The sequence below is a fragment of the Cavia porcellus genome, unplaced genomic scaffold (assembly GCF_034190915.1).
Source record: "Cavia porcellus strain 051 isolate PalLab524CR breed Dunkin Hartley unplaced genomic scaffold, mCavPor4.1 scaffold_24, whole genome shotgun sequence".
Classification (NCBI taxonomy): domain Eukaryota; kingdom Metazoa; phylum Chordata; class Mammalia; order Rodentia; family Caviidae; genus Cavia; species Cavia porcellus.
In genome coordinates, this window is record NW_026947507.1 from 2,079,899 (window position 1) to 2,151,987 (window position 72,089).

Sequence of the window (72,089 nt, forward strand, 5' to 3'; positions counted from 1 at the left end):
TCACTTGTACCCTCTTCTTTCAAATTGTTGTTTTGCATTAATATTTTTTGAGCAATATTCAAGGTAATGTACCAAAAGTCAACCACTTTCATTTTAAGAATAAGAAGGACTATTTAAACTGGGCATGGTGGCACACACCTATAATCCCAGCACTTGAGAGGCTAATGCAGGAGATTCACCTCAAGTTCCAGAACACACACACAGCCTAGGACACACAGTGAGTCCAAAGACAGCCTGATCTACATAGCAAGACCTTCTCTGAAAAAAATCAAAATCAACACCAAAACCAAAAACCAAACACATCAAACCACTTAAATCAATTAATCTTCAAAGATAACATCCTCCTTTTAACAGGTAACATGTTAGCAACTCCGGTGGTTTTTTATTTCAATTCAAATAGAAAAAAACCTGTCCCTGTGTGGCAGGGTCTACTTAAGGCAAAAAAGATACATCAGAAAAATACTTTTCCACTCTCTTAGTCAAAAAGAAAAAAAAAAAAAAAAAGAAAAACACAAATACTTTTTTTTAGAGTAAAACATTAAGTATTTTATCCAAAAGAACACAAAACAAATAAAAAAAATAATACAGCATCCTAGTATACTCTAGTTGACTCTAAAGATCATAGATTTTAAAAAATACAGAAGTTAAATGTCAATGAATTAGAGCGAACGAAAAATAGACATTAACATAGTGATTAAGAAAAAAAATAAACTATTTATAAAAATAATTAACTATTAATTTGGGAATGGAGGGTAAGGGAGATTGCTCCTGGGGCCTCTCCACTGAGCTGCAGCCCCAGCCCTTCCCTGTTTTTATTTTAGACAGTGTCTCATCCAGCTGCCCAGGCTGAGTTCAAAGCTGTGGTCCTCAGCTTCACGAGCCTCTGGGATTACAGTCATGTACCACGGCGCCTGGTTTAGTAAGTATCATCTTTACAACATATGATTAGCAAGAGTATTAACAATATTGTCATGACTAATATACTTGAATGGAATTCACCTCATATACCTCCCTTCCCAGAAAGATCTGTATTCACCCGAGTGTGGTGGTACACACCTCTAATCGCAGCTGTCAAGATGCTGAGGCAGGATTGTCAAATTCCAGCTAGATTGGGCAATTTGGCAAGACCTTGTGTCAATTTAAAATAAAAAGGGCTGTGAGTAGAGCTCAGTAGCAGAGGGCTTGGCTGGCATGCACAAAGCCTTGGGTTCAATCTCGAGTATGAAAAATAAATAAATAAAAATAATTACCTGTATTCTATACCTTAAAGAAAACAGAACATAACAACAAACAGTATAGTAATATTCTGGTGTTTAAAATCATCTCATCAAAGCTAGTCATAGTAGTGTGTTCTTGCAATCTCAGCACTTTGGAGACTGAGGCAGGAGGATTACTGAGACTTCATGGTCATTTTAGGCTACATGAGTTGAGGGCCGGCCTGAATTACACAGCAATACCCTGGTTAAAAAGAACAACTCATAAGGAAAGGATCTAATCACCTCAGCAGAATTACAAATCAAAACAGTGCGGAAGGCAGAGACTACAGAGTAACTTAAAAAGACCCCCCTCCCAAAAAGTTGAGAAAGTGAAATATTTGATTGAGACCAAAAGAGAGTAAAAACTTCAAAAGAAATGAGTTTTGGAAAGAAACTAAGGAAAGAAACAAGTAGCTTGATTTAGAAACAGTAACAATAACAAAGCAGGATGTGGTGATAGGTCCCTGATGCCAGCTCTTGGGAGGCTAAAGGAGAATTCAAAGTTTAAGTACCATCTGGACAACTCAGCAAGACCCTGTCTTAAAATAAAAAGTGAAAACAGGCCAGGGAATATATCTCTCGTACAGCACCCTTGCATTTAATCCCATACGCACATAAAGTTTTAAAATTAAAAAAAAATATAAAAGCAATTAACATGTCCTTGCCATTCTCAGATTTTTCAACTACTCTGTCAGCCTCTCAAGTCACTCAGGAAATGATGACAGGCAATTAGTTGGGGGCACAATTCAATCCTATGAGAAGGTGGTCGCTCCAGAAAATCTCCCAAGGAACATGGTGGCTGGCAGCCCTTTTGGCGTGTATAGTCACAGGGGTTTGCTGTTTAATTTGTACTACTTTGTTCTGATACAGTGAGGATTTCCAGGAAATTCTTGAACACTTCCAGGAGTACTTTACAGTCTGCAGACTAGCACTGTGACTCACAAACACCTCAGTACTTTCCCCTCACTGCCTGAGTCTCACGGATAAGCCTGAAATACCGAGTTCTCCTCTGACCACATCCATCACTGTCTAACCCGTGCCTTTTGCTAGCTACATGTCATTCTTCATTATCCATACTGCTCAAAGCAGAAATTCACTGGCTCAAGGAAACCCAAAACCCTTTCTAGCCAGGGTGGCAAAAGTGCCTGAAATCCTGGCATGCTAGATGGGTGAGTAAGGAGGACCACAAATTGCAGCCCAGCCTGATGAAAACCTCCCTCAGGAATAATGAACGAATGAATGAACAGGGATGCCAGGTAGAGGCTGAGGCAGAAGGATCACTAAGAGTTCAAGACTTCATAGTGAGTTTAAGACCAGCCTAGACTAAAGACCTTGTTTAAAAAATAAATAAAAAATTTTTTAAAAGGCTGGGGATGTAGCTCAATCCCCAGTAGCAGCGAGTGGAGAAGTCTGAGCCTTGTGAAACGAATTCTCAGGCCAAGGAAAATGTCTGCCCTCTTACTTTTCCATGTATCAGAGCTGGAAAGCATTTTTAAAAAATCCTTTGAGAACCAGGCATGGTGCTTCGCCTGTGATTCCAGCACTCAGGAGGATGAGGCAGCACTGCATTGAATTCAAGGCCAGTGTGAGCTACACAGTGAGTTTATGGACAGCCTGGACGAATGTACAGTCACAGCTACCAAATAGAAAAGGACTGTCAATGAAATTCGGTCCATAAAAAAAGCTACAGGGGAAATTCAATTCTAAAAAATACTTCCATTTAGCTTCTACATTACAATTTTACCAACTTCAAAATCATACCTTTGTTTTTAGAATTAGTGGTCATTCACTGTGTGAAAGCAGACAAGCAAATATTTTATTGACTAACTCTGCTGCTTTTAATATGAAGCTTTTAATAATAAAAACAAGATGTTAGAAAATTTTGGCTTTATTAATCTCCCTTATAATACTGAATACAAATGTAAAATTAAACGATGATGCAACCTTACAAAGTTTATTTCAAAGCACCATCACTTACGTTTAAATGTAGAACAGATGTAAGTCATAGGTGGGAGGGGAACCAAACAACCAAATCCAAACAGAAAACCCCACACATTTACTTATATATTATAATATTTGAGCTATAACCCTTATGACATTCATTCAAAGAGTACTTTCTTCTGATTTTCCATTAATTTCACTAGCATTAAATTTTGAACCAGGTCCTATGATCTATCACAAATTTTCCTGTTATCAGTTAAAAGAAACAGGCAGATGTGTATGACAGGTACTGTATGAAACTTACCATGTATACTTTGCCCTCCCTATCTCCATAATAATAATAATGTTTAAGTTATGGAGTCAGCCAGCCACAGAGTAAAAAATAGGGAAAAAAAGCTCCAAGACACAACCAGGAATTTTCCAAGTACACAGCACTGTGTGGAATCTACAGAAATGGGGCGCTGTGTGGCACACCCTGCTTTGGCATCCTGCCGCCTCCCAGCTCCTGGGTTCCCCCTAGTGCTCACAATTTACCACTGCACGTCTGGCGACCGGCTGGGTATGTATGATTAGGCCCATGTGTTTCTGTCTGGACAGAACATCTACAGACTTCTCTTCCTTGTCTTTATTCCCTAAATAACACATCAAAAGCTATTTACATAGTACTTACATTTTGTAAGGTACTGTAACTATGTAGAGATGACAAAGTAACATGGGAGGACATGCGTACCATATATGCAAACACTGTGCCATTTTACAGGAAGGATCCTAGCCTCGGGACTTCGGTGTCCTCACAGGGTCCTGGAATGAGTCCCCCAGTAATGAGGGAGGACTGCAGTTGAACTGCACATATAAATTTCAAGACTTGAACTATGATTGTCATAAAGCCCAATGACAAAGCCTGCCTTTCAATCTTTTTGTATTTTAATAAGAAATGATTTAATATGTTAATGTAGAAATACACCCTACATCTCAACATCAAAAAGCTATGACATTTAAAGAAACAATAAAATTATGCATTTTAAAACTAAAAACACATCAGAGATATCTTAAATTAAAAAATTCAGTTCTAAGTGGGAATTGTTACTGTGTAACATACAAGGTCGTATCAAAAGTGCTGGTGACAAAATCTGTTCACACACATAATATCTATCCACAATAATAACAAGATTATAAATGTTTAAGGTGCTTGAAGTTTGCACTGCAGGACTAATTTGATCAGTATTCATCTTGCTACCGCTTTGGAGCAACTCCAGTTTGGATGATCCGCAAACAAAAAGCTGCTACTTTCTGAAATGTGGCATTTGTGGAGCTGGAGTGCCCTCTATTGGTAAGGAAGAAGACACACTCATCAGCTGTCCTGAATGCATTTTCTCATTGATTCGGAGTTCACATCCATCCTGAAGCATTCGAACTGCTATTTTGGCAATGTTTTTAGAATCATCAAGACCACTGTGAGGCCGACCATCATAGTCCATTCCTAATTTCTCAAGCATTATCGTCAGTTTGGTTTGGCTTCTAGGAACCTGAAAAGTAAACAGCTTAGAATAAATAATTCTTTACTATTCTAAATAAAGCCAAATTAAGTTGAAATATAAGAAACTGAAAATTAACAGTAGCAAAATTAAGTTGGGCAACAGGCAATATTCTTGATCAAATAAGGAAACAACTGAAACTTTAAGATCTTAGTTTAGCTGAAAACAGAATCCTCAGATATAAAAACATTTACAGTTTTGAAATTTAAGAAAAATTTATTGTAAGTATATATTTGCTCTGGACATCTAAGTTGAAGATCTACCTTTTAAATCTAACTTGTGTGTATGGTATTTTCTTGTAATTACTTTATTTGAATGATTCCTTAGAAAGACACAAAGGCTATCCTACTCAGATGACTAAAAGTAATGAAGAATAAAAGGTGATGTGTGGTACTTTATAACTTAGCTGAAAACTTGCTACATTTTGATAAATACAAAAAGCACCTACATTTCCAGACTCTAATATGCTCCTTCACTTTTATATTTTCTTCATTTCTCTACCAAGAATGTTTGTCAAGTTTTCCATTCTGCAGTTTGAGTAGCCATGTTACCTATGCATCTTGGAGCTTTAGTTTAGCTTCTTCATCTATACAATGGGACTAAGATCTGTGTTATTTACTCAGAGTTACCAGTAGAATGACAAAGCGAATGACATAAAAGCCTTTGATAAACATTAATAATTATTTTAAGCTGTAATAATTCAATGCATTCTGTTCCTTCCACTACGTATTACTTAAAAAAGTGCTTATAAAAATTTTTTCAATACACTGGGTACCTGAGGAGGAAGGAATAAATTCCCAAAAGCATACAACCTACCAAAACTGAATCTTAAGCAAAGAAAACCTGAATAGGCCTATTCCCAGTAAGGAGAGTGTATCAGTAACTGAAAATGTTCCATAAAAGAAAAGCTCTGAACCCAAAGGTTTGAGTGCTGAGTTCGCCAACTCTTCTCAAATTACTTCAAAACTGGAAAGAACACTTTCTAACTAATTTTATAAGGCTCACCTCATTTTGATGCTAAATGAAGATAAAAATCCCAAACAAAATATAAGCAAATCAGTATACTGAAAGGGATACACACCATGACTAGATAGGATTTATTCCTGGAATGCAAAGATAGTTCGACATATGAACATGAATACAATATACCATGTTAATAGAAAAAGGGAGAAAAATCACATGACTATCTCAACTAATGGTACAAAAAAGCATTTGACAAAATTCAGCAACTTTCCATGGCAAAACAAGCGCCAGAAGTAAACTATCCCAACACAATAAATTTTTATCCCAATACAATTTTACTCTGCAAAAATCCCATTCAACAGTGAAGCACTGCAAGGTTTTCCTTCTAAGATTAAGAACTAGACAAGACACCCATATTTGTCTGTTCAACAAAATATTAGAAGTTCTACCCAGAGCAGTTAGGCAAGAAAGAAAGCATCCAAAAAGAAGGAAAATTATTTCTATTGATAAATGATATATTCTCTTACACAGAATATCCTAAATATCACACACATACACACACCCTATTAGAGACAAGCATATTGGCTCATGACTATAATGTTAGCAATCTGGTTGACTGAGCAGAATTGTAAGTTTGAGCCCAACTCGGGCAATTTAGGCAAGACTCTGTCTGTCTCAAAATCAAAAAAATCAAGTTTAGGATGTAGGTCAGGGAGGAGGCCCTGGATTCAATCTCCAGTTTAAAAACAAACAAACAAACAACAACAAAAAAAAAAACCTCAGCTGATAAATACAGCAAAGTTGCAAAATTGAAATCAACACACAAAAATCTGGTACATTACTAAACACTAATAATGAATAACCCTAACTGCAAATTTTTTTTAAATTCCATTTTAAATCACATCAAAAAGAAGTATTTAGGAATAAACTTAACCAAGAAAACTAAAGACTTGTATATTGAAAACAAGGAAATAGTGCTAAAAGAAATTTAAACAGTCACCAATAAATGGGAAAATACCCAATGCTCATGGATTCCAAAACATAGATAAATATTATCCAAATGATTTAGATTTATTGCAGAAATTCCAAACATTTTTTTGGACTCCTCCGATAACTCCATGTGAAGATTTAATGTGGAAATTACAGGGCACCCAAATAGCTAAACCAATCTTGATAAAGTTGGAGACCTCACACATTCTAACGTCAAAATTTATTAGAGGCCTACAATGATCAAATGGTACAGTACTGGCGTAACAGATACAAGATAATGGAACAAAACAGAGAACTAAAATTAAACCTTCATACACACACACAGTCAAAAGTGCCAAGACCACTCAACAGAGAAGACAGTCTTGGGAAAACTAGGAATCTGCATGAAAAACAATGAATTGAACATTACCCTATGACGTATGCAAAAATTAATTCAAAATGGATCAAATCTAAATCTAAGAACTGAAATCATAAAAATTCTTAAGAAAAGGAGAGTTTCATAGCATTCAATTTGACAATGATTTCTTGGATATAAGCAGGAAAAAAAAGTCACAATTCATCAAAAATGAAAGACTTTTATGCAACAAAGGACATTCTCAAAAGGGTAAATGGTAACCTATGAAAGAAAATATTTTGAAGTAACATACCTAATAAGGAACTAGCACCTACACTAAAGAACTCCTAAAACTTAGTACCAATAAAAAATAACCTGCTTAAAACTGGCTACTGTCCACCCTAAGAAGGGAGATGAGTAAGTGAATCTCTACACCATGGTTTGTACAAAGTGGACTTCCCACAAACCAGTGGTGTGACACCCTGGAAGTAATGGGCTACAAGAGCACCCCCTCTACCACAGAGGTGAAGAAACTTCATCACAGGCCAGATACTGTGGCATTCTGTGAAATCTGACATTATCAAAAGTCCACCAAACTTCTAATTTGCACATTCCTTTTCCAGCATCTGTTATGAGAAATTACTCCTATCTTCAAAACAGATCTACACTTCAGAGCATAGTGATACTTTGCAAGACTGAAGCCTATACTGTCAAGACAAAATTCTGTATACTATCCAGGCCCAACATGTAATAATGATGCCAGAAGATATCTAGCTAGCATACCACATACACAGATAATAAGTTTAGAGATCTACTTGATAAGAAACACTTTATCCTCAAAGACATGAAGAAATGAAGGAAGAATCAAAGAAAGAAAAAAAAAAAAAGCATACACCCACAAAACTTTTTTATTGATAGTTCTAAACCTGTATTTTCCCTGGGATCAAAGGCATCTAAGAGTATGATTTCAAGTGGAAAAACGGAAGCCAGAAATCAGGAATTGACAGCTTTCAACAAGGGGACTGAGATGAAAAGTAAAGGTCACGAAACCACGAGGCCAGAATTTGCAGAGTGGTATGAGGAAGAGCTGCAAGATCCAGTCTACTCAGCAGACACTTTCGTCACCAACCAGTTGAGCAAGGCCCTAAAAGACCCTGAGGAAAAAGTTCTAACTTCACGTGATGAGATTCTTGGATTTCTGGGGGGAAAACAAAGAAACTGAAATGTGTTACATCTGTGAGCCAATCGCTTACAGTGAATGCAATCATTGTGTACTGCAAACATGTATTAATAAAATTAAAAAACAAAAACAAAACATTTTTGGATTTCAAAGAAAATGAAATCTTTGGAAGTAATGTATGTTGCAACAGAAAATTTTAAATGCTCACAATTTTGTGTGTGTGTATGTGTGTGTGCTTGAGCTTCATAGGCAAAATAAGCCTCACTGAAAACAATCTGAAAAAACTATGGAAGAAAATTATTTTTCTTCCCTTTCAAAACCACAGTAAGACACGATGACAGATCTTTTGTCTGAATCTTCTGCTCAGCCTACAATTCTGCCTCTGAGAAAAGAGCTTTGGAGGTGACACTTTCAGCTATACCTTCAGAAACTTGTGGATTTCTAAGAGTATCCAGCCACTTAAGGAAAGCAATGAACTTTCCACGGCATTTCCCAACTTTCTACACACATAAGCAAGTCTTTTGGTTAAGCAAACATGTAGAGAAAGGGCAGAAAGTGTTTAATTTCTGTGAAAAATGAAATTCATGTTAGCTTACCTTAAATTCAATCTAGAATAGGTGGGTTGTATTAGAAGAAAACAAAAAAACTAAAACAAGCAAATATTTCACTGTTATAGAGGTATGTTTTATACTACACTTCTACCCCAAAATTAGCATTTTAAAATGTAAGTCCATAAGAGAAACAAATACATTTGTATAATTTTGTAAATGTTACTAATCACATTTGGGTTTGATATATTATACAAAAAAAGAAATTGGAGTTCTTTCCAAAATCTTGTATAAAAAATTGTTAGGATGTGTTTTTATTCACTTTGCTTTAGCCACTTTCAGAAAAAAAAGTGAAATCTTATTTAAGTAAATTACTTCACAGAAATATCTTTGCTTGTCTTACCAGTTGTAAATTTATAAACCAGTTGAACCAACCAAGATCTTGAACCAAGTTCAGGTTTAATTACCAATTTCTGCCTTCTATCCTCAAGAAAGGCTAGGTGAAAAATAATTTTTCCCTTTAAAAAAACAAAACAAGAATATCTAAAATCATATATAGACCAATCATTGACCATCTTGCTATCAGCATCATATATAGGAGAAATTTGTGGTAGAACTTTTAGGTTTTCTTGGATATGGTTAACAAAACCATAGAAGGAAAATTTTTAAAAAGAAAAACGCAAGTTTCTTCTATTTACAGCAGTAACTGACATTATGATTAGCACATTGAGTAAAAAACTATATATATGAGTAGGCTAATACTGACCAAAATTTCCTCTATCAACAGAGTACTGGAAATTTTACTGCCTTGTATCTATAATTTTATAATTAAATAAATGTATTGTGAGCTGTGATTTTTTTTTTTTTTTTTTTTTTTTTTTTTAGTCCTTTAGGACTAAACCCAGGATATTCACATTGAACTACAATCCCCAGCTTTTTTATTTGCTGAGACAGGATCTCACCAAGTCACTAACATGCCCTAACTAGGAGATCCTCCAACTCAGTATTTCAGGGTACTGGGATTAAAGGTCTGCACCAGTATGTTCAAGTCTGCACTGTAGATATTTTTATGCACATCTAAAAATTTTTAAGATGTAATTAAGGAGGCTTTAAATAAATTCTTCTTCTAAATTACAGGTTTGAGAAACAATACCCTAAAATATGAGAATGCACTACCACCTGGGACTTGTAGCAAAAACATAATCTAAGGCAACCAAATCATAAATTTTAGTACAAGTTTAGATAGTTTAAGACTACAATGCAGCATGTAGCAGTGTACTACTAGTGTAATACTAGCAAAATTCAGATGCATGGGAACACTACAGAATATAACTATTTCTTTAAAAAAAAAACACTTGCTACAGGGAAAGAGACAAAAACAGAATTTGTAGATTAAAAATACTAAAAACACAAGAAAGCAGATACATCGATCATTGCAAATGTATGAAGCTTATACTAATGGTAACTCACGTAACACATAAAAAGTAAAGAAACATTTGTGATAAGTAGATGACAATAAGGAATTATCGTTAATTTTTTAGATGTGATAATGGTACGATTGTGTTTTCAAAAAAGTCTTCAGCTTTTGGAGATAGTTAAATATTTACAGATCAGATGAGATGCCTTTTCTGACTCAAAATAAAAAAAGTGATAATACAGGTAAAATGAGATTGTCAATGAGTTTGCAACCAGGTCATGAGTGTTCATTAGCCTTTCTATTTCTATATTAAATGTCTGGAAGTTTCCATAATGACAAGTTTTTTAAAAACTGTAAAATGAACCAGGTATGATGTACATCTAGCACTCAAGATACTGAGGCAAGAGAATGGCATAGCCCACACTACATACTGAGTTAAAAGCAATGTAGACTACCCAGTGAGACCATGTCAAAGAAAACAAAACAAAAACACAAAGTAAAACCCACGAAAAAAAAGAATAGAAAAAAAATCAAAGAAAATCAAAGAACTAGCATCTAAAATAAAGATCTATAAACCAGTAACGAACGGAATAGCAATTTTTTAAAAAGCGGACACAAACTTACACAGGAACAAAAGAAAAAGGACACAAGTCAAAATGGAGAGTAAGCATGGAAAAAAGGACTTCAATCTCAAGGGTTACAGGTAAACGTAAGTTAGAATCTCCGTGAGATGGCATCCTATATCCACTAGATTTACATTTAAAGTATCTACCAATGGACCAGACCATTCAGGACCCTCCTAGAAATTCAGGAGCTATTTTCACTCACTTTCTCTCCTTCTCCTTATTTCTAATAAAACTTTTCTAACCTCAAAATAAAACAAAATAAAATAAAATGTCTACTAATACAATATCAGGTGTTGGCAATGACAAAGATCAACTGTAAACTCATGCACTCACTGCTAAGTGTGCAAACCAGCACGATTCTTTTCATAAACAACTTTTCCATTATCTAATAATGTGAACAACATGTGTAACCTACGACCCAGCAGCTGCATTCCTAGGTTTATACCCTAGAGAAAGTGCCATGGAGTACACAAACGCAACAGAAATCACAAGCAAGAATGTTTACAGTATCATTGGTCAAAAAAATCCCAAGCTAAAAATAATCCAAATGACCAAAGTAGAGCAGATAAACCAACGCTACACTCACACAATGGAATTCTACAGAGCAATAAAGTGAATGAACTGCAGCTGTACACACAACTTGGCTGGCTGTCGAGCAGAATAAGGAAAAGAGCGAAACAAATAATACTGCCAGTGAAATGCATTATGATCTCTTGCTCACAAGGCCAAAATCAAACTGTATGGTATAATGATATAGATATAAGTATGAACTGTAAGGAAAAGCAAAACAGTGATTACCATGAAAGTATGAAGCTCCAGAAGAATAATACGTACACCTGTGTATGTCTATGTATATACGGTATGTGTATATATGCTTGTATATACATATGTATGTATGTATATAGATACATATATATATTGCCTATATTTAAAAAGTTAATAGGTCAAGGGAAAAAAGGCTTAGCCTTCTAATTTGAAAATAAGTGATACTCTGATTAACAGTAACAAATACACATCCTTTCCTGTGAAAAATACCAGAAAAATCACGATTTAATGTGCATGGAAAACAGCAAACTTCTCAAGAGCATAATCATTAAATACAGTAATTTTACCTTATAAAAGTTTCCGTATGACTTTCGAACATTGATCCACTTTTTAGCAAAAGAAGGATACTTGAGTCTGCAGAGTTGGCACTGAATGTTCAAGAACTTACTCATATCCCATGAACTTATAAACCAAAAAAAGAAAAAATGCACAAAATAAATGCTTTATCATTCTTACAAATAAGTGTTTTCAGTTGCTATTTTTTCTGTGTCAACCTTCTCATCTACACACAATAGCTAGAAGATTAACCTTATTTCAAAATGTCCATTAAAAAGGAAATAAAATGAAACTAGCCATATTAACCTTAATGTTTTACAGTTCTGATTCATGGGCAGATTTCTACATTGCTGAGTATTTTTTTTGTAATTCTTAAGTAACTGCTAGTCTAATGCATAATGGCAGTATTTATTAATTCTCTAGTAAGCTTTTTAAGGGCACACTTTCAACTAAAATAAATGCCATAATTTTTTTTAAAAACTTAAAGAGAAAAATTAAAAGAAGCTAAAAATATAAGCTGTCCTGCCCCAGGACATATTTCTATAATACAAATCAACTTTTTATAATCAGAAAGGCCTACACAGCAACATGGAAATTACGTTGGTACATGGATGTTTTTTCCCAGGCAAAAGGAATCAGAATAGCAGCAGAAATTATAATCTTTAGCAGAAAATAAAGCCCTCAATTCAGTTGCTTATTCTGACAACAGGAGTACTTTCAACTGTGCTTTAAGAAAATTAAGCTGGGTACAGCTGGTGCACACCTATAATACCATCATTCGGATAGGCTAAGGCAGGAGGACTACAAATTTTGAGTCCTACCTGGGCAATCGAGCCATTTAACAAGACCCCGTCTCAACATAAAAAGCAAAAGGGCTGGAGATATAGCTCGGCAGAAAAGCCTCAGGTTCAATTTTCAGAACAACAATAAGTAAATCAACAAATAAATGACATCTATTCTTAGGATTCTATTTGTTTCTGTGTATTTTTAATACCCTGAAGCAAACTCCATCCACCACATGCTGCTTGCCTGAGTTTTCCAAATTATTTCCAGAAAGATCAACTCATTATTTTTATTAGTGCTCTGATTTCAAAATCACATAGGTTTTGAACAATCTGTCCTAGAATGTGAGGATTTTTATACCTGTATATACCGTATACTGCCTACTCAGGCTAAAAATCAGCAAGACTTCTAAAAGGATCCATTTTAGAAGCTTTCCGAATTATAATACGATGGAATTCAATGTTCTCTCCTCTTGTATGTGGATAAAAAACCCTCTCTATGGGCAACACCTCGGCTGTACATATAAACTGTCCACAATTCAACACAGAAGCTCTTTAGGACTTTCCTCTTCAACTCTGACAGCGTATGACACAGCTGTTCTCATACCATGCCTGTAATCCCCGTTTTAATCTTTCTGATATTTTCATTACGTTTTCATTTACGGAAGACTATCAAGTAGTGTGAGTCCTTCAGTCTGACAGAATTTTTAATTTCTTTGCAAAAAATAAGCTTAGATGCTTAAAGGTGTCAGTATATTTAGAATTGTACATATCATAAAGGCTAAGATCAGTGTAGTTGTATTACCAGGGTAACACCCGGGAGGGCTTTGACGATAAGCAGTAAGTCAGTGGAGAGGAAAGCCTTGAGCACACAGAGGAAGGATAAATCACGAGACTTCACAGGCAGCCTGACTACAACAGAAAGAAACAATGGTGGATGGACGAGGCGAAACAGGCCAGCAAGGGGAGATGAGAGAACCTTGACTGCTAAGCTGAAACCGATTATGGGCAATGTCATGATAACAATAGGCTTTTGGAAAACTCATTTTCGCATGTCGATATTTATCTTTCCAGTCCTCATGTTTTGCACTAGATTGTTACTATTGTTCACTCTCATCTCTAGGATTCAAAAGATAAGTAGAAAACAGAACGTAAAAGAAAAAATATTCTCTCTATTGGGTGATTCCAAAATCTTCAATAAATTATACTTGTGATTATTCTAAATGAAACAGGGAATCTTGAAAAAGCAGATTTTAAAAAGATGTTTTTCCTAAATACTTACCCATCCGTTAATATGCAATATTTGTACTTTGTTCCTAACTCCTTCAATTTCATCCAGTCAATTACTTTTTTCAGTACCTGAGGGAAAGTATCAGCTCTGTCTACCTGATCCTGAGGGTATAAAAACAAAAGATATGAAAATCAGGGTAACTACATGTAGTCCTACAGGACACCTAAACGTAAACTGGAAGGAAATGGACAATATGAAAACTCTTCATAATTTGCCAGGCTTCAATACATCTGCCACCTAAAATTTCACTTAAAACACTTAAAAGTTGTTTATTAGGGGCAGTGATGGTACATGCCTATAATCCCAGCACTCAGGAGGCTAAAGCAGAAGGATTGCTGGGAGTTCAAAGTCAGTTTCACTGTGTATGGACTACACAGTGAAACCCAGTCTCAAAAAGACCAAAAAAAAACCTGTTTACTGCCAGCTGTGATGGTACATGCCAGCAGTCCTAGCAGTCTGAGAGGCTGAGGAGGAGGATTAAAGTTTGAGAATAGCCTGGGCAACCTGGCCACTTACTGGGACCCTGTTTCAAAATACAAATTTTAAATCTTGGTATTTAAGATGTGGTTCATTTTTAGTTTGGTTTTTGAGACAGGGACGCTCTGTATAGCACAGGCTGGGCTTGAACTTGACTGCCTTGAACTCACAGCAATCTTCCTGCTTCAGCCTTCCAAGTGCTGGGATTACAGACGTGTGCCATGAGGTCTAGCCCTCAGTGACTCACTTTTTACAAGGCCTCAACCCAGTGGTTTACTGATTAAGAGTACAGAAAAAGGAAATCTCTTAAGAAATGAAAACCACAATTGCTCAAGTGGTCTCTCCAACTCAAGTTTTACGCCTTTCCACACCATACTACACACCCTGCCAGTACAGGTTTCCTAAACAGTAAATCTGACCTGTCAGTCACCCATGTCTAAATGTCTGCCACTTTCCAAGGCTTTCAGGGTAAAAGGACATGTCAGACACTGGGTTCTCACTCATCTCTGTAGACCCCAACCATTTTCTCACTAACCTACACAAATCTGGGCCATCCTGAGCTACATGCTGTTCTACACCTGAAATGCCCATCACTTCCTTCCTGCCTATTTACCTATCAAAAGTCAACTGAGTTAACAACAAGGATAGAGCTTGTCCCGGGGTAGCGCTGCCGCACACTGAAGCTGATCTGGTTTACATCTTTAGATGTCTCCAGAAGTCTCATGTGTTCATAGCAAGGGTGTTTCTCTCTCAGCTCCTCCCTTCACCCTCTCTCCGCTTCCTGGAAGCCATGAGGTAAGCTTACCCTCTGCCTAGACCCTTTCGCCATGCCCTTGTGTTTTAGAGCCAGCAAGTAGGCACTAAAACCTCTACAAATATAAACCTTCCTTCCTTTCAGTTGCGAGTGCCAGGAATTTTGTCCCAGCAACAAGAGTGACTACAACAGAGTTTGTTACCAGGAGTAGGTACTGCTCTCATTGTGCCTTATCATATGGCTCAGAAACCTCTGGAACTGGTTCAAGGGAGGAGTCTGGAAAGATTTGGAGATGCCAGCTAGAGGAGGAGCCCTAGAATGCTATAAACTGAGCTTGCTATGAGATACTGGTCAGATCACAGAAGACCAGAGTACTGAAAAAAATGCAGATAGGTAAAGGCTAGGCTCAGGAGTACGCCACTGGCAGAGGGGCTCCAGACCATGTATGTTATGCTCTGGCAGAAAATTTGTCTCCATTTTTCTCATGTAGGAGACTAAGATGAAGGACACCAAACTAAGTAATCTGGATCAGGAAAATCTAACACGGCGCAACACTGAGGGGTGTCGCACAGATATTGTTGGGCGCTTTGTGAGGTTAATCCGGAAAATTAGAGCAAAAAACCCCATTTTAAATGTTTTCAGTCTTGCCAGAAAGTCAGTACCTCAAAAGCTGGAGCAGAGAAGAGCTTGGTTGCTGAAAGGATTAATGTTAAAAAGAAGCCAAGTACTTCGGATCAGAGTAAAAGGAAAAATGCTTTCAAGTTACGTGAGGAGCAAGGCCCCAGTCTTCCAAGGCTCAGTCACAAAAGCAAAAAACTTGGTTTCAAGAAGAAAACACACAGCACCATTGCCACCTCCATGCCACTGCCCAGGGAGTCTGTTCCCGGGACTCAGTTCACAGCGCTCAGCCATCCAGGCCCTCAGAAGTCTGTAGACAAGATACCAGGAAAGCCTTGCTACGCTCACGCTGGCAGAAGAAGCTGGCATCATCCATGCAGTGCTGAGTTTACAGATATGCGCAGTGCAACAGCTGTGGGAAGCCTCTACCCAGACTTTAAGAGAAAGCCTACAGATGTGCAAGGTGGCGCACGCCTGTAACACCAGCACTCGTGAGGCTGAGGCAGAGGATCACTATGAGTTTGAGGCCAGTCTAGTCTACTTCTGCTTAAAAGAGCTCAAGCCCAGTCTGAACCACATGGCGAGACCTTGCTTTGAAAAACCAAAAGCAAAGGAAAAAAAGAAAACAAAAGCCTACAAAGCCAGGCAGTATGTCCCTGAGAAGGCAGTGCATGAAGTTGTAAGGGTGAAGTCAAACGAGCAGTGGAAACCCAGAAAGCTGGAGAAGACAGAAACAAAGAACACCTGATGGAAGCTCAAGACGCGAGCAAGGCCAGCCCGTGAGAGCAGCCACGAGGGCCACGACCACCAGCAATGCTGCAGGGGCAGCCACCCGCGCCCTTCGGAGTTCACTTTTTACATCCTGCCCCAGGTGCTGGACTCGGCTACAGGAACTAATGTTTGCCCTGCTGGGCTTCAGCTGTGCTTTGGTCTCATTTCTTTTTATCTCCCTCTTCCTCCTTTCTAGAATGGTAATGTTTACCCTACGCCATCATATATAGGAAGTGTTCAAACTTTTTTCTTTTTTTTAACAAAGGCTCACAGATAAAGTTTGCCTGAAGTCTCAGAGTACTTTGAACCTGGACTTTTCAGCAATGCTGGAACTATTAGGATTTTGGCAACTTTTACACATGGACTAAATAAATTTTGTACAAATAGGTACACACCAGTCTTTTGGGGGCCAGAGGTAAAATACTACGGTTTCTAACCAGATGTTCCCCAACAGCCACATGTGCTGACAGGCAGAGTTTTTGGAAGATGATTGGATGATAAAGGCTTACAGCTGACTTGCTATTAGGAGACAGTCTGGTCAGCAGAGGTGGGTCACTGGGTGTGGCCTGCAAGGGTATATATCTTCCTTTTCAGCTCCTCTCCTCACTCTGCTTCCTGGATGCTGTAAGCTAAACAGCCTTCCTCTACCCAAGTCCTTCCACCACGCCATTTTACTTTGGAGCCAGCTCATTACGGACTGAAATTTCTACAAACTGTAAGTCAACATAAACTACTTCTTTTGGTTGACGTTTTGAGTATTTTGGCCCAGCAATAAGAAAAGTGGCTAAGACAGAACCTTTTTCATAGAATCCCAGAATAATTTGATAAAACAGACTTGTCATTACTTGTCACTCTTCTTAAACATACTGTGACCGCTGGCTGATTCTCTGACCCCCTGGCTTAGACTGCAAAGGAGCTGAGGATAAAGGCCGACTCAACTGTCTCTGAATCCCTAGTTCCTTGGCATATTATAGTAGGCACTCAAATATGTATGGAATGAGTAAATAAATGAAAGAAATAAATGAACTAAAGACCTACCTGTTAGAATACAATGAAAAACCACAGCTTAAAAATAATAATAGTTATATATAGTCAGGACGTAGCCAGACATAGTAACACATGCTTATGATCCTAGCATTCAGGAAGCTAAGGTGGGAGGGAGATTGTAAATGTCAGGATAACCTAGAGTAAGGAGTGACGGCAGGAAGGGTGGAAGGGAAGGAAAGAGAAAACACAAAGGGAGGGAGAAAGGAAGGAAGGGAAGAGGGAAGAAATACAAAGAGATACTAACTACTGTGTGTTAATGTTTCATTTAACCAACCACATCTTTAAATCCACCATTACAACTCCTTAAAGGGAAAGGCTGAGTAAAATGTTACACTAGATGTAAATGTGCTTTTTGTTTTTCTTTTTGAGAAGACTCAAAGTCTGCTGAGCTCTAGTAATCCTCCTACCTCAGCCTCCCATAGGATTATAGGTACGTATCACTGCAACAGGCTGTAAATACTTTCTTAAATTGCTACAATATGAAAGATCTTTACCAAACAAAAATACCAGACTAAGTTGATCATGGCAATAATATCTTAAACTATCTATAAAATAAATTCTTAATTGAAATTCCATTTTCAAATGTTAGCAAAAAGAAAAGAGAATTATTACCTGAGTAATTCCAGTAAGTCTGATACAAAAATCAGAAAGTTGTGTGTTAATTTCTGGTCTCACATATTGCTGAAATGTATCTTCCTACAAGAGGAGAATAACAATCTTAAAGTAGTTTATGTGACATATTCAGTTATGGCACAGATTTTTCTAGAGTGCGTAAGGATAATTTTCCATACTTAAAATGTTCTAACTTTTTAATAAAAAAAAAAAAAATCACTTCTTTTTTATGAGGAAATGGAACCTGGGGACTGGACCCAGGCCCTTCACACTGAGCTAGATCCCCTGTTATTTTTCCTTTTTTCAGACAGGGTCTTGAAAGGTTACTAAGTACCCTGAACTAGGCTTAAACATGCAATCCTCCTGGCCTCAGCCTTCTAGAGCACTGAGATTACAGGAATGCCCAATCACTCAGGCCAGGCTTTAAAAAAATCACTTATTTCATAGCTAAAAAAAAAAAAAATTTTTTTTTTTTTGGTTTTTTTTTTTTTTTTGGCTTTTTCCTTTTTATCGGTACTGGGGATCGAACTCACGACTGCCTGCTTGCAAGGCAGGCGCTTATGCCGCTGAGCTAACTCCCCAGCCCCAGCTTAAAAAATTTTTGTAAGAATGTTTTGGTTATGTCTTGTACTGAGTAACCACTTTGAAAAAAAAATACATAGTGTAATACTTATTATTCTCTTGTTATTCGGTTATGAATTTTTTTCATGAAATAAATTATTTTTAAAATTTAAAACATAGCAAATATCTGAAGCCAATCCTTCAAATAACTATTTAAAAAACATTTTTCAGGCTGGGGATTTAGCTCAGCATCACAAGTACGTGCCTGGCAAGTGTGATGCTGTGCGTTCGATCTCTAATACCAAAAAAAAAAAAAAAAAAATTTTTTCTGGGGCCAGGGATATAGCTCAGCAGCATAGCACCTGCATGAGATCCTGAGTTCCCAGGATACCCACCCCACCACCACAAAACAAAAAAATAAAATATAACGAACATTTTCCTGAGAAGTAAAACACTGATAACTGTGCTTATACTATTATAACACCTACTGCATGCAATCTATACTTCAACATGCAAGAGTTTTTACAAGAGTTGAAGAAATGTCAATACTTCCTTAATCACTTTACAATCTTAATCACTTTACAAATGTCAAGACTCAATTAAACTCAATTTTAAAAAGCCAAAATGTAATTATACGGCATACAGCAGTTTAAGGATAATACTATATTTATATGAGGTGGTGGCTGGGGATGGAACACTGGGCCTTTGCACAGAGCTATATCCCCAGTCCTTTTTAATATTGTGTATTTAGAGACATGTTCTGACTGAGTTGCTAAATTGCCCAGGCTAGGTCTGAACTCATGATCCTTCTGCCATAGGCCTCCCAAGTGCTGGGACCAGGGGCCTGGACCACCACATCCAGCTATTGACAGCGTTTTAGAAATTCTTTCAGAAGCTGCATGCTAGTCTTTCTGTTTTACGCACAAGACTCTGTAAACTAATAAGTAAAATCAGTATCGTCATCAGATTCTCATCTCTAAATGCTTTTTCTTCTAGCCCAGGGTTACTTCTCCAAAACAGAACACATTGACTGACTTTTTAAAAGTTAAGGACTTTTTTTTTCCTAGAACAGGGTCTTACTATGTGGTTTAGGCCTTAAACTCACCATGTGGCCCAGGTTCGCCTCAAACTCATGGCAATCCTTCTGCCTCAGCCTCCCAAGTGCTCCCAATTTTGCCAACCAGCAAAATTAAGGACAATTTCAAAGCATAAAGATTTTAAAGCAGCAACTATTATTCCCAGTTAGATATGAAGAAAAAGATAATATATTTTGTGGTAGATTTAAACATTAATAAAAGTGAATGTTTATACTTCCTAGGAATTCTTGCTACACACCCAATCTATTAAAGAGATGAGCTCTAAGTGATTAAGAATTATAAAAAAGGTGGGGTGTGGTACTGCATACTTGTGATTCTAATTCTCTGGGAGGCTGAGGCAGAAAGATGACAAACTCAGATTCAACCTGGGCAACTTAATTACGTTCCAAGAACCTATCTTACACTATGAATTGTTTTAGAGTGGGGATGTAGTTCAGTGCAGAGGCCCCGGGTTCAATCCCTAGTACTGGAGGGGGAAACTATGGAAGAGTAAAAGTAAAGCATAGCAAAGAACACTTCATTCTCAAAAGTTAGATGTTCTTTATGGACCGGACATAACACAAAAGGAAGAATTCCACTTAGTTGGGTGTCATAAACAAATGAATTCTAAAAGTCCTTTTTAAATATAAATAATATGTCCTATACTTTTAAATAAAATTTTTTCAGTATTGTTATAACTTTTATCATTATAATCAGGCAGTATTAAATACAGTACAACAAGCATTAGTTTGTTTTTCAACACTTAAAGATTGTGTATGCTAGGCAAGTGGTTTACCACTATGCTAAACCCCAGCCCTGTTAATTTCATTCACTTTTTAATACTTTTAGTAGAATGTTATAATTTGCTTTTTAAACCAAGTCATCATTTAAAAAGGACAGCATACGGGGCTGGGGATTTACTCAGCGGCATAAGCGCCTGCCTTGCAAGCAAGACAATTGTGAGTTCGATCCCGGTCCAGTACTGATAAAAAGGAAAAAGACAAAAAAAAAAAAGTACAGCATGCAAGAAGGAAACATGGACTATATGAGGTGTTTGTAAGCTTCCCTTTAAATAGTAAGCAGACACTTAGAAGTGAGATTTAAGGAGAGACTAGGATTAAGAGACTCACCCAGCAATACTCGGGGAAAACACTTAGGGAAGTAAGAGGTACAACAAGTCTGACATTTTTGAGAAACAAAAACAAAACGATCTCACTCTTTTCTTTTCTTTTCAACCCAGGAATACTGCACTTTGCTACTTGCTCAGCTCTTTTCATTTTTGTTTTGTGAGATAGGGTCTTGCTAAATTGTGCGGGCTGAGCTTGAATTTGCAGTCTTCTTGCTTTGACCTTCCAGAGTGCTGCGATTACAGGTATGTACTACCACAATGCACTTCCCACTTTTTGTTGTTTTGAGACAGTCTTGCTATGTAGTTCAGACTGGCCTTGAACTCACTATGTAGCTGAGGCTGGCCTTAAACTAGGATGATCCTTCTACCTCGGCCTCTCAAGTACTGAGATTACAGACATGTAACACCATGCCAGGATCACTCATATTTTTAAAGGATTACTCAGCTCACTATGTTGAAGGTGAGTAAGGTTTCCAGGATAGAAACACAGACTATTAGATGGCAAATGTAGTAAATCAGACAAAAAAAAAAAAAAAAGACTGGGGCTCAGAGTAGTCACAGCTGTGAAGTGACTGGGCTCTGCATCTATCGGAACGCAGATGCAAGCTGGAATCCCTAACGGGCTAGATGTGCCATGTGAAAGAGACAGGAATCCACAGTGACTACAAAGTCTGAAATTGAGCGGTAATAGACACTAGATTGATACACGTAATCCCAGGATCACAAACTCAAGGGGAGCCTGGACACCGTGTCCCAAAACTTAAAATATTAAAAAAAATCCCAAACACAAAAAAAGGCTGGGATGTAGCATAGTGCTTCCTAGGTTTAAGTCCACAAAAAATAAAAATAAAATGAAATAGACTAAGGGGAGAAAAACAGTACATTTGTATGTTATATGAAAAATAAAGTAGAAATAAGTAAATAAGTCTACAGAACAGGGGAGAACTGCTAAAGCAAGGTCCTTGAATAAGTGAAATGGAATGAGCTATACAAGATTATATTCCTTCGTAGCTGCCATTTTTCCTTTTAATTTACTGCTCTTTAATTGGGTGTAGATGGGAAAATTACAGAAACAGGCTGCTAAAGAATATAACTAAAAGTCTCTGGAGAAACTGGGAAGCAGAGAGGACCAAACATATGTCTATATATGGTCACCTCCTGACTCTCCTGATTCCATTAGGTACCGATCCTGTGGCTTCAGTGACGACTCCCAGGAGGAGACTTACGAATGAAAATGGAGCAAGCATCAGAAACGTCAAAAGAAATTCCCCAAAACACTCAAGAATCAAACAGAAAAGAAAACCAGGAACCAGGGAAGTTTTCAAGCCAGTTCATTAAACCATGGAGTGACCAGGAAATCCAAAACTTCCTTGAAGAATGGGAATTTCTTGAATATGAAATGTACTTTCCAATAAAGAAGAAAAATTACTTAATGTCAAAAGCAATTGCCCAGCGTCTCAGTCACAGAGGCATAAGAAAGAACTGGAAAAGGTGTTTATACATGCTGATGAGTCTGCAGGATTTATACTGGACTATTTGTGAGGCCAATGAGAAACCCAGGAGGCACCCCTTGCCGTGTCCTTATGGAGAGGCCATACACAGGATCCTGGGACACAGATGGGATGGCAATGCTGCCTCAGGTCCTTTCTGGGAAGATGCTGTTGTCCCACCTCCTGAGTACTACCCCCAGTATGGCAGTATGCCCGTTCCCTTTGAGGAGCCACTGTGGACTGCTCCTCCTGTCCCCTTCATGGAAGACCCTTGGGTACCCAGATGGGAACCTTGGAATATGAATGCCCCATTGGCAATTCCACAGCCACTTCCTGCCTTTCTCCCAGAAGCCCCTGTTGCCTATCAGCCAGGAGTTGACCTCTTCTGGCACTGCCCATATCCTCAACAAGGACAATTACAAACTCTTCCCCTGAGTTCTGCCTGAAAGTAACAGAATAATGTGATTCTGTAACTGGTAACTCCTCCTTTCTTTCCCCAGTAGATGTTGTCAGAATAAAATATGAAGCAAATGACAATCAAATAGGCTGTGAAATATTAAAAAAAAATATGTATTTTCATGCACAAAGTCTTACTTATACTTTCATGCAAAGTCTTCTTATATTTCTGTCAGTGTAATCTGTTGCAACAGGAATATCACAGACATGATTTTTGGGTAGATGAGATGTTATGACACAGCCTCACTTAGATCTTGTAAGGCAAGCAGTATTTTGGGGAACTCATTCTATTTGTTCTTAAACTAAGAATGTACTGACCATAATTTCCCCAAACAAATATATGACTTAGAAATGGTTTCTGCCATAAACTTTCCATCAGGAAGATGGCCAGCAGCCTAGGATACACAAACGAGTTCAAGGCCTGCCTCAACTATATAGCAAGACTCTGTCTCAAAAAAGCAAAAAACAAAATAAAATTTAAAAAAAGATGGCCAGTTTTTTCTGTAAATTATCATATTTTGAGATGAGAGTACACATTTGGCTGTACTGGTAGGCTGCAACCCTGACTGCACACTATACCACCTGCAAACTTTTCAAAGCATATTCTACCACAGAACAACTACATTAGTATCTGTGGGATCAGGAATCAGTTTTTTGTTCTATTTTCTTTCTCTCTCTTAGCTTCCCAAGATTCCAATGTCCACAAAGATGTTCTAAAGAAACAGAAAGGGAAAAACAAACAAACAAAAACCCCTGTAATTACTAGAGAGAAGCAGCTTCAGAAATTGCTTTACTGAATTTCCTATTAAGTTGATATAAAAGCAAAAATTCATAACAGCAAAAAGAATTTCTAGCTAAAATGAAAATGAGATCCTATTACTAGAGAACATCAGAATCACTACTATGCAAAATAAAATATAGCAATTCACTTACTATTTCTAAGGTGTGCGTATTCAATAAAACAACAGGAAATTCAATTATTTCATGTATAAACTCAGGTGGGTTACCCTCTTCACAAGTGGCTTCAAAGTCAATAATACAAATGTAGTCATAGTAACTGTCAGCACAATTACTCTCTTTCAACATCAGCTTCTGCTTCTTATAATAGTTTTTCAGTCTCTTCTTTAGTACATCCTTTACTCCTCTAAATTACAAAAAAAAAATATAATTTAGTAAGGTCAACCTTCCAGACAAGAATCACAACTCTTACCTGTGGGCACTGGACTGAACATTGACAGTCACTGCATAATTTAGCCAATGCTAAAATAAAGGAAAGCAAGACTTGAAGAGAAGTTAGCAAAAAACTAATATACATCAAACATTTATTACTACATGAACATTCTCCTTTACAATAGTTTTTCATTTTAGTAGTACAGTGGTACCTCAGTTTATAAACTTAACTTGTTTTACTATTCTGGGAATAACAATTTCATTTGTGTTTGTGTGGGGAAGATGACCATAGTCATATTTGTCACCAGATGCACAGCTTGTGAATGCAAGTAAAACTGCCAAATGCTTTCATTGGTGAACTGAACTGTCTGCAAACAGCATTCATAAACTGAGGCATTAACATACAAAAGAGCATTTTCTCCAATATACTGATATATAAACCTAGAAGTCACAAGCACTGCTCACTTACTTCAGTGGTACTTGGCTGAACCCTATATTGTAGTAAAAACAAGATGTCCATTGTTATCAATCTGTCATGTCATGCGAGTCATTTTGGTCACACTGTCAATTAGTAACTTAAAATATAAAAAACAAACACACACTATTCTTTTTAGCCTTTTTTGGCAGGTGGAGGGCAGTGCCAGGGTACTGAACCCAGACCTTTGAGCGCAGTAGGCAAGTGGTCTACCCGTGGGCCAAACCTCCATCCCACTCTTTTTTTGCACTGAAGACTGAACCTATGGCCTTCACATAGGTTACACCCCAGGCCTCTTTTTATTTTAAAACAAGGTTTCACTAAACTGGCCAAGCTGGCTCCATCTTGCCAATGTCCTATTTCAGTCTCTAAGTGCTAAGTTTCAGCACTGAAAAGGAATCTCAATCAAGAAAAACACTGATAATCAACCAACTGATTGTTTTAAGATAAAACATTTTCATGTTTTAGATCTTCCAAATTACTGAAACCTGGGGCAGGCAGGGTGGGGATCGCTTGACCTGTGTCATATTGAGATACCAAGGATTGTGAGTGACCTCTGTGTCACGTAGTAACTTTACATTACTTTGTCTTCCTTTTTTGTTTTCTTCGAGAAACCACACTGACTAGAGTTGCCTGTAAACTTAGTGGTACCTATCATCTTTAACATACTACCCATTATTACCAATTCCAACTCAGAAAAATATTCAGAATCTGGTTCTCCTTATTTTCTCTACTGTGGCTTCCATTAGCTTCCACTACACAGCAATTCCTCTACCTCATTCTTTATCTTACCTGAGAACTGAGCACTACTTGCCAGTTTCCTGCCTCAGCATCTTTAGTGGCTCTCTTGCTTACAGGGTAAAATGGAGACGTCAGCATGGGGTTCCTTCACAGCTTGGCTAACGACCTGTCATTTCTGGTTCACTGTCAAACTTTCCTGCTCCCCCACTGTACACCTGTACAGCATTTGCTAAAGATAAACATAGTGTACACGAAGGCCTAACTCTGGGGTATGCTTTCATATTCTATTAACTGAGGCTGCACAACAGTCAAAGAAAAGGTAAGAACATGTAGCAGAAAACATACAAACGCAGAATTTCCATTTTTTAGTTCTTTATGCCTGAAATACCCTCCCTCCCTTCTCTGGCACAATTCCTTTGCCATTTTCCCGAATTCCTGGGATAGATTCTCTCCTCTGTTTTTACGCTACACTTGGCCAGACCACCAATGCAGTGTTAGCTATTCTGATTTGTGATTATTTTTGTGTATTCCCAAAACTGTGAGGTTTCCAAAGTGAGGAACATATCTGTATTTACCTTAAAAACTGTAATGCCTAGTGTAGTGCTTAGAATTCAATACAGGCTTGTTGAATAAATATATACATGTACATCTAGATCTCTAGCTCCCATGGAATCCAAAAATAAACAAATGATCTTCACACCTGGGAAGGACAAAAACTTTACTCAGAAATTTTTCTGTAAGCTACAGGTTGTACCTTTAGAAAGAAATGGGGGAAATAAAAGTCAAAATTTCTTCACAAAATATGTAGGCAATCTACACAGGAGGAAAAAAAGTACACTCTTTTGAAAATAGGTTATACTTAAAGCAAAGAGAAGTAGGAATTAGAGGTGCATGCATCATACCTAGCAAAGATGATTTTTAATTGTTCAGTGTTTCCAGGATATTCTAAGACAATCATGTACTATATTTGTAATTTTAAAGTTTAATTACCTGGTTTCAAGCTTGAATTCTGAAAGTTTAGCTCTGAGTTCTTCCTTACTCATTCTATTAATACAACCATTTGTAATAGCAATCTCTTTGTAAACTGGGTCACTGAAATCACTTCCATTGGAGGTAATGAACTTAGGTCCTTTTGTTTCTTGGCCATCAAACCTGCATGGTTGCTTTTTCTATAGGGAAAAAAAAAACCACAGTGGAAGACACAGCCTACAATTTTATATTTAAAGACTCAAATTCCTAAAGCATCTTCATTCTACATGTTCAATGAAAAGTGCAACCAATGGAAGGAGGACTGGATGGGAACCAAATTTTTCCAACATAATCTATCCTGCTTTATTCTGATCCTAAGGTTCCTCAAAGACAGTGAACTTAAGTAAAAGGAGCCACACAGCGCCAGCTGATCATTTATGGTTAGCCCTTGACTTGGAGCCTCTGATCTTCTGTTTTCTCATCTATAAAGTAACGTGTAATTGTTTCAAATGGTATTTAGCAAAACTAAACAGTATCAGAGTAGCAGTATAAAATGAGACCACTTACAGCAGGCTTCTAATACCAGACTGAGAAGTGACATCTAGTAAATGGCAACTTATTACCATCACGTTATAAAACTATCTTTATACAAACCATATCCCAAAACTTACAAAAAAAGCCAACTTTTAAATGAATATTAGTACTGCATGCATAAGTCAGTGACTTCCTGAGAATTTCTTAACCTGACTTCATTTCACAAAGTTAAAAGGAACTGCCCAACACTGAATGGGACCAAGAGGAGATAAGGATAGAAAGGGGAGAGGAAGAGGAAGTAAACAATTACAGTAAACGTTTTATGGACACATACTATCTACCATGAATGTAATCAGTAACACAATGAACATTTACTAAAAATATTTTTTAATTTTAAGGCAAAAAAAGAGAAACTGCCCAACATAAAATCAAGACCACAAATATAGTTCGAAGCTTCCTTGTAAGGAAAGAAAACACACTGCTTCCAAATTCACAATTTTCAAATTACACATACACCAGTTATTCAGAACTGTAGTTATAAACCTTTTTTCTCAAATCAAAATCTATTTTAAAAAATGATTCAATTGTATTCTCAGGTAGACCAAATGTTAAGTTCCAAATACTTTTTTATAAGTTAGTTATTTTCCACAGGGAACATAAAAAATTCTGCTCCAGAATTCTCAAAATTAAGTTTGCCATTTACTATTAATTTATTAATGTTCGTGAATTTAGTCATAATTTATCACATTTACTACATAAATTGTCTCCTTGTAAACTCTAGTATGGATTAAGGAGTGATAACCACAGACAGTACCTGGCTCAGAACTGATACCAATGGTTCAGGGACTGTTTCTTACTCTCAGTTTTCATTTAATGCAACATTTGTTTACTGGAAATGTAATGTTATGTGCTGTCCCTTCACCCCCAGGGCTTCACCTCAGACAACAGTGAAATGGTAGGAAATACACAAAACAAAACGCTACAGAGCAATGACTAGGGGAACACTCTCATATTCAAGAAGACTCGAGCTTGTAGCAAGGAAGGATATGAAGCCTTGTGACTGGTAGGGGTCCTCCCACTATCTACTTTTGCCCTTTTCCTGTATATCTTTTTTTCATCCCATATTATCTATTAAAAAAAAAAAAAGAAACAAATGCATGTTAGTATTCAAAGATTTTACGACTTAAGATTAAAATTCTTCCAAAAGAGTGCTGTTAAAATATAAAAATGTGTCAGCTGATGGTTTACAAAACACCTGCAACTAGGGATAATGGAAATTTACTAGCTGAATCCCAACAGAAAACTCTGAGATTTAAAAAACTTGTATGCTCATTTAAGAATATCTAACAATAAGCTTTTAGACAAACACCTCAGTCTATAAAACCAAGCTGGAACACAGATCCAGGCTTCAAGTTCCCTATCGCAAAGTTTCAAGACTTTCAAATGAAATATATTAATACATCTCTCTTAATAGAAAGGATCTTTGAACATTATTTTTTAAATTGACTTAGACGATGATGTTACCCACAAAAAGGATCTCAGAATGAAGAAAATGGAGTGGAAAGTTGCTCCTTATAGAAAGCATATTGAAAGCTTCTGGCAAAGGTAGCAACCTTGAGGAGGAAAAGCTTGCATAACAAGGGGAACATACAAAGACCCCTTCGGAGAAAAGTCCTTACATGAAGGTGCAAAAGAGCAAGAAAGCCTCTTGCAAATAGCTCAACATGTATCTGTTACTGCAAGAAAGACCGATTTTAATGTTAGATGATTTATAATTCGTAGCGACAATCAAGGGTAACTATATTCATTAAGTGAGTCAGTTTTAACTGTTTTTGCGTGGGGCGTGGTGGTGCATGTTTGTCATCCCAGTACTCAAGAGGCTGAGACAGACGATCGGTGCGAGTTGGAGGCCTGTCCTAATGGCACTGTGAGATCCTGCCTCAGAAAACCAAAACAAAAAAAAAGTGTTTCCGCAACTTTGCCACCGTAATGAGGATGTACCAGTGAGGCACCAAAATCATTGTATACTACGTAGTCTAAATGAGATACTAGGAAATGGGTAAAAACAGAGGCAAAAATCCGATTAATAGGCAGACACCAGTCAGGTTGTTAGGGCTAATAGGAAAGAGGCTGCTCATCCTACTTTGGCTCGTTCACATTCAAAAAACCTAAGTGGCATGTGTGGAGCACACGATCGTTTTTAAACATAATCTTAACGATAATCGATTCGGGTTTGCTAGGATGACAAGAGCAGCAGTGAGCACAGAAAGTCCAGAGCAAAATTCCTATTCGCCGCTCTCAAAACCAGAGCTCCTAGAACTCCACCTACTCACAGCCACCCGTGAGGGTCATCCGCAACGGGCCTGGGGCAGAGGATGGCGCGCAGGCTGCAGCTGCCCCGACCCCAGAAAAGAGCAGACCGAGACTGGGCAGGACGGGGAGGGGCAGGGCCGAGCACTCACCGCGGGATCTGGACGCCGCGCCTCCCCGCACCGCCGCTGCGCCGGAGCCCCGGCCTCGCCGTCCGGCGGCCCGCTCTCCTCAAACTCCATGCCGGCTCTCACGCCACAAGGCAATCGCCAGGGCCGGACAGTCGTTCACTCCCACGCCAGCAAGCCTCAAAACCTCGCTTTTCTCTGCTGTGAAATTACTGGGTTAGCGTTCCCGCGGCCGCCGCCACACAAACTGCTGGAGGCACCGCCCACTTCCGGAGCGTGTGGCGTGCGCACGCTGCGCAGGCGCAGTGAGCGGACGCGCGGGAAACGCGCCGTGGGAGGCGGAAGAGGTTGGTGCGCGCGCGGGAAGTGGTAGAGACGGTGAGGACGCGGGCTGAGTTTAAAAGCTTGGCACTAGGGGGCGCGGTCTGGGTAAATCGCCAACTCAATGTGTGTGTGTATTCCTCAGGCCTGAATCCAGGCCTTCTCGATGAACTACATCCTCAGTCCTTATATTTTAACAAGGTCTTAGTCACTGAATTCCCATTAGTTTTTGTTATCCATTAGCCAAAGGCTTCCGCTTTCAGGCAACAAGAGGAAATGGGCTGCACTGAGTTCCTTGTGCTAAGCAATTGGCAAACTGAACAAAACACAAAATATATGAAACTCCTCTTCAGCCTGGACTACAGATGGCTCGGCATTGTTTTACCTGAAAGAAGAGGAACGAGCAAGAAGAGCCCTGTATCCTCTTGACTTTCTGCCCGCATGCAGTTGTCAGTCTGTGGAACAGAAAAGGGTCCTAGAGTCTCCTGAGCTGAAAAGACAGGTGAGTTTAGGGACTTGAAAGACAAGCTCGTTGGCGTTTTGGAAATCTGCTTAGGAGAATCTTTGAGGCTTTAACTAAATAAAAATCAGGCTAGGAAAGAACAATTATTGGGGAGAAGTAAGGCAATGAATTAACAGAGCTTAAAAAAGACAGAGACTCATATGCACTCCCAGCAACCAGACCTTAAAGACTTGACCATGTGGAAAACACAAGAGACCAGTAAGTGACATGTCCCAGTAGTGCCCTACATTCATAGACTAGAATAAAAGCTATTGTAGGTCCTTCAAAAGCCCTGAAAAGGATCGTACTGCTCAGTGAATAACCTTACATTCAGCTGGAACACATCTACCTCTGCAACAAAATCCAGGATCCAACAGCATGAAATTCAGTCTGTTTTAGTATCTAGTAATATAATTAAAGAGATGCCAGGCACAGTTGTAAGACAGATTAGGGCATGACAAAGCTGGCTAGGGAAGTAGGTGTAACCTGTTAATTACAAGGTTGTAGGATACATGTGCAGAATAACTCCCAAAGCCCTGCATGTGAACTTGTTGTGAGAACTTGAGTGGGGTTTCAGTTGGATGGCCTACACCTGAAGTCAGCCTGAGGCGTGGGTAATACTCAAAGGACACTCCACATTGGGTTTGCCACTGTTCTCTAGCATGGATAGGCTGCCCTCACACTAGGGAATGCTACTTTTCCTACTTTTACTTGTCCCAAACTTGGTCTGCAGAACCTATTTCTTTTTCTCACCTTAATAAAACTTTGCTATCATTGTGCTTGTCTTGAACAATCCTTTGCTCGGGACAGAAATGACCTAGAAACCATCTCCAAAAGGAGACTCTAGTACCTCAAAATCCAATAACAGTGGTACATGGCTATAATGCCAGTAGCTTGGGGAATCTCAAGTTTGAGGCATACCAAGCAGAAGGAAAATATACAGTCCATAGAAACACACTCAGAAACATTATAAATATGATAGATACAATTTAACATTATAAATGAACATTATAAATGATCTCTATTCAGAGATTTAAAGGAAAGGGAAAGGAGAAATTGGAGAGAGAAAAAAAGAGAATTTCTGGAGATGGTATAATATCTAAAATAAACCAGAAGTAGTGGCACATAAATGTTATCTCAGCATTATGAGAGGCTGAGGCAAAAAGTTCATAAACTCAAGGCCAGCCTGGGCAACCTTAGATTGTATCTCGGGAAAAAAAGGGCTGAGAATGTAGCTCAGGGTGCAGGCTTCGGACTCAATCCCCAGTGCCACAGTAATACTAATAATCCATTAATTAATTAAAAGAGCTGGGAGATAGCTCAGAGCAAAGGCTCTGGCTCAATCTTTAGTACCACTAAAGATAGCTGAAATAAAAATTTCTTTAAATGTAATTGATAGCACATTAGGCAGTTTAAAAAAGGTTAATGAATTTGGAGGCATAGCAGTGAAAACAACTGAAAATTACACACAGAGGAAAAAGATGAAAAAAGTGAATAAAGTACCAGTGGCTCATGAGACAATATAAAGAGTGTATGTTTTTATATAATGTATAAAAAGCCCTGAAGAGGAGTAAGGAAACAGAAAAAGAAATTATGAATAAAAGGTTAATGAAATTTGTAACCTACAGATTCAGTAAGGTCATAGAAGCCCAAATAAGGAAAGTATACCAGAGCACAACATAAAGACATGGTGAAACATAGAGAAAATCTTAAAAATACCCAAAGGAAGAAAATAAACAGGGCCACTTTGCATAGGAAACAACAATGACACTTTGCATAGACTAATAGAATCTATGATGCCAAGAGAAAATGAAACAATTATTTCACTGTGAAAAGACCAAAATCCTCAAAACAAAGCCCTGTCAATTTCGTAATCAGCAGGGTGAAATGGAGACTGAGGCCAACAGGGCAGGAAACCCACATCCTAGAGTAGAGTCAGCCAAGCTGGGGGGCCTCAGACAACACCCCAAGTGTAGTGTGTGGCACGCTGAATGCTTAAAACTGGAGATCTCTCTGATCTCCTTCTTTTTCTTGCTCTTCTTTCTTTTAGAAGAAAAGCTAGAATTTCTCTTCTTCAGTGCAGGTTATAGGAAACAAGCTCTGCCTCCAAGCAAGCTACAAAACTTTTCAGTGTACAAGCTGGCCATAAATTCCCTCAAGTTCCCCACATCCCCCTACACTTAAGAGGAAGGAATGCTAGGCATACAGAGAGGCTAAGGAAAGTCGACCAACAGGCTTAGCCAGATTCCCCTGACTGGTGACCTTTATGTCATACTTTTTGTCCAGTCACATTTCTACCCAGCTATCCATTCCTCATGAAATCTAAACATAAAAAATGGAGAGTTTTTCCTTGGGTCTTTAAGTCTTGACTTCCGAAAGCTAACACATCACATTAAACTGATTAGAAGTTGAGTGCAATGGTACATGTCTAAAATCCCAGCACTTAGGAGGCTGAGGCAAAAGGATCAAGAGTTCAAGGCTAACTTGTGCTACATAGGAAATTCCAAGTCTGCACTACTTAGCTCCGGGGTTGAATTCCCAATAATGCAAAATGTTTGCAGTATGGGAAAAGTAAAACCCAGAAAAACAATGGGGAGCACAGGTGTGAAAAAGAATTGCAATTTTAAATAATATTGAAGCCCTCTCCATACCATTTCAAAGATAATAGCATTTGCACTATTTTAGCAAAAGAGAAGAAGCAAACTTTTAGAATGTCTGAGAGAAGAGAAGTTCAAACACAGCAAGCAACAAGTGGAAAGATCTTGAGCTGGGAGTGTGCCTGATTCATCCCAAATGGGTTACAAGTTGTGTGACTCAGTATTCAAATGACCAGGTGGAGCAGCTTCCATTTCTTATCTTTTCATTTGCCTGGGCCATCTTCAGGAGAACCTGGCCTAGTAATGGACACCTCTCTATTCAAACTGTTTGAAAAGTAGAGGTTTTTCCGGAATTAGGCTTGGAGTTGACAAGCACTAGTTCCGTGTATCTCCTCAGCCACTGCCACGGTCAGCAGCTCTTTGAATACTGAGACCCCCGCCCAGCACTTCCAGGTGGGTGACAAATAACTCAGGCTGGTGTGAGACCTGCCAAGGACCTCTGGGCCTCCGCAGTCACCCTGTTTTCAAACTGTTTTAAAATTCTCCACAGAGATGTTGTTCATCTTTACTAGACACATTATGGGATCTTTTGCTATTATATTTTGTACCACCATTCAATTTGTTTTTAAACAGGTCTCTAAATTACTAAATTGTCCAAGCTAGGCTTGAACTTGTAATCTTATCTCTCCATCCCAGAGTACTGGGGTTACAGATGCCACCACACCCAGTGTGAATGTTCTAAATTAATGTGAATGTTTTAAATTAAAATTTATGTTGGTTGTTTATTAGTATAAACAATACCATTGAGTTCCCAATCTTTAGTGGATTTTAATAGTTTTATTATTTTATTTATTTGTATAGCCAATTGTTTGTGTTATTTAGGTATTTCTCTAAGATGAATGATCATATAAACACAGCTCTAGTTCTACTGTTTCTGTCCTTATGCACTTACATTTTCTTTTCTTATTACAATGGCCAGTAGCATTTTTAACATCTTAATAGTAATAGTAATATGCTTGTTTCATGAAAAATGCACGTAAAGCTTCTAGACTTATTTTACTGTTTGTAGCATGTTCCAAGGAGTTTTCAATAATTTAAAAATATGACTTTATTTTTTTCCTGTATCCACTGTTGCTTTAAAAATTCTGATATCAATGTGATTCTGGCTCCTTTGAAGATTATCTGTTTTTTGTGGAGACTGAAAGTTTTCTATTTGTCATTGATGTTCTTAAATTTCACTATAATGGATCTAGGTGAAGATTTTCCATTCTTGTTCCTCGCTGGCTTTCCATGACTTTCAATTTAAGGTCTCTCATTTTATTTGTTAGGAAAATCTATCTGCATCATTTCATTTTTTTTTTTTCTCAGTTGTTTTGAAACAAGTTCTTGCTATGCAGTTCAGGTTGGTCTTGAACTCACTATGTAGCCCTGACTGGCCTTGCACTTGCTGCAGTCCTCGTGTCTTGACCTCCCAAGTGCTGGAATTACAGGCCTGCACTACCATGCCCACCCCCATTTATTTTATTTATTCAAAGAATAACCAGAGACTTTCAGTTAATTTGCTTCAGGAATGAAGTCTCATGACAAAGGCAGTCACGGATGGATCATTGTTAAGAAACAAAGACCACAGAGAACCACAGTGCTTGGCTGTGACTGAAAAGGGCTTGGTGTTTGCACATGCTTGGTACAGAGTGGTCAGCTTGGGTAAACCAAGAAAGACATCAAAGAAAATCAGTTTTTGGTTTTTTTTTTCTTAAAATTGACGATTGTAACTAAGCAGCCCCTGCAATGGGCTGCCACACTGCCAGCATCTTTGTGGCAGAATTTTGCTGAGGCCAAATTTATACCATTTTCTTCACTGGAATTTCTCACTTTTCAGAACTTCTGGTTCCACTTTAAATACTTTCTTAGTTTCTGTTCATATTGCTAGGATCTTTCTTTAGCTCCATAAATTTATTCATCATGCATCTAAAGAAATTCTTAGTGGCTGGGGGTTTATCTCAGCAGCATAAGCGCCTGCCCTGCAGGTGTGTAGTCATGAGTTCGATCCCTGGTACCGAAAAGAAAGAAAAAGACAAAAAAGAAATTCTTGGGGTCATAAATTCTAATAATTAATTCAGTTGGTTTTGTTATCAGAGTATGTTCGAGCTGTCTGCCACATGAAGGCCAGCATTCAGTAGAAGAGAGTGGGTAAAAAAAGCTTCAGCTTTGTTCAAGGGCAGGTATCTTGGAAGATGGAGAGGCTCAACCTTAAAGCTCAGTCTTGAATGACTTTTATAGGTAGGAAAAGGGAGAGGGGCAGGAAAGCTACATGCTGAGCAGTCTTATCAAGGGGTATTTCTCCTCTTTGTTCTGTGGAATATCATTCCAGTACCCCTTGGTCATAGTTCTTTGTGACAGATTCTGCCAGCCTGGGGCTTAGCTATTCTAACATGACATCCACCTAACTTAGCACTAGCTGGAAAAGCAACTTAACTCTTCAAAAGTAACTTCTGTGTTCTCCTTCTAGTTCCAAAAATAAACCTCTTGCTCCCTTTTTGCTCACGCTCCAATTCCTCTCCAATCCCAAGACTCCACAGCCACCCAAGAGCTCTCTCCAATCCCAAGACTCCTCCAGCCCCCCAAAGGCCATCCCCCAGGTCCCCTTTCTGAGGGTCTTTGCAGACTCCAGGAGCCCTCCTGCCCCTACAAAAAATGCTTATCTTTTTTTCTCTTTGTCTCTCACCTGTGCCAAAAAATCTTAACATTTTTAGAAACAGAGTAAGGAGGGGCTTTACAAAAATCTTCCAATATTCTGGATTCTATAAATCTAAAGAAAGACTTGGCAGTTAACATCTTAGCCATTTAAAAGGGGCTTCTCTTTAAAATTTACAGTTCTTGGGTCACATTGTTTGAGGTTCACGGTTTTTTGTTTGTTGTTTGTTTTTGGTTTTTCTGAGGTAGGGTCTCACCATGTATTCCAAGCTGGTCTTAAACTCGCCATGCAGTGCAGGCTGCCCTCACACTCATAGCCTCCTGAGTGCTGGGATTACAGGCATGCGCCACCTCAGCCGGTTCTACAACTTGCAAACCTGGACAAAAGCAAGAAGACATTAAACAATTAAGAAGAGGCAGCAGCATTGCACGGAAGCAATGCCAAGAACAACTCTAAAGGAACAGTTCTATCACAGTTAGATGAGAGTATGCGGGTATCATTTGGCTGCCTGCCTCACAGGGTCTCTTCTGTCTTCTCTCCCCCATACATAACAGGTCATTTGATCTGTGAGCTCCTGTGTCCGTGGAGCATCTAGTAATACAAACTGGAGACAAGCCATGTGTCACTTTCCAGATGAATTTAAGAAGGAAGCCAGTGAGCTCCTGTCGCCAATGCCGTTCACTCCCAATTGTTGCTGAACAAGCAACTAGCCTGTTGAGGGTTTTGTCTTTAATCTCTTAGGAAGAAGTCACTTTGGGAGAAACACCTGTCCACTCTCTAATCCACCAGCCCTGGAACTGATTGGGTCAAAGGTGTCATTGCCTAGGAGGATTGTCTGCTCCTGTTTTGTTTATTTTGCATGCTAAGGATGGAACCTGGGCCTCACACATGCCGGTCAGGTGTTCTTATGCTGAGCTACACTCCCAGTCCCTGTTCTTGTCTTCATCACCCTCTTTCCTCTGCCAGGTAACCTGATTCGTCTCCCTGACCTTTACCATAATAGGCAAGCGTGAAGTGTTGCTGCTGTTTCCTGCTCTCCCTTATGCCTTCTCTGGGCTGCTTCCTGTTACCCATGACCCCAGGATGGGGCCCCCAAAGGAATACTGTACCTCTCATTCCCATGGAGTTGCTCATTCTATTGTTCTTTTCCCAATCCACAGTTTTGCAAGAATTTCTCCAGGATTCATGCGACAGAGAAGAAGCTAATGAGCTATGAAACTACATTATTTCTACAAAAGGAAGACAGATGGCCTCTTAGTTTGCTAGGGCTGTCATATGTAGCATAACGGCTAGCTTTAACAGCAGAAATTTATTTTCCTAAAATTTGAGAAGGCAGAGATGTCAGATCAGCTGGTTTGGTTTCCTGGCTTGTAGTGGCTGGTTTTGCTTTATGTGTTTTCTCTGTAACTATGTCTCCTTTCTCTCTTCTTACGCTGGTACCTGCCATTTTGGATTAGGGCAAACCCTAATGACTTCCTTTTAACTTAATTACCTCTTTAAAGTCTCAGTTTTCAAATATGGTCACATTTTGAGGTACTAAGTGTTAGAGTTTTCTGGTGCAATAGAGAAGCTGAAGAAAAGAGAAAGTGAAAATGGCCATTTATTTAAGAACACAGAGAGGAGAGGAGCCCGCAACCCTGGGGGGTTTGGCTTTCTCCTCTGCCAGACACAGAGGAGCAGAGGTTTATGTGACCTTTGATGGGAAGTGGTGCATGAGACAGACATTAACGTGTGAGTAACTGATTGGGATTTTGTTTGCACACAAGAGGAAGTAACACTTTGGGCTGAAGGGGAAGAAGGAGGGAGTGGCTGTCACGATAAACATTCCGCTTTGGCCTTCTGCCATGTTAGACCACCACCATACTTGTACAATCATTTATACGAGGGTAAGAACCTTTCACTAGGGCTTTGCACATCAACCTATAAATGTAGGGAACACAGAGCAGAGCATTGCGTACAGCAATTTCATTCTATTTGGAGCTGTAATTTCACATGACTTCACTTACATCTCAGGTTTTGACCTTCCCTCACCGGGGTGGCTTCTGAGAGCCATCATCATAAGTAAATCTCCTGCCTGTTTCCTAACCTCCCAAACTCCTCGCTTGCTCTGCATTGTGAGAGGTCTCTCAGAGATCACACAACAGGCGAATCTGTCAGTGAATTACCCTCCGTGGCTAACCCTCCCAGGCAGTCCTTCATATTTCCCTCTTCCACTTCCTGCCTCTCTGTCTACAGTCGCTGCAGCAAACCTCCTCCACTCTGCAGCCAGCGATGCTCTTCTTACCTTCTCCCACCCGACAAGCTCATCTTCTGCTTCACAAACAAGCTTCTGGAGAGAACACTTGTAACTTCCTACTATCCCCATCTGAGTCTGTCCTCCAGATCTTAATGTGTCATTCTTTAGCAAGGATCCTGGCTGAGACCCCCAACTGCCTGAATGAGGAGTACAGGGAAAGGATAAAATAAGAAACAGAAAAAGTATTAATGTATGACAGTGTTGGGAGGTCAATGTCTCAGGATGGACAGAGACAAAGACACGCCAAGCTAGCGACTATTTATTCTATTTATTGAGAGTATACAATAATAAGAGGGATTATCTGATGACTCATAGGGCTGTGGTGACCTTATACTTATGAGGATCTTTATGTTGATGAGGACAGTGGGGCAAGATGGCCAGTTAACAAGGATTTTATCCTTTCCCAAAGGTAAAACTATTTTTTTTCTTACTACTGGGTTTTCAGGATGTCATCTGCTGATACAATCATGCCCTGGAGCATCACAGCATCATGGAATCAGTGAGACCTCAGCTGTGACCGGAGACATACTCCTGCTTACCACAGCCAGCCCACATGGCAAAGCACTAGGCCTTGGAAAGGCCTTAATAACAATTTAATGATGAAACAACTTTTCCCCAACAATGATATACAATGGTCCTTGATAGTTCTTTGGTTTTTTTTACATTAGCTTTGATACATGAAGAGATTGCACCGAAGTGTTACCGTAGTGCTTCCTTCTCGGTATCTCCTTAAATTTTCTATTCAGTGTGACTGGCTCTGTCTCATCCTAGTACTAACCCGCCCTTCCCTCCATCCCTCCTCTCACCTTCATCTTCTGAGTTGAATGCAACCACATGTTCCTTCAATTGCCTGCCAAGGCTGCCTTCTGAGGAATCCTTTTTTTCTTTGTTTGAGTCAGGGTCTCACTTTGTAGGTCAGGCTGGCCTCGAATTTGCAGTGGTCCTCCTGCCTGAGCCTCCCAAGTGCTGGGATTACAGGCCTGCATCACCATGCTGGTCCCTTCTGAGAAATCTTGTATTATGCACTCTGTCTTCAATTTTTTCCTTGCAAAAGCCCTTTTCCCTTTGGAAGTTAGGTGAGCTTGATCCAAAGGGTTCCAACCCAACAGAGTACCAGCCTTAACTTCAGAAGCCTTCCAACTGCTGCGCTGTCCCTTTTCCCCTTTGGAGCTAACCTTGAAAGAGCTGTCTCACACACACCTGTGTTTGCTAATTTGGATACTACCTCCCACCCCCACCCCCACCCCAAATGCCTCTCAGTAAGAGTCCCCAGCTGTCTTTGTGTGTCTAAACCCAGGAGACTCTTGTCAGAGCCCTTGTGTGTGACCTTTGCACCGCAGTGGCATCTACTACACTGTTTACTGAAGCACTCTCTTCCCTTGGCTCTGTGACAGTGCACTACCTGACTCCTGGCTGCCTTCTCTTCTCACTGCCCATTCCCCCTCTTATTTTAACACCACCCTGGTTACTGAGGATTGAACCTGGGAACTTTACACTGAGCTGTATCCTCAAGGCTCCTCCTCACCACTTTTTAAACATAGGGTTTCCAAGAAGTCTCTAAATTGCCCAGGTTTTGCTTTAGCCTCCTGGATTAGTGGAATCATGCTGGGATTATAGGACTGTGCCACCATCTACCTGTGTATTTAATCATATAATCAGGAATTCTTTGAAGCCTGGATCTTAGGCCTTCTTCTTTATTCTTCTATTCTTTGCTCAGTACAGATTTTCATTCCCGGTAATTTTATCCATTTCTCTAGCATTATTCACCAGCCCCTTGTTAACAGTGCCCAAATTTTTGCTTGTAAATTCTGAGACATTCAGTCTTCATTTGGAACACAATACCCATATAACTAATTGCCTACTCACAAGAACCTCAAACCCAGTGTATCCCACCATGAAATCATCATCCTCCCCCCCAGACCTATCATTGCCCTGGTGTTTCTTTTCTCAGTAAGTGACTCTATTAAAGGGACTTAGAGACTGGATTTGCACCTATGGATAACTAAAAGCAAGATAAAGCTTGCCATCTCTGTCCTCATTTTGTCTCTGTTATTACCTTAAAATTTTGGGTCAGATCCTGACTTAGGGATTAGGCATGAGTGCATTAGGCATGTTAGTCACTCAAAAAGTGTTTGAAGGGTTATTAAATCTAAATTGACCTAGTCTATCTCATCCCCATTAAAGACAGAAGACACCAAGCTAAGTGTTTTGGGGGTTGGTTGGTTTGTTTCTTGAACTGACTAGCTGAGGCTGGCCATGAACTTGCAGTGATCCTCCTGCCCAGCCTTTTGAGGGCTGGGATAACAGACATGTGTCACCACACTTGACCACACCAAGATAAATTTTCAGGAATTGCAGGGACTTTCAGTTGCTAGCTTTTACATTGTCCAGTTCCAGAGCTCCTGGAGTGATGCCTTGAAATCTACAGTCATTGCTGTAAACCTGCTGTCACCTTGGGTTCCAGGAAAAGCAGAGGCTTACAGACCACTCTGTGATGGTGTCTCTTCCTCAAGCAGGGGTTCTCACTCCAGCGGGATCTGGGGATGCTCCTCCCACCCCCAAGCAAGAACAGTCACCTCATAGGAACCAAATTGCCTCTCACCCAGCAGGGGCTCCTTCAGAGCTATGATATTGATCGTCCAGAATTCAGCCCACCATAGCACCCCATATAACTGGTTCCCATTCTTTTGTTCATAGGCCGGGCCGATCCTCTTCATCAGCCTTTCTAAGCTGGAGAGCCTTCCCTGCGTTCTCTCACTTTCCTTTGTATACTTACCCAGTAGATCTTTGTAAGAGCTATACTCCCTTCTCAGTCTTTGGCTCTTTAAAAGTCTCTTCTCTTTTTCTCTTACTGTCCAGCTAAGGTTGTCACCCACAAGTGTGTGCTGACTGCCTTAATTCACACACCTACACCAGCTGCCTGAGTAGCTCTGCGCTGCACGTAGCTGATTGGTGTGTGCCTTTTCACCTCTTGCAATGCTTAACAAGGTTTAGCACATCCTGGGTTGGGCTTGGCTCCCTACTCAGCATAGAATAAGCTTCTCTTTTCATTGTAAGCATCTCTCAGTACACTAAATGCTGTGCTAGTTTCCATTCTGGGCTTTTTTTTTTTTTTAAAGCTAATTTCTTTCATTTTTAGATTGCTGTTAACTTTACTTCTTTCCTAACTTTCTCTCAGATCCTCAGGCTTTGTCTTCTTTGTATGAGATCTACTTCCTTCCTTGGCATGTTTCTTTTAAAAGTAACAATTTGCCATGTATGAGAAATCACTTTGAGTGGCTTAAATGAGGAGCTGGTTTCTCTCTGCAGTTAAAGGTTGGCTCTGTAATGAAAAGATGTCTAGGGACCAATTTTCTTCTATCTTTCTATGCCACTATTGCTGGTGTGTTGTCCTTTTCCTCTATTCCAGAGGGAGGCAAGAGAGAAACACTAACAGAGAAGGCTAATTTTTATTTCTCTTTAAAGGTTCACCATCAAATCATGCTCATTATTTGTTTATATGCCTTTTGTTGGAACTTAGTCACATATAAAGAAGAAACTAGGGGAAATACTGTTTTGGTTCAGAAAATAAGTAACTGTTAAGAGTTGAAGGTCTACTGCCATTGAAGATGGAGAGATCAGCTATGAGAGTAATTAATAATTGATGCTACAGTGTTGAGACTCTTTAAAATCGAGGTATATGTACCTAAATATTATAATGTTATTTTTCATAACCTTATTCCTGCATATAAAACACAGCCCTTTCCCAGTGGAGCCAATTCCTGCTCATTCAAGCTCATGCATCCTGCTCAATATCTGTGATGTTTGAGTGATGTTCTGCCCTCCATCAAGCTCAAATGGGGCTCCTCTTGGTCCAGCCACTGGGAACCAACAGACAAGTTACCGGCCTCTGGCATGCCCACCATAAAACAGGCAGGCATGAGGAGGGTAACGGCAACAACAGTTCTTATTTAGAAGAAAGGAGAAGAAAGGGACTGCATAGTGACTGGTCCACACAAATGACCAATTTCTTCTGAAAGGAGCTGGAAAGAGTCTTCTCCCAGGCTGATTAGCTCATGATGAAGGCAGTTCCTGTTCTTAGGGAATGGAGGAAGGGAGAGTAGTATCTCTGTCATCTTTGTCTTCTGCAGATCCCATCTGATAATATCCAATTCTATTGTGTTTCCTTGACACAAACTCCTTTGCCATGTAAAAAGTTGGAAATTTAAATAATTTTATGCAGTTTAGATATCTATATAATTTGTAAGCTGAATAACTCCTTCTTTTAATAGTTTCTTTTTTAAGATATCCTGTAGGTGCTTAGAAACATTCATATGACCTTGTGCTATCTAACCTTGCTCACAAAACAGAGTTCTCTCTTCTATTCATAGCATGGGATCATGGACTCTGGCTGATAAGCACAAGCCACCAACAGGGCAAGTAGGAACAAAGAGGGACTTTGTCATTAAAAATACAGTCTAACAGTGCTTATTTTGGACATTTTTGTAGGCCTTTGTTTGAATAAATATATTTAGCATTAAACATTAAAGATCTCAGATTTGTTTTGAAGCCAGGCAGAAGAAACTCAATTTGGGTCTTTTAATATATAAAAGAAAATGAGCCCACTCCTCCTTCCTCAGGCCATGCAGTGCCTTAAGCAGAAGAATGCAGGGAAGCCAATTTTTTCTCCTTCCTCGCAGCTGCCCCTCCACGCCTGAGAGGATCAGTATCCTCCTTACTACCAGTTCTTATGAGGTAACTCTATAAACAATATCCACTCAACACAAGCAAAGTTTATTTCTACTTCGAATGCCGTGAAAAGAAAACAGGAAATGCCAAGGTAAGGAAGGTGAGATACGAGAAAACAGTATTTTATGGGTTGCGGGATGTTAGGGTTTGTATCTAGATGTCTCCCTAAAACTTCATGCAGTCATGGAAGGCAGGCTTTTTGGCAGTGGCTGAATCTAGAACATGTGATGAATTTGTGGTGCAGTGCTGGGACTGAGGTGCTGGATTAAGGGTTGGTGACTGATTCATCAGTCCGCTGATTGATTTGACACTGCTCTAATCTCAGCAGACTGGACACGCGGGACAGAAAGAGACTTGTCTAGCTCTTCTCTTGTTGTTTTTGCTATTTCCTGCCCCCATAACTGTTGCCCTTCTGCCATTTGCCACCCTGCCTTGGAACCAGCCAATTATACACTGAAATCTCCACAAACTGTAAATAAACCTTTCCTCCTTTAATTTTGGGTGTTGAATATTTTGTCTCAGCAATAAGAAAAGTAACTAAAACATAGTACATTCTTAATGAGTAAGGTAAGGTTGTGACCAAAATGAAAATCTAGGACACCAAAGAGGTATACAGAGAACATTTCTCGGATGTTGTATTTCACGAAAAGGTAGGAACTACATTCTTGAGAAATACAATGGGCATCTCTCTATAGAAGTAAAGGCCGCTCCTGAGGGCTCTGTTGTTCTCTGAAGAAATGTTCTCTTCCCAGTGCAAAACTTGGATCCAGAGTGCTGCCATCTTACAAACTAGACCGAGACCATTCCTGTGTAGTCCTGGTATCCAATCACAGTGGCCACAAATTCTAGAGAGCAGAAGAAGATATTGGCCAAATATTTCTTAGAAACTTCTGGTAACTTAGTCTGCAATACAATTTATGTGATTTTGCCTATGGAAGAGTCTCTCCCTATTAGGCTCCTGGCATGGGGTATCTGTTCCTTTGGTTATTTTCTAATGAACAAACACAGTATCAGGAAATACTCTAATTTAAAAAATACCGCAGCACGAAAGATCCTGTTCTAGGCTATTCTGTTTCAGTGGCAGGCCACACTAGCATAACAGTTTGCGGGAAAGACCATGAAAAAGATGCTTTTGAACATACAGTAACAGTTTTCACACTGTATCTGTGATCAGCATCAGCCATGGCATTTATAATGCCTGTGGGAGATTATAGGAAAGACCCAAAACATTTAATCCTGTCAAGAAGTACAGAGGCATCACTAATAATCAGACCTGATTCTGGAAACCCTCTTGATGCTATATTAAAATTTTTGGTATTTTAGGACACAAGTTTCTTGCTATAGAGAACTCAGAAGACTATATGCTGCCACTACCTTGTCTTAGAGTTATCCAAGGGAAGGGAGTAGATACGAATGTTTTTCAAGAGGTTATAGAAGGCATGAGAAAAAAGTGGAGCACTGAAAATGTTTCCTTCGGTCCTGCTGGTGCTTTGTCACAGAAGTTAACAGGAAATCTCTTGAATTATTCCTTTATTGGTAGCTGTGTTGTCACCAATGGCCTTGGTAGTAATGTCTTCAGGAACTCAGTTACTGATCCCAACTAAAGGTCCCAAAAGTGCCAGTAATCTTTACATAGGATACTTGCAGGGAATTTTGTTATGCTTGAGGAAGGAAAAGGAGACCTTGAGGAATATGGTCAATGATCTTTGTCATACTGTCTTCAAGAATAGGAAGGTGACCAAAGATGTTCGTTTGATGAAGCAAGAAAGATTACAGATCTGCATATAGAACTAGAAGCAGCACCTCACTGTCCTGTGCCTGCATGCATGTGTGCATGTGTGTGTACTAGTGTGAGAGATTGTGATCCATAATCTTTACTTACAGAAGTGCAGGGTTTCCTGTATCTTGTGCTACGTTTCAGCCAAATTATTTGTTGCCTTATGCACATACTGCCGTTACCTTCTTTTGTTTCCAGTGTTTTGGTAATCTCAAATTATGCAACACACAAAGCCAAAGATTAATGCTAAAGTAAGTATTTTAGGGCTCTTTGCCACTAGATAGTAACTCAGTGTGGTACTGACCTTTTCACAAATAATACAACCAAGAAACTTACATACAACTAAAGATCACATAAGACAAATCTACATAAAATTATCATGCTTGCTTTGTGTTTATTTTTGTACAAACAAGATTGTGTAACATATATTTCAAGTTTCACTGACTTAACAGTCTTTCCAACTTTTCATGATTATGAGCACAGACCTTCAAGAAAATATTTAAAATAAATCACATTGCCTTTTGTCCATAAATCAAATAAAACATGGCTTAAAAGGAAAAGAAAAAAGGACTTTCTATTAGAGAAAATTCGGATATTTATTTAGCATTTCAACTATTCACTTGGAGCTTATCATAATTCAATTGAGTTGGACTGAGAAGAATGATAAAGCAAACACGGGAAATACATTGTGTTGTTTGGGTTTTGGAAGGAGAATTTTTTTTTAATTTTATTTAAGGACAAAAAAGAAAAAAAACAGAAAAAGGGTACAAGTTATACAGAATTTCAGAAAAAATAAGCAGTAGGAAATCACTAGTTAATTATATATTGTCATCTTAGAAACAGTTGTTGAAGTTACAAAATTAAAGCATATAGAGGGGACTTTCAAACAGTGAGACTGCAAATGGTATTGTTCAATGATCCAAAAAAACTCAGTAATATGGTTATCTATCTTATACACTTAAATATACATGCAGTTATATCTTTTAGAGAACTTTCTTTTCCTTTCTTTTGTACAATGACAATTACACATTTTGGGTTTTATTGCTCCTACAGTTCTTATTACTTTTTTTTTTTTTGAAGAAAGTAAAACCAAATGTGACATACCAGGACAGAGTCAGTCAAATCAAAAGGATGGACATAATACATAATGTAAAAACAAAATACAAGGTGATCAACAATGGTTACCATAATGCCTCTTGTTATCTTAAAAAGAATTGCCTATATCATCAGTTATAATAAAATTGAACAAAGCAGTAAAGAATAAGACCAATAAAACCAAAACATTGTAGACATTAGAGGACTTCAAAAGAAGATAATAGTCAACCAGAATGGGCATCACAATGAATCTTATTGTCTTCATAGTTGTTGCCTATACTTTCAAACTTGGTACTATCAAGCATAACAGAATAGAGGAAAATCAGTCAAAACAAGATGGTGAGAGCAATACAGAGTTTCAAATCAAGTTAATAGGAAATCAAAGTGGGTTACTATAATATATCCTGCTGTTTCTTATTTATTTTTCCCTTAATTAAAAGAATAAAAATGAAAAAGTTAATAATAAAAAGAAGATTGAGATAAAAAAAGAGGGCATAACAACAAAACAGCGCAGGTCAAAACACAGCCATTTAAGCAAAATAGTGTTTCACCACAAGATAATCTCGACAATAGTAGTTACCATAATGTCTCTTCCCTTAAAATCTTTGGGTATAACTTCGTATACTGTAGCATCAAACATATCAAGACAATGTAAAACCGTTCAAGAGAATGACAGTATTACAGGGTATTTAGAATCAACTAACAGAAAATGAACAATGGTTTCTGTATAATCTCCTTGTCTATAAAAGTTTTTGTTTATATTATCACATCTAATAAAATCCAATAAGATATAACACGTTAAAACCGATGGAGACAGAAGAACAAAAGCTTGATAGGACTTCAAAACAAGAGGATACTAAATCAGCACTACCTATTATGATGTCTTGTTTTCTCTAAAATAGCTGTTCCTACCATCCAACCTTCTCTGCCCCATTTCTGCTGAGCTCTTTTTCTGTCATTAGTTGTCAGTTTGTCCTCTTCATTTCACTTTCTGCTCCATTCATTGTGGCCTCTCTGCCACTGCTTCTGGAATCTTGGTATTTTTCATTTTTAGAATATCCTTCATTTTTAGAGTATCCTTCAACTCTGTAGAGTTGAATTGGTGGTTGCAAATTCCCCTAGTGCCTCTTTATCCTGGAAGCACCTTGTTTTTCCATCAATTTCCAGGGACAGTTGTGCAGGATATCTCAATCTTGGCTGGAGGTTATTATCTTTCAAAGCTTGAATTATTTCCCCCATGCTCTTCGTGATTTGATGGTTTGTGCCGAGAAGTCTGCTGTAATTCTGATGGGTGTTCCCTTGTAAGTGATCTGTTTCTTGTCTCTGACAGCTTTTAATATTCTGTTCTTATATTGGATTTCTGGAATTTTGATTATTATATGCCTGGGTGTAGCTCTGTTTGGGTTGTAGGTGGCTGGGGTCCTGTATGCCTCATAAATCTGAGTATCTTTACCTTTTGCTAAATTAGCAAATTCTCTTGAATTATTTCTGTGAATAGCTTTTGTAGTCCATTTGTTTGTGTCCCTATTTCTTCTTTTATGTTCTTAATTCTTAAGTTATAGATCCTCTTATTATCTTCTAGCCTTTGTATTATTGCTGTTTGTTTTCTTGTTATTTTTAAGAAGTTTTTCATTTCATGCTCCCATATTACAAATCTGCCCTCCAGTTCAGATAATCTATCCTTAGTTTCTTTCAAGCTGTTATGCCAGCTTTCAATAGAGTTTTTAGTTTCCTGGTAATCTCTTTTGAACCTGCTTTACGTATTCTATGTTTTCTCTATTTTCTCCATCAAACAATGGGAGGAGAATTTTTTGAGACAGGATTTCACTATGTAGTGAAGACTGGCTTTGAACTCTCTGATGTAGCCCACGCTGGTTTTGAACTCAAAGTGATCCTTCTGCCTCTGTCTCCTGGGTGCTAGGATTACAGGTGTGCAACACCGTGCCCAGTTTATATTGTGTTTCTAAAACCTGTAATTTATATGTGTATTTTAGTTCTGTATCTCACTGCCTTTCATAGTATGTTAAATTCAAGTTATTTTTGAAAATCAGTCTTTCTCTGATTGCAAAAGTCAATATAGAAAGTTAAAAAAAATAGATGTATTCCAGATTTGTTTTGTTTTGTTTTGAGGCAGGATCTCACTAGATCGTTCATGCTGGCCTTAAACTCACCTTGTAGCCCAGACTGACTTCAAACTAACTATGATCCACTTACCTCAGCCTCCTGAGTGCCACAGAACTGTCTCCATTGAGATTTCAGACAGTGATCAGGCTGGGCAAGAAGTCAGTTTCTTGAAGTGCCACCAGAGGGCGGTCTATCCAAAACGTACCCAAATCAGTGTTCCATAAAGAAAGTGACTAACATGTTTTCAATTTTAGTTCCATTTAGTTAGTTCCATGAAGGAACATGTTTTCCATTTTAAGGAATGTGTTCCATTTCCAGTTTAAGGAGACAGCAATTAATATGGAGGAATTAATATTTTCAGTCAGTATGTCTCTGAATACACTTTAATACTTGAAAAGGAGTATCATGAATTTTACATGCCTGTAAATGACAACTATTGTGTACTTAATACTGTGATGGGTGCTGCAGATAAAATTAGAATAAAACTTGTTCTGACATTTTAGGATTGTTATTGTTCCTGGGGAAAGAGGCATACATAAACACATGGAATAATATTCAATCTTATGTGATAAGGGTCTTTGAAGAACAAGGTTAACTCATTTATAAGAAAGGTTGCAATTTTTTGAATCTTTTAAAAAATGACTTTCTTTTTCCGGTTTTTTGTTTTAATCGATAGGGTCTTACTATGTAGTTCAAGCTGGCCTTGAACTCACTATGTAGCACAAGCTGGCATCAAACTCAAGGCAGTCCTCCTGCCTCGGCCTCCTACCTCAGCCTCCTGAGTGCTGGAATGATAGGTATGCATCACCACACTAGCTCACTTTGACATCTTTAGTAACTACTGGTCTTAGCTGTCCTTTGATGTCCTTCATGTGCCTCTGTCAGATATCTCCTCATAAACACAACCAGATCATTCATTCCCTGCTAAAGGACAAAAAGTTCTGCTGTGGTTTTCTTAATGCATCAAATCATGGGGAACCTACTGTCAACCCATCTCCACAAAAGTGAAATAACCAGGGCTTCCAAAGCTAAATCCTACAGACTAGAGGGCTTAAATAATGAAAATATATCACAATTTTGAGAGCTAGGAGTTCGTGTCTGAGGTGCCATGGTTGGTTTACTGCAGGGCCTCCCTCTTCACCCTGTGGATGGCTTCTTTCCCTGTTGCACATGCAGCCTTCCCTCTGTACAAAGTATCCACGTCCCCTCCTCTCCTGAGGACAGTAGTCCTGTGTGAGACCCTCCCTAATGGCCTTGTTTCAACTGAACATTTTTTGAAAGCCCCTCTGGGCTGGTGTGGCTCTGTCATGGAGCCCCTGTACACCTATGTACAAAGCCCTGGTTTCAATTCCTAGCATTGAAAAAAAAAGAGAGCATCAACAGACTCTCTCTCCAAAGCAACCTCATTCTAAGGTACTGGGGGTTAAAACTTCAGCTTATGGATTCTGCAGGGGACACAGATCAGCCCACAGTGATAACCTTTATCACTCTACCAAACTGGGTGAATATCCTCCACTGTAACATCAGCATTATTTGCTTTCTAACTGATAATATTTTTTTGGAATAGTCTATTCAAACTAGATCAGTATGCTATACCCTGTTCTAGGCTTGAAAAGCTTTATCACCCATTGATTATAACTTTTTTATTTTGAAACCAAGTCTCACTATATAATACAGACTGGTCTTGAACTTACTTATGTAGCCCAGGCTGGCCTCAAACTCATGGCAATCCTCCTGCCTCAGCCTCCGGAGTTAAGTGGTAGGATTACAGGTGTGCAGCAGCATGCCCAGCATGCCCAGTTATTCTTATTTGAACCTGCTATCATTAATTATGATAACCTGAAATGATTTTTCTATTTCCATTATTTCTTTTATAATTGGCATTCTACTTGCAAAGACAAGCTTTCCTATCTCACTTTTTAAAATATATATATATAGGTACATATTTGTAGTTTCATTTTTCATTCAAGGAGCTGTAATTCATTTGTCTTTTTTTCCTCAGTCTGACCTTGATTTGATCCAGAAAATCTCTTCAAGCAGGTTTCTGGTTCATTTTGACATAGTTTCATTATTTCTTATTTTTTCTTTTTTAAAAATGTAATTTATTTTTTCAATTTTGAGATAGGATCTCACTAAGTTGCTAAGTTTCCCAAGCTGGACTTGAACATGGGATGCTCCTGCCTCAGCCTCCCAGGGTGCTAGGAATACAGGCATATACCACCATGACCAGCTGGTTCCCATTATTTCTTGAGCATTTCCTCATGTATATTACAAAATGTTCCAAGTTCACCATGTGTTTTTTCCTGTCCTACTCCTGGAATCAGGTAGTTCTCTAAGGAGACCTGGTTCTTTTAGTGAAAATTAATGTTTGGAAACCAGTGTCCTGGTTGTCACCAGAGTGACATATAGGCACTGCCTCTGAGATGTCTCACAAGGAGGAGTAGAAGATACCCACACACACATATGCTATATAACTATTTATATCAACTCAAAGTTTATGTGGTAATATGAATTTCAACATCTTAAGGGTTATATCCTCCCTCTGTACTTGTAATCTCTTCCATAGTAAAAGACAAAATAATAAAACAAAAACAGAAACAAGAAAAATCAGATTCACAATTCTGAATACAGCTCTTTGCTGACTAAAAGCCCTAATATCCTGTCTCAGTCTCTGTTCATGGCCCCCACTGTTTTATTGCTTAGTCGTCTTGTTTGACTGCACAGAGTCTGTTGTTTCATACACTCACTGGAAAGGAGTAAACATATCCTGATCGGATATTCAATAGTGAAAGACAGCTAACATTCAATATCCTGGAAATAAAATTTTAACTACAAAATAAGTTATGAGCACACCATTATCAAACCCTGAATTAATTTTTTATCCCCCCCCCCTTTTCCTTAGTAGAATGCTTGTGATTTTCTATAATAAATATATTCATCACTCGGAATTGGTGTATATACCTGTCTTATCTTGATCCTTTTCATTTCCCTGTCACGACCTTCCATCCCACCTGTCCACACCCCAAACTCCTTCCATCTCCATGATAGTCTACCTCTGCTTTCTATCTCTTTTTTGTTTAAAAACATGTTGATTGAAAACTTGGAGTTAGTTTACTGAGGCAAATGAACCTGTGTGACTGTGTAGTCACAAAATCTCCCCGCTTTGGGGGATCTGGGTTTCTCTTTCAGCCTGCTCAATATAAAATGTGTCTTATGCAGATGTAGATCTAAGCACAACAACCAAACTGGTTGATAGGATGCATGTATCAGGTCCTTTCACAGCAATTAATAATGCTATCGCTATCTTGCCCACTAAATCTGTAGAGCAGTGCTGGGGGGTGCTCACACTGTAGTGCTGTGGCACGTACTTCACGGAGGAGGAAAACTATGATCCACCAGATTGGGTGCCTGTACTGTCCAGGCCCTTATCACTTGGAGTTCACTGGTCCAGTTGGAATGTGTCCCCTCTAAATCCAGCATACCTTTCATCTTTCTAAGAAAAAGGAAGTAAATAAAGAGATTATTGCTATATAACCAAAAAAATCTTATGTTTTCTAATCCATGAAAATACTTCAATTTAAAAATCTTTTTACCCTAGGAAAGACAAACTGTGGAAGAATCTTCCAAGGCCATGGACAGCACCATTCAGTTCTTCTACTATCTCTGCTAAACAAAAAGGCAGTGATTCTGATGCCAAATATTTTGAGTGGGAATCTTTCTGCATTCTCCTCCCCATAGAGCCCTGCAGCCCCATTTCCCCCAGCAGCCCATACAGGACAAAATCGTTGCCTCGTGCCTCTGAAAACATGACACAGCTTCAAGGCCTCGCTGACCAGCAGTGTGGCCACCTGTGTGTTAGGCCTCTGCTTCCCTGAACTCAGCTAATCTAGTCCACATAGCTAAAAGTCTTTCCTACTCTGAAAATGAACCAGAGAAGACATTCCACAACATTAAATTGATTAAGGCTGTTTATAAGAGAAGTGATTCCTTTGTTTGGTTCCACTTGCTTGTTTTAAAGTACATGTGCTGTCTGACGTCTGTCCACAATAGCTATTAATAGCTAACATTTACTGAGCGCTGCTCTAAGTGCTGTTCACATATAAAAGGTATAAAAAAAGGATTCTTTCTTTCTCAGAAGAAAAATAATCAGCCATGCTTTGTGCTTCATGGGTGAAGCATGAAGACAAATTTTAAACAGCAAGTTGAGCTGTAGAGCTGATCACCCCAAAGATCTTACAAAATAAGAGGTGAAAAGTTGTTGCACAATCTTTGACTCCTTTGGCCAAGTCAAACGCAGTAATGCTTTGCTTCACAATGGGGCTGTGTTCTGAGAAATTCATTGTTCAATGATTTCATCATTGTGCAAATGACATGGCGTGTGCTCACTCTCACCCAGGTGATACAGGTCAGTAATGCCGTGCCCTCTGGACGTGATTAAGAGCAGTGGCAAACCAAGACAGAAAAAGCTGCCACTTGGCCTATTTCTACTAACTAGAAGAAATACGCTCCAAACGTATTGCGGTGTAAGTGCATAACCTGTACCATAGTCATTGTTACCGTGATCAAGCACCGTGGACTGGGCTTCACTGCAGGCACATACTCTTACCTGACCAGCAGTGCTGTAGGTGTGTTTACATCCCAGATACCTGAAGAATTCTCCCACTGGAATAACACGACCTAGAAGTCCCCAGGCAATGATTTTGACAGAAAACATTTCTATACAGCTCATGTCTGTAAAAGAATGGAAATTGAGAATGTGTTTTTGAATAAATTTGTATTTGTAAAGAGGTGTTGTAAAGATCCTTCCCTGCCCGGCCCCGCCCCTAGCCCACAGAGTAGACAATGCTTCCTTCAACTCAAGTCTGCAAAGGCCTCCTGGGGACCTCTCAGCCATCACAAGCATTCTCTGGCGTGTGACCTGCACAGGGGACTTTAGAGAGCAGGAGTGAAGGGCGGACCAGAGAGGTCCCTAAGGGCAAAGAGAGTTGCTGCCTCTATAAGACCTGTCGGGACACAGAGCCCAGTCTCACGCTGACCGTGAGGACCAGGACGCTGGCTTAGAGTCTAAGAACTTTGGTCAAAGGACACCCTGGAGCAGCAGTGGGCCTGCAAAAGAGAATCCGCGTGGAGTGACACCGCGACACGCAAGTGTGTGCATGCGTGCACACGGGGCTGCAGGTCGGTGACCCAAAGAACAGGTAGCGCTCTTCTCCTGAGTAGGACCCGGAGTCCGGTTGGGAGACTGAAACTTGGCACCGAAAGGAGCCTTCAGGGGTTTGCCACGCCACGCCTGGAGAGTGAGGAACCGACAGAATCAGTTGCATTGGAACCTTTCCCCGCCCCCTTCCTTCGCTTTCTTCCTGCCTCCGTACTTAGCCTGAGGGTGAGGAATAGTCAGCCACTCCCACCCTGGCCCTGGCCTCTCATCAGAAGACCCCAGCTAAGGTAAACTGAGAGAAACAAGGGAATCTGTTGTGATACGTGCTATCCTAAGTATCAGACTGAAACTGTTTTATTCCCCCTTTAGTTTTTGGAGATCAGAACTCTCTCTATAGTCTGGCCCTGAACTCACTATGTAGCCTAAGTTAGCCCTGAATTCACTCTGTAGTCTAAATTGGCCTTGAACTCTGGGCTATCCTCCTGCCTCAGCTCACCAAGTGCTGGGATTATAAACCTGCACCACCATGCCCATGAGATTGTGTTTTGCAGTGCAATGTGGTTAGGATTTTTGTTACTTGAGCATTAGGAAACCACCTGATTTTTTACACAAGGGCAAGCAAAGAACTTCCATTGAGTAAATTTTGAATGGATAATGAGAATAAAAATAAGGGTCTTATTATTCCCATTGTACAGCTCAGGAAATAAGGGATAAAAATTGTGTCTCTTGCCTAAGGCCACACAGGCAATAAATGATGGAGCTGGGATTTTATTTCAGAGATTAAGCTTTGAATAGCTATCCATACTAATTTGTGACAACTTTGGAGAGGAAATAACTGTACACATAGGCATTTTATCATGATATGGAGAGCAATATCCCAATATTCCTAATATTTTCTGTCATTACTCCAGGTTCCAGAGAAACCCTCTCCCTATGCTATACCTATTTGCTTGCCAGGTTTTACAGTACTGCAAATTTAGATGGTTATTTATTAATCTAGCAGCCAGGAAATACTGGATGCTCACAGTAGATCTGAATGAGAAGGAGGACAGGGCTTGTTATGATTCCCATTATACAGATGGAGATCTGTATCAGTGATTGTCCTTTCAGGAAAATTGAAAGCAGAAAGGCAATGAATGCAGAGGATGTTGACGGAGGTGTAGGAAGCCCAGGAAAAGGAGTTCTTACCTGAGGTCAGCAGCCACGACAGTCCCTGGGCCAGAGTCAGTGCGTCTGAAGATGCCGCTCTGGGTCCCCCCAAGAGCCTCGGGTGTTGTTCGGCTCTTTGTTGCACACAGTCATTGGTGTTGCCACTGACGGAACTGGAAGAAGACAAAAAGAGCCTCGCTTCCCACCCACTTATCTCCCCTTGGAGAGAGGGAATGTGGGACATGACACAAAGGAAAGCGGAGAGATAAAGGAAATAGAGCTGAGAACCAGCCGACCCTGTCTGGTGTGGACACAAACGGAGATTCAGTGACTGCTTGGCTTAGGGATGTTCAAGACTAGGGGACACTTGTGACATTCAGAATTCTCAACACTTCTTTCACTTCTGACACCAAATGCAAGTTCAGGGGTCCTCAAGACCATCAACAGTTTTGATCATTTTCAAGGAGGACTTGAAGAACTCACTGAAATACACACAATTGGGGTTTATTACAGCCAAGGAATGCAGATTTAAATTAGCCAAAAGAGGAAGCATGTGGGGCAGAGTCCAAGAGAGTTCCAAATACAAAGCTTTCCCAACAGAGGAAAAAGTGGCACTAACCCCTCCTACCCCCAGAAATGGTGTGTAACACTTTGTATAGAGAAGTATTGACCAAGGAGGATTACCCAAACCTTGATGTATTTAATTTTTTTTTTTTTTTTTTGAGGAAGAGTCTTACTATGTAGTGCTGGCTGGTCTCCAACTCACAGTGATTCTCCTCCATCAGCCTCCTAAGCACTGGAATTACAGACACGCACCACCACTCCCGGGGATGTCTTTTAATTGGGGTTCAATCACATAGATATGGTGGCCCATATATATAACTGAACTCAGTTCCCGTCTTTCCAGAGGTTGATCTGATTATGAATCTCCAAAAGCTCTTCCTGTAAAGTATGCATGTGTGTTACTAGGAATTGACTGAATTCAGAGTCTTCACATGAACTACATCCTCAGTTTTTGCTTTTGTTAAAAAAAATTTGAGAGAGGGTCTCACAACATCACTAAGTTGTCCATGCATGAGTCTTCCTGCCCCAGCCTCTCAGAGAACTGAAATTACAGGCATACCACCATGCCTGGTGCTAAAGTATATTGTTAGTGTAGACCTGTAAGGCTTGAGAGCCCCAGATAAAGGGAGACACCGTTATTGTTAGGCAGAATGTTTGTCCCAGGAGCAGAGGGCAAAGGCCAGCTCCCTCTTAGGACAAGCATAAAACTTTGCTGCATACCAGGTATTCTCTATCCCAAGACTGCTCTTCTTCATCCTCCTCCTCTTCTTCCTCCTTCTCCTCCTCTTCCTCATTGTTCTCCTTCTATTTCATTTCATTTCATTTTCTGTACTGGGGATTAACCTGGGGCCTTTGCACTGAGCTACAGTCCTAGCATTTTATTTATTTATTTGGCAGGATCTTATTAAGTTGTCCAGTTGGGCTTGAATTCATGACCCTCCTGTCTCGTCCCCCCAGAGTGTTGAGATTACAGGCATGCACCACTATCCTGGCCTCTCTTCTTCTACAGCAGGTATGTCTTTTGCTGCTGCCTTTACCTGTGGATGTTAGACTCCAGCTTCTTCAAGATTTTCACATGGACTCACATCACAGACTCTGCAGAGAGCTTCCACGCCTCTGGCCTCTGATTGTACCTGCGTCCTTGTTCCCTCTTGTTCTGTGCTTCCAGCTTTGACTGAGCAGCTACTGGGTTCTCTGGCTCTCCAGTACGCAGATGGCCATGATTAGCTCGTCTCTGATCATGTAAGCCAATCTAATAACCCCTTTGCAAATCTGTATTCTATCAGTGCTGTTTGTTTGGGGAACCCTGACAATAGGCCCCAAATTTCTTTACTACATATTTACAAAACCCTGATTAAGAACTCCACCCTAAAATATGTCTTACTCTACATGATCAAAATTGAGCAATAAACACAGCCATCTTCTGACTCAAGACAGAGACAGTGGAAATCCAGTATAATCTCTCTCTCTCTCTCTCTCTCTCTCTCTCTCTCTCTCTCTCTCTGTCTTTTTAAAGTAAGACCCAAATTATCAGAGATGCTTTGAAGAAGTGAAAACAAAATTTCATTCATCATTTCCTTTCACATTGCACTGGAGAAAACTTAGCCTCGGCCATAACTGGCTACAAGAAGTGTAGAAAGTAGGGTTGCTCGTCACTGGCAGTCTTCCTTGTTCCCCACCCAGGCACCGGGTTGGTGTATACTATGTGGATTTCACACTAGACAAAGACATTGGTCACAGGTCCCTTCTAAGGCTGACCTATGAAACAGTTGCCACAATTGTGTATCTGTAGACCTTTAGCTGAGAAATGTTGCCATAAACCAAAAGAAGGACAGGAAACACTGGTGATGACAGGGGTTCCAATGCCCATCCCCAGGGATGTGCCAGCTCAGCACCCCCCCCAGCCACACGCATACCCACCACAGGAGAAATACCAAGCAGCCTGCATCAGAGATAAGACTATTTATTGCCAGTGCCACAGGCTTGCTATGTTTTGAGATCCAAGAAATCTGGAGGATTTGTTTTGTTTTGTTTTGTTTTGAAAGAGGCTGGCCTGAAGCAGCTTTGGGTGAGTGGGTGGATAGGGCTGTCCAGGTTCAAAACAGTGGACAGTGGCACCTGGGGGATGAGGGACAGTATCAAGCCTCCAAAAGCAGAGGCAATAATGCCTGTGGCAGTGCCCTCAGTCATGCCAGCACCTGCATTAGGCCAGCTATGGGCTTTGGCCTACTGTGGGGCCCGGGGTCTGCCCTGCTAGTTGGTGGCTCTGCTCTGAGCCTATTCTCCCCTCCTCAGAGTGAGCGGCAGCTCCCGAGCACCTGTCTACTGTGCATCTTCCTTTCTAAGCCATCCGAGTTGGAGTCATTATTTGCAGGGGTTCTCTGGCCCGTACAGGTCAGGGGAACTTGAGACTCTCTGATCCAGCTGCTGGCAAGGAACTCAGCCCCCTTGTGCTTGAGTTTGTCTTATCACATCAGGTTGCTCAGAGTGTGCACTTAGACTTGGCTTAGGAGAGGAAGCCCAGGAGGCGCCCAGTGGGTGGGCCTGTCTGTACCCAGGCCTCAAGAACCCTTCACAGCACTTAGCCCATTTCCCAGCTCTCCAGAGGCTTCACAGCCACAGGCAGCTTCGGCTACTCTTGTTTTTCTCCCAGTTTAAAAAAAAGATGTAAGTGATCAGAGCTGCTCTCCCTGCCTGTTCTTTCCACCTCATTGCTACCAAACCATCACCTGACACCCGCCTACAGGCTGGGCATTGTACGCAAAGGTCCTAGACCATTCTGCAGAGCCCTTAGGGTGAGAAGGTGCTGGATGTACAACTCTGGGATTAACATTTATAGAGCATAAATGGGTAGAAATTATAGGCATGACATTCTGAGAAAAATTAAACCCTACTCTGGGTTTTTGTGGGGGAGGATTAAGAAAACAAAGGTTCAAGGCTGGGAGCACAGAATCTGGGGACTAAGCCAATTAGGAACACTGAAAATCTGTTACATTGCCTGTCCAAGCATATGTTACAAGGAAAAGATCTCTAAGGACATGAAACAATTTCAAAAATATTTATTGTTCATATGTTTTATTTACTTATTTTGTCTTTTTGAGACAGGGTTTCACTATGCAGTCCAGGTTGGCTTTGAACTCATTTGAACCCCAGGCTGGCCTTGAACTCACAGCAATCCTCTTGCTGCAGTCTCCTGAGTGCTGGAATTATAGGCGTGTGCCACCACACCCAGCCTGTTTATATTTTTATTATGTGTAATTTTTCATGGAGGCAAATACATAGCATATGAATCTTCAATGTTTTTATTCCACTATATAACAATGATGATGATGATGAAGATGATGTTGATAGCAACTACTACTGAGTACTTCCTGTCAATCACCAACTAAATAATCACACAGGAGATCATGTCAACCTCACCCCTTAGTTATAAGGCAGGTGCTGTCATTAAGCTCCTTGTATACATGACACTGAGCCTCAGACAGATAAACTCACCAGCTGAGGTCATGTGACTACTCCCTATTACAGGACAGATACAATACTGTGGTTTCAAATTCCTTTTTTTTTTTCAGTGTCTGTATGTTTTTCATTACCTTGTAAAAGCATTAGATACCAACAGGGAAACCTTTACACTTTGTTCTCAGTGGCTAGGATGGTGTACATGGAATGACCAGCTTGCTCAGTATTCATACTTGGGATTGAACCGAGGGACTCACACTGAGCTATGTCCCCAGCTCTTTTTAAGTTTTGTTGTTGTTTTTATTTTTAGACAGAATCTGACTAAGTCCCTAAATTACTCTGGCTGGGCTTGAACTTCCTGCCTCTGCCACCCAGAGGGTTTTTTTTTTTTTTTTTTTACTTTTTGGTGCTAGAAATAGAATCCAAATCCTTATGCACAGTAAGCACACACTGTACCACTGAACTACAGCCCTAGACCTTGATGAACTTTTAAAAATTACCAGTACTGAAGTTATAGCACAGTCAGTTAAGTCAGAGTACCCTGAGTAAGGATCACCATGGAACAAGTTAACTGCTGTCAAACAAAATAAGTCAGACAGAAAGACTCTCAAGATTAGCTACACTTATTTAGGAATAGCAGAGCCATGCAATAATGATACAAATGCCATTGTAAACTGAGCATATTCAAGAGTCTGAGGCAAGAGGAAGTTTGCAAAGGTGAAATGAGAAGGATTATATGTGGTATTTATGAAAGAAAATCCTTTGCTATACGGACCAATAACAAGGGGATGTCAGTTCTAGATTAAACACTGGTGGGACAGATTTCTTCACTGCAGTGTGTGTGTGTGTGTGTGTGTGCGTGTGTGTGTGCGTGTGTGTGTGGTGGCTTTTATTGTTGTATGGGTAGAGATGGGAAAAGAAAAAGAGCTATTATTGCCCTGAACTTGGAGGCAAGTTCATGCATGGTTAGGAGAGTGTAAATTAGAGGAAGAGAAAAACAGAACATGACGATAACTTTCAGCCTTCTTATCTGGGGGGATGTGTGTGTCAGGAAACACAGCTAGAGTCACCTGGTTTTCTACTGCATAACGAGATACCTCATCACATGCAGGCTGAGCCCTAAATTTGGAAGAGAAAATCATCGAAATTTAGTGGCAATTCTCAAAACTAATATCCCTCGAGACAATATATAAAAGTATAAACATAAACTAATAAAATTGGCTGATATTTTTCAGGGGGGGATTTTTTCAGTGTTTCTAAGGACTTCTCAGAGATCCCAGTGGGCAGCAGGACGGGCGATCACTGAGCCCCCTTTCCCTCTCGGCCCAGTCCGCGCAGCTCCAGGCAGTAGACCAGCACGCTGCGCCCAGCCCGGCTCGGGGAAGTGGAGCTCAGGTCGGGCGGCTGCTGGACACGCGTGCTCCACCTCACTGCATTTGCCCCTTTGATTCAGCTCCTGGTCCTGCGTCTGTGTCTGCGTGAGTCCGTGACCAGGCCTAAGCAGCGCCTGGCCTCGGCGCCAGCTGCGGCCACCAAACACCCACCGGGCTGTTTCTAAGGACCTGGTTCTTTTTGTCTGTGAATTACCCGGTCATTCAGTCTTGTCCTCGGTGATAGGCGGTAGGAAGGGCTTCCCTTTCGTTGCGGTCGGTTCATAGCGTTTGAAATCCTTTTGCTGGCAACCCGTTTGGGATCCCTTCTGTCTCTCTCAGATAGACGCTTTCTTTCTCCAATAAATATGTTCTGCTCTAAAGAAAAAAAAATCCCATAGCTGATTTGGGACAGTTTACTTGCCAGTTTGAGACACTTGTACCAGTGTTCATTTGTAGTTGTCGTTCTCACAGTGATTCTACAGATAAGGACGAGCAAATGTCTCGTTGTGTGTTCTGTTAACCAACTTCTTTTATTTCTTATTTTTATTTTATTTTATTTTATTTGGTACTGGGGAGCAAAACTACAACCTTGTGCTTGCCAGACAGGTGCTTACACTGCTGAGCTAAATCCCCAGCCCTATTTTTTTACTTATATTTCAGATAGTGTATTGTATCAACTTTTTGAACAAAATTATATTGTGAGTAAATGACATGAACTGTGAATTGCCTTTCAGAACATTTAAGGAGGTATTATAAGAATAGTTATTTTACAGCAGACAAGAATAGGAAAAGATATCCCACATCATATATCATCAGGGATATGCAGATTAAAGGGAATTAAGACAAGAGCTGGGCATGGTGGCACATGTTTGTAATCCCAGCACTTGGGAGTCTAAGGTGGGAGGAGTCTGTGGGTTTGAGGACAGCTTTTTATATAGCAAGACCCTGTTTCAAAAAGCCAAAAACAAAAAAAAGGGCAACACCAAAGCAACAATGCACGTCTATTAGAATAGCCAAATACCAGAATGCTGACTGCACCAAGTGCTCACAAGGATATGGAGCAAGAGCGATTCTCAAGCAGTGTCATTGTCAATGCAAAAGGATATGGTCACTTTGGAAGGCCATTTGGTGGTTTCTTATAAAACTAATTACACTCTTACCTGCTTACGAATAATCCTCCTCCTTGGAGTTGTCCTGTGAGTTGAAAGCTTATGTGTGCACAAAAACCTACACATAGCTGTCTATCCCACCTTTATTTATAATTGCCAAATCTTGGATGCAACCAAGATATCCTTCAGTAAATGAGTAGATAAAAAAAAAAAAAAAGTAGCACATTTTAACATGGAATATTTCTCAGCACTAAAAGAGAATTAAACTATAAAACCATGAAAGCACATAAAGGAAACTTGAACATATAATCCTAAATGAAAGACGCCAATCCCAACAGGCTATATACCATGTGATTCTAACTATGTGACATTCTAGAAAAGGCAGAGCAATGGAGACAATAAAAAAAAAAAAAATCAGTGGTTGCCCTACATGAGAGGAGAGGGAGGAATGCATAGACAAAGAAGATTTTGGATTTTTCAGGCAGTGAGCCCCTTAGACACAATCAAGGTGGATACAATGCCATTATACACTTCTCTAAACACAGGTACAACAGAGTGAACTCCAGTGGAAACTGTGGGCTCCGTGTGATAATTATGTATCAGTATAGGTTCATCAGTTGCAACAAGACACCACTGTGGTGGGGTAGCAGAGGCCTCTGGGAAACATCTGCTTCCCACTCAATTACTCTGTGAATTTAAAGCTACTGTAAAAATTTGACTTTAAAGTAATTAACTATAATATGTGTCGATAGAAAATGTATTGTAAAAAGTGAATACTGGGTTTGATAGGGAAGAACCCTTCCTTTAGATATAAAGGAAATGAAGCTTTGCTTCTTAGGCTGGATCCAGAGGAAAATCTGAACCTCGATTCTACAATCTACACAAGAATTTAAACAAGTATAAAGTATTCATGTGCTTTCCAAATACATGCTCAAAAGTAATTGTAGGATAAATAGAATACTATATAAGTATATATTATGTAAGATACATGTAGATATATATACATTCTACATGGTATGCATTGTGTATATATAAGGAAAATTCACTAGTACCTGAATTCTGGTTATTTCCTTTCAACTAAGAGAGAACAACATACAGTACTTTTTAAATCTTTCAGGTGATTTAGCACAGTGTAGAACTTGATCACAAAGGCAGTCTTGTCATGCAGACTTTTCTTCAAGATCTGCCACCCTGTTGCTACAAGCACACCTATCAGTGCTGTCTCCTCTCCAACACCCGCTGGAGGCCTGATGTTACTTAGTTAAGACTGTTGCTTAAAGACTGCTCAAGGCTCAGTTCAGGTTGCAGGAGCCACTCCATCCTCAAACTTGCAAAGAGCTGAGAAGATTTCAGCCTTCACTAGTTCAGACAGGAAGGAATGCAAACAGTCTGCGCAATGCAAATAGGTTAAAGCCAAATGCCCCCGAGGGAAGCGGGTGTTTATTTTCGGGCTTTAAGCACCAGAGGCCCTGGCTTCAAGAACAGCAGCTGCATATTTGCGTGTTCCCACTTGTGTCTAGATGCTCTGCCCCAAAGCCTCATGAGCTCATAGGTGGGGATTATTTTAAAGGTGGCTGGATCTAGAGCATATGACGCTGGAATTGATTCATGATGGAGGCACTAGGACTGAGGGTGTGTCATCTAGATAAAATACGAGGATGGAAAGAACTGTCATTCTCCCTTACTGCTTTGCTACTTTGGCCACCATGGTCAGTTGTCCCTCTGTCATGTCCACCCTGCCTCGGAGCCAAGGATAATGGACTGAAGCCTCTACAAACTTTGACCTAAATACCCTCCTCTGTCCCTTCCTTTATCTTTGGCAGTCAGGTATTTTGTCTCATCAAGGAGACAAATAATTAACACTGTGTGTTCTGCAGGGCCAGAGCTGGGCCAGGCAGAGTGGGCCAGACCAGAAGCTTCTCTTCCCCAGGGCTACACTGGGCCCGCACACTGTGATGTCATAAACAGCCGAGTGCTGTGAGCCACACCTGATAGACCAGAGCCTCAGAATATGCCCAGCTGCCCTACACCCCAAGGGGAAAGCAAGGGCCTCTGGCCCTGGACAACACACAAGGTCATCTCTTTCCAAGGCTGCAAAGGTGGATGAAGACCGGCACACCAGGTCTGAGCCCGCCTGTGCCCCTTCCAAGCACCAGGAAGCCTGGACCAGCCGCGCTAACCTGATCTTTACTGTAAATCTGGTATTCTTCTAAGGAGCTTTGGTTCACAGGAAGTGCTGACAGCATGTTTTCTATTTCTTGTACAAATAACCACTAGATCCAGTTATTGCTTCTTATTAGTACTTGGCAGACTTGAACAATCTGTCAGAGTATGTTAGACATGCAAGCAATCAGGGAGTCTGCATCCCGGGTGGTGGGAAGCAGGAGGGCTGGATACTTTGGGGTATTCTGGGAGCACAGTGGCTGGAGAAGGTATAACTTCATTCCCTGACATCTCTCAGGGCTTTTTGATGAGCTCCTACAGTGAATTGACTTTGTCCTCCAAAAACATGTTCAAAACCTATCCCTCACTGGGCAAGGTGACACATGTCTGTAATCCTGGCATTCTGGGAGGCTGAGGCACTGGTGTCGGGACAAAATACCCAACATGCACAAATTACAGGAGAAGGGGTTTATTCTAACTCACAGTGGTAAAGGTTTCAATTCATAGCTGCTCCGGGGTAAGGGGACAAGGAGAGGGGCCGTGGCAGGTGGGAGGCAGCAGCCAGCAGAGGAAGCAGAGCCTTGTATGCCATCCCAGGCCATGCCCACAGGAGGAATCAACCCCAGCAGACCTTTAATTGCTGACTTCTGCCCTCTTGGACTTGAAATCATACTTTAATGCTTCTCTACATTATTTAGTTTGAAGCTTGTTGTTAAAGCATCTGTGGAAAAAACCACAAAACTATGGAGATTTTCTCAAAGTCCTACAGAAGCCTTGATTTGGTTTGCCATTACTTTACAAATAATGTAAGTTTAGTAATTAATCAATTTTTCTTTTCTTCTTGGGTCACTAGACAGTTTTGTGTCTCCCTTCATCTAGTTTTCAAATCTCAGTGTATTTTTCTATATCATTATATTGGGTATTGTTTGTATGTTTCCACAAAAGTTTTTTTAGGGGGGACATAGGAGAGAGGAATAAAAGTAGTAACTGGATAAACCTGTTTTTCTTTCCTTTTTTGAAGGAAAAGAGCAGAAACATAATTAACCTGGATATTTAGCTCTGAAAGAAGCTAGATTATTTTTTGAACCAAATTGATCTCATTTCAGAGTTCAGAGTTCGATCTTCTCATTTCAGACTTGAGAAAATGGAAACCTAAGGTCACACGGCTAAATGTTGGTAGGTGCCACCATCTGTGTTCCCGGTTATTTAAAGCACTTTTGCCAATTGGATATCAGGTGTCAAGAGAGACAGGAAGCACTCCTTGGAATTTCAAACAGTGTTACAGCTAAGATGACACTGCTTGGGGCTGGGGATTTAGCTCAGCAGCATAAGTGACTGCCTTGCAAGCAGGCAGTCGTGAGTTTGATTCCTGTTACCGATAAAAATGAAAAAGACAAGAAAAAAAAAAGATGGCATTGCTTATGCTTTTGACTTAATAATAGATATTTATACTTTAATAAAATCAAGTAGCCACTCATGTACATTTTCACTGTCAGATTCCCAAAGCAAGAACTCTTCTTGGTGGCAAATTGCTGAAGATCAAACCCAGAGCTTCACACATGCTAGGCACTCACACTACCACTGAGCCATAGATTTCCTAGTCCCCTTAAAAATTATCTAGTTATTCTGACTTTTATTAATTATTAAACTTAAAATTTCTAGCAGGAGAAGTCTTGTTTCCAGAAATGAAAGGCTAGGTTCCTTGTATTGTCTTTAAAAAATTGAAAAGCTAAAGAAGTTGAAAGTTGGGGTACCCCCTGGCCAATTTTTAGATAAAATATGCTTTCAAAATAATATATTGGGGGCTGGGGGTTTAGCTCAGTGGCATAAGTGCCTGCTTGGCAAACGCGAAGTCTTGAGTCCAATCCCAGGTATATAAAAAAAAAAAGAATAATAATATATTAGAACAAAAGGGTTAGTAAGGCCACATATATGACCTGAGAGAATTGGGGGTGCATACAAGTGGTCAGAGCTGTTAGCCTTGCATGGTGCAGGGAACAGAAGCTGAGGTCCAACACAGGGAATCAGTCCTAGAAGATGCATCTCCAGCCCTTAACAGCGAAATGTTAACACCCGCAATGTGAGTCAGACAGAACCTAACATGCTCTTCTTCCTCACAAGAGCACGGAGCCAGAGACTAGTCAGTGGAGCTGAGCAGCAGCAGAAAGAAAGGGAAAGGAAAGGAAAAAAAACCCTCACTAACACTGGCCACAGATCAGTCCTCCCCTCTGATTGCTGTGGGGACACATGACGTGTGAGTGGCCAGGGAACCTTAAGGTTTACATTTTAGTTTGAGTAGTTCCCAAGCAGGCTTCTAAGTTTTGACAGCAGCACCTGGTGACCCTCCCCGGGGGTGTCTTCATCCTTGACCTCAGGGTGCCCTCAGGGACAAAGGCACACAGGCTGGCAGTGAAGATAATCCAGCTCCTGAGGAAAGCCAGTGAGCGACAGAGAGGACCCTGGAAAGGCTGACAGAAGAAGCAGGCACACACACCACGGTTTGGGATGCCAGGGGCAAAACTGTAAGTCCATTTTATTTACTAGGTATAAATAAATAAAGGACAAACTTGAAAATATTTCCAAGAAGTAGAAAATATAATAAAGATTATAAAAATTATCTTTATTGTAATATTATATAGATATAGATAGATATGGATATAGACACAAATCAGGATGGACAACTTTGTTAACATACTGGCTAGAGAAGAAAGGAGTAGTGAACTGAAATAGCTCAGAATATATTTAGATTTTTGTTTGTGGTACTAGGGATTGAACTCAAGGCCTTATAATACTAATTTATATCTCCAGCCCTTTTATTTTATTTTATTTTTTAATTTAGAGATAAGATGTTCCCAAGTTACTAAGTTGCCCAGACTGGAATTGATTTTATCAAGAATTTAGAACCAACTCCCCATGACGGATGTAGCCACTAGATACTGCAAATACATACTAATGAAACTAAAAAAAAAAGGACAGGGAATAAAAAATATAAAAATACAAGGCAATGAAAAAAGATCTGGAAAAGACTGAGAGAAGGAGAGAAACACCCTTTGAAGAAATGTATCTTTGAATAATAAGGATTCTTAAAACAAATATCATTACCATACTTAAAATGTCTATCTCCGTGAAGTATCAAATATCTGGTCCATGTAACTTATATCAGACCAGAATTCCAGAAGGTAAGAATAGAGAGTGAAGAAGATTCAATATTTGAAGAAATAATGGGTAAAATTTTTCTAGTGTTCATAAAAAAATGCATGATTTCTGGACTTGCTAGTCTAGTGAATACCAAGAAGGATAATTGTTCTTAAAAACTCTGCACTTAGATTTTTTAAACAAAAGACAATTGAAGATAAAGGAGGAAAGTAGAGGGAAAGTCTGACTTCCTTTAAAGAAGGGGCTGTTGGATGGACACGGTGGTGGTCAGAAACCAGTGTGGGGTAACTTGCACCACACGCAAACAGAAAAGAACGCTAAAAACCCTAATGGGCATCAAAACTGATGTCTGCAATGCAGTCTGAGCATGCATCTTCCACCCCTAAAGCTTAGTATCTTAGACTTTAGAAGACTGTGCTTATAGGCAGTCAGCTAAAAGATTGCACACAGATGGACGTGACTTGAATCACAGCCAGATACGCCCTCGGGTCCTTTTATTTTGTCATTTTTACCTTGCTCTGCACCAAAATGCCACGACTGTTAATTATCTGAGATTGACTTCCCCACTGACACGTCTTTCCTTTAGGATTTAAAAAATTAGATTGATTTATATTATTATCAGATGGACTTGGAATCAAAATAAAATGATGACTTGATGCTTTTTCAAAACCAAAAATAGCTAGATCTGCAAGAGTTCATCAAAGACATGCTTATAGGTACACTAATTGCTTGAGCCTTTGGGGAACGCACTTTGGGAATGGGTATTAAGAACCTCAAAGTATTCCTTTGTTTAGGTCTGGTGATTCTTCTACTTAGGAAGTAGTTCACACAATACAGCAAAGTCTGCAAAAGAAATGCATCACAATCTGTTTTAATAATAAAAACTGAGAATAATGGGTACAAGTCTTAACAATGAAATATGGTTTAAAAGTTATGATATAGTCTTGCAGTGCATATCCTACAACTATTAAAAGGGTATCTACAATAGTAGCAATAGGAAAAAATACTGACTCATGTTAAGAAACAAAAGCTCTGTGAGACTAAGACAGAAGGATCACATTTTCAAATGCAGCAGGGCAACTTGGTGAGACCTTGTATCAAATAAACACAAAGCAAACCAAATATAAAAGACTGAGGCATAGCTCAGTTTGGAGGCCTTGGGTTCAAGCTCCATTACAAAAAAGGTAGGGGAACAAGATGCAAACTTACTTTGCACCTTTGTAGTATGATTTTCTACATAAAAATATTTGAGGAAAGGGTACAAGAATGCAGTACTAGTTGCTCTTGAGTATGGTATTATTGTAATCCAAATATCCAATATTGTAATACAAATATTATAATCCCTTTTCTAGTCTTCCTCACAGTCTGGAAAGTTTTATTTTTTAAATCCCATTAAACTGTTATTGGAATCTCAGCAAATTAATTCCAATCTACCACATCCAATGCAACCCACAGTGACAGTAAAGACACTAGAACATATTCAACATTATGGGCGCTAAGGGGTCCTAAGTCTGGACAAAGTCTATCAGGACAAAGGGAAATACAATAAAGGTCCTGATCCAAGACCTCTCCCAGAATTTATTATCTCATGAAGAAAGGAGTGGTTCAAGGATGAGTGAAGTGAGAATAGCAGGAGTTAGGTGAGCAAGGCGAGCTGATCTAGTTGGGCAGAGAGCAAGCGGCTCTGCAGTATGCTAGGCCAGTCAGCATAACTCAATTGGGATAGCATACGAATGAATTTAGGGGCTGTTGCTTCAGTTTCTGATATGTAAACTTTTACATCCTGGGGATCCTTTTAAAAATTTTTTTATTATTTTGAAAGTAGTAAAATATAACAGAACAAGACAGAACAAAGCCAACTGAGATAGTATAGTGACATTGGTACAGAACATCACAGCAGGTTACAGGATAACAGTAATAAGTACCGTAATATATCTCGTTATCTTCACAATACTTGTTCTTTCAATCAGGTATAGCAAAATCAAACCAAATACAGAACATTATAGAACTTATCAAAACAATATTGAATAGATACCATTAATCAGAATATGAATAGATACCATTAATCAGAACAAAGCACAAAAGTGATAAAAATATTTTCCTTCAAAGAGATGATAGAAGGAAATCCCCCTTATTTGCTATATTGCATATGATCAACCTCCCAAGAGATGTTTAGATCTCTGGCTCCCATTTGCTGGGGGTGGGGGATGGGATGTTTGATTCTCCACCCACTTGCTGGTAGGCTCACAGCTGCATACCAGCGAGGTGAGCTGGTTGCCTGGTTTCCCTACTCCCTAAGTTCCAACATGGCACAGGAGACACTGGGTGGTTCTTCACCTTATTTTGAAGCTCATACCCAGTTGACATTCCTGGAGCTGACTGGCTCTGTTGTCCCACTGTGTTCAACCTTTTATCAGGGAACACAATGTGAGGAAACAAGAAATTGTGGGTTGGCTTTAAAGATTACTTACCAGTATCTTAACTAACCTATTTGCATTGCTTGGAGTCAATTGAAGGGCTACGGAAATAACATAACCAGCTTTGTACATATCAATACATGGAGATAAGGCCTGGTTTAAACAATGTGGAAATAATAGTTTTACATTCAAGGAGAACGGTGCACTTGGTCTTCTACATGATTGTCTATATCTATATCTATATCTATATCTATATCTATATCTGCATCTATCTTATTTTTTCCTACACTTGCAAAAATATCTACACTAAATATATATTACTTTTTTGATTGGAAAATTATTTTAAAATGTAGTTGGTGTTTCTTAACCTAAGTGGGAGAGGAATTCAGATATCCATTTTAAAATTTACTCTTATTGGGGCCTGGGAATTTAGCTCAGCAGTATAGGCGCCTGCCTTGCAAACAGGCAGTCGTTGAGTTCGATCCCCGGTACCAATAAAAAGGAAAAAGACAAAAAAAATATTTACTTTTATTTCTACGTATGTCTATCGTATTTGCAATATATAACAATTAATAAAACAATATAAAGTGATGATATAAAGGGTTGGAATGTGGCCATATATAATGTCATCTAAAAGTCAGATTCATAAAATTTCAAATTTACCTGAATGTGACCTGAATGAATATGATCACATAACTATGTGACTGAATGATACCTTCTAGAGTATCCTCAAGGGTCAAACGTGGATAATGAAAAGGGCAGTGCAAGAAAGATTTTGTAGAATCGAATTCCTCCCCACGTAGATTTCTTGTGAGTTATGCTCTCCTCAACTCTGAACCTCCTCCTGTATTCTTATCAATAACAGCCTAGTCTCTCTTTCATCTCCCATATGCAGTTGCAGATACCTATAATCTCTGCTGTGTACGCATTTCTCCACTATGTACCCTGTTTCAGGGGTACCCTGCGTACCTGGGTTATGCATTAGTCTCAAGACTGATGCCCCTGCAACCTCCCACAGTTGCCAAAGTGATGCCGATAGGTCTGTAACTGCTGGTATTAGTTCCAAGCTTTGATTAAGTTCCACAAATATTTATTTTCACATTTAGTTGCCAGGAACCGTTTTAGGTATTGAAGATACAGTAGTGAACAAGAGAGATAAAGTTCCTACGGTTAAGAAATTTAAATTCTAACAGGAAAAAATAATGCAAATCTCTGCTTACATACTGCTTTCACTATCCTTCCTAATCACGTCAATCCACCCATCAGATCCCAGCATTTCTTACTTCATGTTTTATGTTCAAATAGTATTCAGAGTTTTGTGGTTCAACTTAGGTATCAGTTTTCCTCTCAAAACCTTAACAAGCTTCGTATTGGACTCAGTGGCCATCCTATGTGCTCCTGCATCATCTTGTGCATAATTCTTAACCTAGCCCTTCCCATGACAAGGAGATATATACCTGTTTGTCTTCTTTAAGTTCTTTCCTGCAAGTTTATTGAGAAAGGAGACCTTTTCTTAATCATGTTGGTACTTCCAATGCTCAGTGCAACAGATGCAAAGGCAAGGAATCAGGGTGATCAGAGCAAAATGGTTGACTGTGATACTTGTGTTTGGTGTAGAGGCTGATGGCGCAGGTGGCACAGGAAAGCTCTTAGGTGGGCAGTAGAAGTGCTGGGATAAAAGTATTTGCCCGGGGTATAGCTCAGGGAAGACCACATGCTTACCATGTGTGAAACCCTGGGTTCAGTCTCCAGCACCAAAAGTAAAAAGTCTTGCTCCTTGAGCAGTTTTGGAATTTTCTTTATGGTGACTTGCTTGTGAATATGATTATGACAAGAGTGTGACCCTTTAAACAAGATGCTGCTAAACAGATAATGCAGATGACAAAGCCAGATCACTTTACTGTTCTACTGAACTTGGTTATTTGCCTCTCAGGCTTCTCAGTACCTGTTTTAAAAAAGTTATGGACAGAGGAGTTGTAAATACATTGATCTGATCATGGGGAACTAGAACCCTCATGAAAGGAAAGAGGAGGTTGCCCTGTCCAAATTTACGTCTTTTTCTTATCTTGTGCTATTAGGCTTTTTTATTTAGTTTTTCTTTTCTAAGGCAGACTTACTACACAATCTAGGCTAGCCTAGAACCTGCCATGCACCCCCAGCTGGCCTTGAATTTACAATCATCCTCCATCAGCCTCATGAGTGCTAGAAGTACTGGCATGTGTCGCCACATCCAGCTCTAGGCTTTTAAATAAGTTCTGTAAGTAGGAAGTGTTATGTAATTAACTAGGAGCAACCCAGACCCAAAGGTGATTATACTTAATCCTTAAAAGAAGAAAAATTTGCAATGGAAAAGAAAGTATTATTTTAGTGAATGAAGAGAATAGACAAGCACCTAACCACAATTGCTATATAAGCTGTAACCAATCGAGATCTACACTGCTAAGCAGGGTGACACTGAATGCCAGAAAGGAGCAGAGTCAAATAAGCATCCACAGAGTGATTAAAAGCCACATGCAGTTATGAGATGGGATCTGAGCAGGATCTGTAATGTTTTCATGTTCCAAGTAGCAACAAAAGATTCAACTCGAACATGTCCAAACAATAAAAAGAATTTATAGGATCATCAAAAGAAAAGCTCAGAGGTAAGGAAAAGAATTAATCAGGAAAGGTTAAAATTTTAGCCAACAACCTCAAAATTTAACACAGCATGAATGTATTTCTTTATGCAGCTGCTCAGTCCTGGGTTCCTGCTCAGGTGGAAGTCATGGGACACACTCTACCATGCATTAATCTGGGCTCCTTCCTGTGTGGTTCTGTCCGCCTCAATGCTGGGTGTCTACTATTCAGGTGGTAGGCAGGGAAAGACAATAGAGCGCCTTCCTGAGGGCTCGGGTTTGGATGGCAAGATGTGAGTCTGTCCTATGTTTCATTGGCTGCAATTCAGACTCATGACCATTAATTTCAAGGGAAGCTGGGAAATGTCGACTTGCTGCGTGCCCAGAAGAAAAAGGCAAACATTGGTGAATATTCAACTGACTTTGCTAGTGGCCATAAGAAGTAAATGTCCTCTAGCTTGTACCCAGTCAGAAGCGGAGCTTCTCTCTCCCTGCATTCCAAGCAAGCGACTGAGAGCCACCCTATTTGATGGCCCAGGTCACTTGCACATTCTCAAACTGATACACTGACCGATAGACTGCAGTTAACCAATGACTTTCAGCCCATCAGATCCCACTTCTTGAGCCTGGGTCAGGATTAGCTTTCTGAAAGAGGCCTGGGTGTATGGCAAAGAGAACTAGTTAAGGAAATAGGACTAGGTGACAGATGGACTACCAAAAAGACATTCATAAAATCCACAGGGGGCTTTAGTTCTAGAAAAACTGGGATATCAAGAAGTGTGGAGAAAGCTCGAGGATCTGAGTGCGCTGTGGGATAGACTTGTGACCTGATTACCAAAGTTTGTGCTTGGCAATGCAGTGAAGTGCATTCCCATTTTAGAGTCATGGCTGGGGTCCTTAAAGCAAGACTCTGATTAGCAAGAGAAAAGAATACACATTTTATGTTTTATATGACATGAGAGTCATTGTAAGGGAAAGGAAGACCTGGAGAAATGGGTAAGCACGTTATTTTTTATGCAGCATTTGAGGAAGAAGTGGATAGTCATGGAGAAGTCTAAGAAAAAAGAATCTAGTTTAATGGAAACAAACTCGGGGGGGGGGGGAGTCAGCAAGGCCTGTTCATTCAGATCCTGGGTGTCCCTGTAAGGAAGGGTGCTCCTTTCCTCTTGAAATGGGGACAGCACCTCTCTCAAGAGTCTTCTGACCTGCTTCAGAGGAGAAGAGTGGTAAGAGCCATCTTCCTGCATCTGCCATTTCTTTCAGTTTAGAATATTTTGAGGTAGTGTATCCTAAATCTCATCAGCAGTCACTTAGGCACTCTGAACAAAGCCAGAGCTCTGTCCCTAGTGAGTTGGAGTCAAAGCTGAAACATACAAAGCCACGAAAGTGCCTGGCCTTGTGTTGCACCCCTGACTCTGCTGCCCGAGGTCCCCCGGGGAGCGTGACTGAGTCCACGGAGGAGCAGAGTGGCCCCTGTCTACACTGGGAGGTTGCAGAGGTTGCAAATTT

The 72,089-nt window shown here is 39.8% G+C and overlaps 1 protein-coding gene, 1 long non-coding RNA gene and 1 pseudogene across 4 annotated transcripts; 2 read left to right on the forward strand and 1 right to left on the reverse strand.

The window, feature by feature from the left end:
* Window positions 1–3,128: 3,128 nt before the first annotated feature.
* Window positions 3,129–29,565, reverse strand: Eri1 (exoribonuclease 1). Of its 3 annotated transcripts, none has more exons than XM_003462621.5 (7): window positions 29,307–29,563; window positions 26,332–26,510; window positions 23,889–24,099; window positions 18,244–18,327; window positions 13,956–14,065; window positions 11,903–12,017; window positions 3,129–4,723 (listed from the first exon to the last, which is right to left on the reverse strand). In XM_003462621.5, the coding sequence occupies exons 1-7, from the start codon at window positions 29,394–29,396 to the stop codon at window positions 4,481–4,483; spliced, it is 1,032 nt and encodes a 343-aa protein (XP_003462669.1). In that variant the 5' UTR covers window positions 29,397–29,563; the 3' UTR covers window positions 3,129–4,480. The 3 variants fall into 3 exon arrangements, with proteins under 3 accessions (XP_003462669.1, XP_063090640.1, XP_063090639.1); XM_063234570.1 differs by lacking the exon at window positions 29,307–29,563 and adding an exon at window positions 25,917–26,041 and having other exon boundaries at window positions 26,332–26,468; XM_063234569.1 differs by lacking the exon at window positions 18,244–18,327 and having other exon boundaries at window positions 29,307–29,565.
* Window positions 17,202–22,393, forward strand: LOC134472643 (uncharacterized). The gene is made up of 4 exons (XR_010042535.1): window positions 17,202–17,299; window positions 18,004–18,061; window positions 21,176–21,252; window positions 22,190–22,393. It is a non-coding gene; the product is annotated as an uncharacterized LOC134472643 (long non-coding RNA).
* LOC100731892 (nicotinamide phosphoribosyltransferase-like) lies at window positions 29,395–44,292 on the forward strand (annotated as a pseudogene).
* Window positions 44,293–72,089: the final 27,797 nt, after the last annotated feature.

Excerpts from the sequence above, each read along its gene's own strand:
- Eri1 (XM_003462621.5), bottom strand. The coding sequence starts at position 29,396 with ATGGAGTTTGAGGAGAGCGGGCCGCCGGACGGCGAGGCCGGGGCTCCG. Across the intron at positions 14,066-18,243 it reads GACTTACTGGAATTACTCAG|GATCAGGTAGACAGAGCTGA; the intron begins GTAATAATTCTC and ends TTATACCCTCAG. Across the intron at positions 12,018-13,955 it reads TATTGCATATTAACGGATGG|TTCATGGGATATGAGTAAGT; the intron begins GTAAGTATTTAG and ends TTGGTTTATAAG.